Below are 70,325 nucleotides of genomic sequence, written 5' to 3'. Positions count from 1 at the left end.
TTGACCCCTTGGGGAAGGGAAGCAACAGGATTTTTAAGGCCGAATCCACAAATGGTCCATAGACTCCCAACAAAACCCAGAGAGAGTTGCATCATGGTGTGATCATTTCACCAGATGCTTCTCTGACGTCGGACAGACGAGGGGCCCAGTTTCTCTACTGCAGTCTTGGCTGCTTCTGTCTTGTCAGGGTTTTGCAAATCCTCCTCTCATAATACAAAGCTTCCTTAGTTTTACCTTTTTGGGATAAAAAGTATTTACAAGTAGCCGTCTTTTTGATTCTGGAGTTTTGTGGAAGGCAAGGATGCAATGGGACATCTAGAGAGGCCCCAGGGCGTCTAACCAGGAAAGCCACGTGTACTTCACTTACCCCTTATGCACATGGCCTGAGGAAATTATGCACAAATGTGTTAGCTACTTTTATCGTCATTGAGAGATGAGTGAAAAATAACAGTTTAAAGGAGGAATTCCTTCTTTTGGATCGCCAGTTCACAGGTGTGAGGGTGTTGCGGGAGCTCCTTCTGCTCCTTCAGCCAATAGCCGCTGAGATACCAGCCCATTCTGTTGTATTAGGAGCAGCGAGGCTGCGTCCCCGCCACCGGCTGCCCGCGCGGCTGGCTTTACCCGAAATAATTACACGGAAACTGTATTCTTTTAAACACTGCTTGGCCCATTTCTATCTAGCCTTTTCTCGGCTAACTCTCGCACCTGGACTAGCCCATTTCTTATAATCTGCTGTAGCCCACGAGCTGGCTTACCAGGAATGATCTTAACCTGCGTCTGCTTGGAATGGGAGAATCATGGTGACTCCTAACTCAGCTTCTTTCTCCCAGCCTTCTGTTCTGTTTACTCCTCCCACCTATGTTTTGACCTATGAGGGCCAAGCAGTTTCTTTATTGTTAACCAATGAAATCAACAGATTGATATATGACACTCCCCCATCACCATTCGGGCGTGGTCTCTCTCCCTTTAAAAAAAGCGGCCACACCCCCACCCCCACCCGGCTCCACAGGAGAAGGGCATGATGGGATAAAGGCAGTGGTGTCTGGGCAAATGTGATCCAGAGAGAAGACAGGGAGGGAGGACATGTCTCTGGTGACCTCCTTCCTCCAGCCGGGCCCCACACCCTCCCTCTATCACCTCCCAATAGTGCCATCAAACGGGAATTCATCAAGGGTTATAATTCATTGATCAGACTACAGCCATTAGGATCTAATGAGCTGTAGAACACACCCACAGACATGAGCAGAGGAGTCTGCCTAGTCACGTTGTTCCTACAAGCCAACCATCGCAATGACTTTTTAGTGAGTGTTTTGACTGTGACTGGTCACCAGATGTCAGATGTGGGATTTTCAATTTGCGGTAGCAAGCTGATACTCAAAAGCTTGCAGATTTTAGGGCCTTTGAGATCTAGAACTTGGGAGTTAATCCTGTTCAGCCTTTATTAGCCTCATTCCTAGACCATCTTGTGAGAGCTGAAAGAGCATCATGGGACACCGCACATGACTGTTTTAGCAACTAACACATGTTAGTTGTGTTATAACACGGTGGACTAGATGTTCGTGTCCCCCTAAAGATTCATGAGCTGAACCACTTCCCACTGAGACAGTCTTCAGAGGTGGAACCTTCAGGAGGTATAGATTTAGATGAGGTCATGAGGACCAGACCTTTGCACAGGGACTAGTGTCCTTGAAAGTCCAGGAGCAGGCAAGCCGGCAGCCTGAGTTGATCCCCCGGAAACACACATGGAGGAAAAAGACAACTGACTCCCTCAAGTTGTCGTCATGACTCCATTTATGAGCTGTGCCATGTGCACATACATAATATGTAAGTAAGTAAACAAATGTGGAAGAGAAGAAAGAGAAGAGAGCCTCTGTGTTTCTGTGTGGATACGAGGAGACAGCTGTCTACTGCACAGTGTGAGCCCTCCGCACACCTGCTGGCCCCTCATCTTGGACTTCTCAACCTCCAGCCCTAGAAGAAACCAACGCTGATGCAGCCATTTCTAGGAGGGCTTGTTTCACTCACTGGTATTCCGGCTCCTACAATCTAATGGCAACATCAGTGGACATGTTAACATGCAAAGAGGGACGCTTTGTTGGGTCCCACACCTAGACAAAGAGCTCCAGACAACTGGTGACTGACAGGAGAAGGAAAATCAACCTCTCCCAGGGATGAGCCCCCTTATTGGTCCTAAAACCTGTGTCCTGTGAGGAGTGGTCAGCTTTGAAACCATATACGTACAGACAATGAAAACAGACTCTGCAGGCTGTGTTTATATGTTTATTTGTGCATACACATACATACATACATATGTATGTATGTAACAATAATAAAGATAAACAGGCTATCAACTTGAAATGAGGGCTCATGGGAGAGGCTCGAGGGAGGAAAGGGAGATGGTGATGTAATTCTATTTCGACTAAGAACATATTTCTCCTCCAGGCCTCTTGTCCTGGGGAGAGCAAATCAAGCCCAGCCTCTGGCACTGGGCAGCTGAGCACCACTATGGTGAGTGAGCACAGGGCGGGGAAATGGGAGAGAGAAAGAGACACAACAATTTATGTGCTTGGGAGACAGGCAGATCCGAAGGGTCAAAGGTGGCGAGAAACAGGCTGATGTCTCCAGGGCCATGGTTGTGTCCAGGCCTGGGCTGCTGCCCAGGGCCATGCCTTGGTCTGTGGCCTTGATGAAGCCATAGGGGGTCCATGTTGATATCTGTGGCTCCTGTTACCATCAAAGGCCATGCCACTATTGGGGGGCTTGCCAATGTGGGTGATCTGCAATGCCAGGTATGGCCACAATGACATCTGGGCCCAGCTGTTGGGAAGAACCATGTCTGGGTCCACGGACCTACGGCAACCTGAGTCTGCCCAGGACCTGCGCCGCCACTTATGACTATGTTGGTGTCCAAGAATGTGCCACTGCCAGGTTCTTAGAGACCTGAGTGACATGCACTGCCATTCAGGGCCCGTGGCATCCGTCACACAGGCCTGGGCTGTGGCCGGGGTCTTGTCTGAGTCCAGGACCCTGCCACAGCCAGGATATGTATTGATACCTGAGGTTCCTGTTGCTTCCAAAGGCTGTGCAGATGCCCTGGGTCTGGGCCACCACCTAGGGCCTTGTTGGTGTCCAAGGGCTGAACCTTTGCGGGGGGGGGGGGGGGGGGGGGGGGGGGGGGGGGCATTCAGGTCAGGGTGACCTGCGTTGCCACCTAGGGGCCATAGTGTCGTCTGGGCCTGGGCTGCAGTCAGGGGGCCAAGTCTGGGTCTGGGTCACAGTCTGTGTTGAGGTCCGGTGGTCCTGTTACCATGGAAAGCAATGAGGATTGGACTGCACAGAGTTGGTCCCGCCCCTCAGTAGCTGCAGCACCAGGAAGAACCGGCCCTACCCGTCATGAGCTGCAGCACTCAGGAGAGCAGTCCAAGAGGAGTCCCAGTGAGGGCCCAGCACCACACACACATGCACGTGCGTGTGCGAAAAGAGAGATTTTTTTTATAAACGGGGTCAGGTGTGGTAGCACATGCCTTTAATCCTAGCACTTGAGAGGCAGAGACAGATAGATCTCTGTGAGTAAGTTTGAGGCCAGCCTGGTCTACACAGTGAGTTCCAGGACAGCCAAGGCTAGGGTACACTGAGAAATCCTGTCTCGAAAAGCCAAACCCCCAAAAAATAAAACCAAAAAGGAAAGAAATGCTCATTTAAATTACCCAGTCTATGGTAATTTTGCACAGTCGCAGATACTAAGACACTTTTTCAATAATATGGGTGTTATGTCAATGCAATCCCAAAGGAAATATTTTGGTTTTTACTTTATGGGTGTTGATGTTTTGCCTGCATGCAGGTCTGTGCATCACAAGTGTACCTGATGTCACTGGTGGTGCAGGACAAGTCTATATTCTGTCAATTGTATTTTAAATAAACGCTGTTTGGCTGGTAGCCAGGCAGGAAGTATAGGCGGGAAAACCAGACAGGAAGTAGAGGTGGGAAAATGAGAACAGGAGTATTCTGGGAAGAAGGAAGCTCTTTCCACAGTTCTAGCCAGATCATGGAAGAAGCAGAATGTGACCTGCCTCGCTGAAAAAGGTACTGAGCCATGTGACTAACATAGATAAGAATAATGGGCTAATGTAAGTTATAAGAGCTAATACGAAGCCTGAGCTAATGGGCCAATCAGTTTATATTTAATGTAGACTCTCTGTGTGATTTTCTCTGGGATAAATGGCTGGGGGACCGGGCAAGACAGAAACCCCAACAAGCAGGCCCTACATGTTACAGTGGCCAAAAGAGGGTATTGAACCCTGAAACTGGACTTGCAGAACTTTATAAATCAATACAAGTGTGCTGGGAATCAAACCTGTGTCCTCTGCAAGAGTAACCAGTACTCTCAACCACTGGGCCATCTCTCATCTCTCCAGCCCCCAAACGAAATATTTTAAATAAACATAGATATATATATGATTCAAATTGTCTAAAACAAATGATATGTTACTAAACCTAATTCAACATATCTATTTTTGTTTTATTGACTGATTGGTTTGCAGGTTTTGAGACAGAGTCTTGCTATATTCCTCCGGCTGGCCTTGAACTCACTGTACTGATGAGGCTGGTCTTGATCCAAAGACTGGTGATCCTCCTGCCTTTGCCTCACATGCTGGGATTATAGACATGCACCACCATACCTGCCATGAATATTGATTTAAAGAAAGCACTTGCATTCTCTGTGTGTGCACACACATTACATATGTATGTATGTATATACTTATACAGCATATATTTCCTCAGAGGAATTTCTATTTATGTTCTGCAAATAAATGAGTCATTTTGTTCGACATCTGCGCCATCGCTTCATTTTTAATGTGTGAAAAGAATGTCACGAGTCATGCAAGCTTTCTTTTTATGCTGGGGAATGGCCTGCTTATATCAGAAGCTGAATGATTTGAGACAAAGTGACAGGCTGATTTTTTGTGTCTTCTACCATTCTTAGCAGCTAATGTCTAAAAGCAGGAACTGTGCCGACCTTGCAGTGTGAGCCTCCCTGAAAAGAAATCCGAAGCACCAGTTTTAAAAGCAGGAGCCTTGCTAATGAGCGGCACAGTAATCCGCAGCCATTAGGTTCCATTTAAACCAGATTTTCTTACAATTCAAAATTTAAAAAGAAAAAAACAAACAAAAAAAACAACCTCAATGCCCTGAAGACACCTCGGACTAGTGCCCAGTGATCAATCATGGGGTAAGAGGGGGAAAAAAACAAAAAACAAAACACAACTATATTCAAATTAAATGGTTGGAAGGCAGCCTATGGATATAAAAAGCATGCAATTCCCCGTGCACTAATTTACGGCTCTGCGAGAGAAGCACACACTGCGTCATAAAGGATGGGAGAGCAGGGCGCTGCTCGGTTCACACAGACCCTCGCCTGTCCCGTCTGTTTGCAGTCCTTTCAGTTCCTATCTGCTGCTCCCTGGGAGAAAAGAACCTCTAGGCAGGGCCACGGAAGCCCCCTTAAGCCCTTTAATGCGTTTTTATTAAACAGTCCAGGCCAAATTCCAGACGCTGAGGCTGGCACAATGGTTGGGGTGGAGCGAGAGCAATGTTTAGGCAGCTCGTCTTTCCAAAGTCATTGTTACTATTGTTACAAGCTCCGGGGACCAGCGGGGCTTGACTGCCTGCGTAGCTAGCTTTTGTTGTATTCTAAAATGCACTTGGGAAACACTGTACCTAGATTTAGAATGTTTCAGAAAGGATGCTACAAATGAGGGTGCTGGCGGGAGACAAGTGCCGTCTTTATAAACACACCCAAAGGGCAATTCCCTAAGAACATTTCTTAATACTTCTAATTTTTTAAGTCACTAGGGTTTACTTACAATTGATTCATTCATTTTGACATTCTTTTTAAAGAAAGTTTCTCCAGAAACACTTTCTGGAGGGGTATGGTGCCATACAGCTGGGACCCCAGAGCTCTGAATCAGAATCAGGGGGGCTGTCACAAGTTTTAGGCCAGCCTGATCCACAGGGCAGGACCGTCTTAAAATCAAAAACATAAAAAGAAAGGTTTTTAAATTAGTTTAATTATGGGTTGGGAAAAATGCTTCTGCTAATTTCTGGACTAAGTGGTTAACCCAGCTGCTTTTCTTGAGCAGTGTAGGTAAGGGCCTCATGTTCTGACCACCCCGTACTTTCTGTACTGCCATCTGTGGCTTTGATAAACCTCCCGCCCACTACGTCACTGTTCCTGGCCAAAAGAAGACGGCAAAACATCGCTGAACTTAGAGTCATTGCTTCACTTTCTTGTCTTGTAGCGACTATATGACATGAACAAGCATTTCTTGTCTCACTTATGCACAGATGCACAAGAAAGAAGCAGAGATGATGTGTATAAATCTGTTATAAGAACAAGAAGGCATGAGACATGGTTGTGTGATGTTTTACTCTTTACTCTTTTTGGGGGGCTCACCACCAAATCCCAAATAAACCACACCCGAGGCTTATTCTTAGTTATGAATGCCCTTTTTTAGCTTGGCTTGTTTCTTACTTGCTTTTCTTAAATCATCCTGACTACCTTTTGCCTCTCTGGGTGTTTATCTTTCTCTATTTCTGTATACCTTTCTTTACCTCTTTCTCCAGGGCCCCTGATGTCCTGCTCTCCTTGCTCTCTTGTTACTCTTCCTCTTCTTTTTCTTCTCTCTGCCTGCCAGCTTTGCCTATTCTTGCTCCTGCCTCGCTATTGGCCATCCATCTCTTTATTAGACCATCAGATGTTTTAGACAGGCAAAGAATCACAGCTTCACAGAGTTAAACAAATGCAACATAAACAAAAGCAACACACCTTAAAGCATAGTTTTTATTGCTAGCAAAAAATAAATAAATAGCAATATGATTTTGTCACACACACACACACACACACTAGATTTTCAAGTTCATAAGCCCTGACCTATCAGGTCATCTATCAACTAAAACCAAAGTGAGTGTGCCAACATGGCTCAGTGGATAGAGGTGCTTACCTTTAAACCTGACAACCTGAGTTTGACAGCATCCCACCCCCACATAGTTGAAGAAGAGACTTCTGCTTCTGTTGACCACCACTTACAACCCATGGCATGCATGCCCCAAATAATAAATGAATAAATATTTTAAAAAGTAAAATGAAATGAAACATCTCAACTTCCCTTTGTTTGTGGAAGATCAATGTGTTGTATCAATGTGCTACAGAGGCCAATGTGCGCATTATAAATCATTCAACACAATGCCAGTGATTGACTAACAGTCGTTCATAAGACTGGCAGAATTTTAAAATTTATTTTTACTTATGACATTTATTCAATCTTGTAAATCTAAGTATTTAGAAGTCTAGTTAAATTCTGGGCATAGTGGCATACACCTTTGATACCAGTATTTAGGAGACAAAGGCAGGCGGATCTCTGTGAGTTTGAGGCCAGCCTGGTCTACAGAGTGAGTTTTAGGACAGCCAGATTTTTTTTTTCAAGAGAGGATGACAGCCAGAATATTTACACAGAGAAACCCTATCTTGAAAAGTTAAAAAAAAAAATCCATTTATACTTTTAGTGAAGATAGCTGGGCAGTGGTGGTGCACACCTTTAATCCCAGCACTCAGGAGACAGAGGCAGGCAGATCTCTGTGAGTTTGAGGCCAGCCTGGTCTATAAGAGCTAGTTCCAGGATAGGATCCAAAGATACAGAGAAACCTTGTCTCAAAAAACAAAAAACAACAAAAAAGTGAAGATAATCAAATCAAACTAGTAGATTAAGAGAAAAAAAATAAATGTAATTCAAGAAAAGATATGTGTTTTAGAGTCAAAAGCCTTTGGAAATATTTACAGTTCAGATTCTTGATTTTGTACTTTGGGCAAGAGCCTAACGCTCCTGAACCTCCCTCCATTTTTTTCATCTTATTCATTTATTTTTTTCCTTCTCTTCCCCGCCTCAGGAAGCAATGACGCCCGGTTTCCTAAGTGCTTCCGGTAGAAACACAAAAAGAACTATTATTGTAATATTGTTATTATATTGCTACATATTGGCCTTGTAATTTTGTGCCATTGAATTCAAACGAGGCTTAGGTAAGAGTCTCCATGCTGTCTCAACAGGGAACGTCTTCCCGCTGTCTTTCTGGGCTTGGGCAGCAGGGGTGTTTAGTGTGTATTGCGGGGAGAACATGAGCATGCCATGGTGTGTGTGTTGTGGGCAGAAGAAACAGCCAGCTCTTGCCTTCCAGCATGTGGAAGGGAAGTTTCTTGTTTTGGCGCTGCTGCTTCATGCTCCAGGCTGACTGGCCCACAGACTTCTGGATGATTCTCCTGTCTCTCTGCACCCCATCTCACTTTGGGAACACTGGAGTTACAGATATGCCCCACCACATCTGGCTTGGCGGACAAACACTGTTACTCACAGAGCCATGGGTTTTGTTTGGCTTTTTTGAGTTGGGGTTATATTAGGCAGCCCAGACTTGTCTTGAATTCATAGGAATCCCTATGCTTTGGCCTCCCAAGTGATGGAATCACAGGCCTAAGTCACCGTCCCCAGATCCCCCTTCTTCTTCCCATTGCACCCATCACTTCCTGTCATAGTCTGTTCCTTAGCTCAGCTTTGCTCTCCAGTGGGCTCTAAGTGTCGCAGGAGTGGGAATCTTCTATATCTGTGAAAGGAAGAGCCATAGCTCTTACTCCAAGACAGTGACTGTGTATATGGATGCAGATGATGCAGAACGCATCAAACGGGGGGAGGGGGGACGGACGCGAGTCAAATAATCCCAAGATAACTCTGAGCAGAGTATTCTGTTTTTTCTTTACTAAAAGGGAACTCACAGATTACACCGAGGAAAAACGTGTGGCCCAAGGGAAGAAGAGACCCAAAGTCACGCCCCAACCTGGTCCAGCCTCTTAAAGGCCATTGGCTGAAGGAGGTTTCCCATCACCCCCACCCCTTTTGTCTAAATAAGAGAGTTCCAAACCCAATACAAAGCTATCTACACTAAGAAAGGCTGCGGGAAGATTTACAGCTAGTAACTAGCCGCCTACAGGATCGTGGCCTCATAGACTATTTACCCATTTACCCGGAAGCGGAAGGTGTCTGGCCCTTCTCCACCGCCCCCCCCCCCCCCCCCCCCCGCACCGTTTTGCTGGTTCAGTTAGTGATGGAACTCATCTTCATCTGTCGTTCAAGCAGAGAATCCTGGTTTTGTAAGTTTTACCCCTTAATAAATGCCTGTCTATTTCTTAGTTCTGAGCTAGTTTGGGATTCCTCCCAGAGCTTGGAGAGATTTGCTTTTGCCTGAACGGTATTTTTTTTTTTTAAATAAAATACCCGTCACAACGGAGTTTGCAGCGTAAAAGCCAAGTGATGGATAGAACCCAGCGAGTTCTTCTGTAAGAATCTTTTTTATTTCTTTGTTTTGAGGCAAGGCCTCATGTATCTCAGGCTGGGAAGACCTACGTAGCCGACCTTCGACCCCAGATTTTCCTACCTCCATCTCCAGAGTGTTCTAGCACGCCCAGATTATCTAGTTCAGCGCTTCCATCACGCTAGGCAAGTACAACAAGCCCCCTGTCAACGGAGCAACAGCTCTTTCTAGAAGACTCTCCTTCTCTGCCTTTACTATGTAGCTCAGGCTGGCTTCAAAGTTGTAGAAATCTGCCTGCTTCTTTTCTCAAGGACTGGGCTTAAAAGTGTGTGCTGCTGTGCCTCACTTTTATACAAGAATCTTTAAAAGCATGTGTCTGCATGTGTGTCTGTGTGTGAGTGTGTGCATCTGAGTGAGCCCAGAAGTGGTGGCTCCCCTGGGGCTGGAGTTCGAGCAATTGTGAGCTGCCCAATAAGCTATTGTGAACTGCCCAGCACGGGCGCTGGGAACCAAATGCTGGTCCTCTGTAGGATCAGTATACGCTTTTAGCTGTCCAGGCATGTTTCCAGCCCCTCTGCAAGAATCTTATAAACACATTGTAAGAACAGCTTCTTACGAACAGAGTGACTAGATAGTTTTGAAAACTTTACACTGTGATATTTCCACATTTTCACAAGTTAAATCTTAACTCTGTGAGCAAAGTCAGCTTTGCATCGGTATCACAAAAAAACCCAAACACGCTGGCTATTTAGGAAACAAAGAGGTTTATTTTGGCTACTGCTCTAGAGATTGAAGGCCAACATTGGGAGTCCCTGTGGTTTGAGTGTGTGCGTGAGATGGTGGTGTATTATGGCAGAAGCATGTGGTAGAGCCAGAGAGAAAAGAGAAGATGGGTCCCACGGGCTTCACTAGGGTCCCCTTCTTAATGACCCAAAGCTCGGTGTCTAGATCCTACTCCCCAAATATCACACGAAAAACCAACAGCACCACTCTGGGGACCAAGTATTTAACTTATTGCTGTGGAGCAATCCTTTCATACACTGAAAATGTGTTGCTCTCATTGTCAATAAAAAACACTAATCGGAGAATGGCTAGGCAGGATTTTAGGGGCAGAGAGAATGCTGGGAAGGAGGACAGAGTCTGGGGAGTCTGTAGTCAGATGCAGAAGGAGCAACATGAGACAATCACAGATGGGATAAAGGAGCCTCAGTACAGCACAGAGAGAAACAGAAGTGGATCAGTTTAAGTTGTAAGAGTTGGCTGGAGACAAGCCTAAGCTATTGGCTGAGCATTTACAGTTAGTATTAGGTCTCTTGTGGTTATTTGGGAGCGAGTGCTGGAACCCAGGAAAACTCCACCTACAGCATACAGACCTTCATGGGACACCACCCACATTTAAACTTCAGCACCGCCCTCTGCCCTGTGTTTTATCGAGTTTCTTGCTCATGATTTGCCAGGAGATATCTAGAACAGCACATGTTCCTCACGAATCTCCTGGGGAGTGTCTGGAGTGACTGGAAGCCAGCGGCAGAAGCGATCTAGGGAGAATCATGAAATACCAACTGGACAACAAAATGAGAGAAATCTCAATTCATGTACCCCAGAAAGAGAAGACCACCAGACACAGAAAGAGCCTTACAATTTGGGGTCATTTACATCAGAGGAAAATGAAGCAGAAGTCAGGAATCAGAATTTACTAACGTGGATACTGGGCCAAGGTTCCTACGGAGGACACTTGCTGGCTTGATTGAGATGGGCTGGGGTTTTTCAGATACTGTTTCTATTTTCTTCTGTTGCAGTTTTCTAGGAATCAACTGTGATAAATTGTAACAGTTTACAAAGGCAGAAGCGTGGAGCGTGAGATGCCCGTGTAAACGGTTACACTCAAGGACAAATCTGCACTCACAGACTGGGCACTCACTCAAATGGAACCACTCAGAACAGAGAGATTATGCAAGACGTGCTGTGCTTTGACAACACATTCCCAGGGATTGATTGTAGCCTCGGTTCCCATGGTGATTATACATCCAACTCATGGCCGGCTGCCCACTCGGTACAACCACTATCAGGAGGCAAGAGACACAGGGGATAAAGCTGGGTTATGTCCCTGCGTCCAGACTGCACAAAGGATGCAGGGAGCTGCTCCGCCTGTCACATTACACACGTCACAGCACACGGATCACTTCCTTGTCACCAGGGGCCATTGAGAACAGGCTGGATTGGGAAGGCTTTGGGAGATAGGCGAGGATTGTTTGCCCCGATTCGTGTGCTGCTCCCTTTATTACCCTATTAGTTATAGACAGACGAACAACTCACAAATCCCCTTCCTATTCCAATTTATCTAAAAAGCTCTGTGACCAATGTGTGTGCGCATGCGTGCAGGGATGCATTTGCGCCTGCGACTGTAATACATCAAGACCAATAGGGAGGAAGCGGTAGCCTTTCCCTTCCCACGAAAAAGTGATTTGCTGGCCCCCTTTTTCCTTTTAATTAGTTAAACGTTCTGTGCTACAATAATTACGGATTCACCGGCAGTTTTAACACATTTTATGTTTTTTCGTTTTTTGAGACGGGGTTTTTCTGTGTAACAGCCCTAGCTGTCCTGGAACTCATTTTGTAGACCAAGCTGGTCCCAAACTCACAGAGATCTGCCTGCCTCTGCCTCCTGGGTGTGGGGGTTAAAGACGTGCATCCCCACGTCCAGTCAAATTTTATATATTTTAAAAATCTAGGCTGCCCCATAGTAACAGTATAATACAGTATCACAATAAAAAAGTTGACCATAACACGATCCATTTTTATCTATGTTTCACTAGCTTTCTATGAACTTGTTTCATGTATTTAATAATACATAGGTTCTTCCCCTTCAGGTTTTGTGTGTATGTGTGTGCACACACGTGGGCTCATGAGCCTGTGGAGGTCAGAGGTTAACACCAGGTATCTTCTATTGCCCTCCTCCTTGTGCTTTGAGATGTGGTCTCTTAAACAACCTGGAACTTATTGCTGGGCTAGACTGGCTAGCTAGTGAGTCCCCCACAGGGTATCCACCTATCTCTGTAGCCCAATGCCACCACACACAGCTTTTTCAGGGCATCAGGGATGGAAACACAGCCTGGGATTGTGCAGCCAGCAATTTGCAAGGATGTTGCAAATCTACAAATGTAATACCCTACAAAGATGGGAATCACACAGCCATGACAGTAGATGAAGTCATGATGAAATCTTTGGAGAAACTAGGAATAGAAGGAACATACCTCAAAATAATAGAGGTTAAATACAATAAACCTGTAGCTAGCTATATACAATAAACCTATAGCCAACTATATACAATAAGCCTGTAGCTAGCTATAGAAATAAACCTATAGCCAATTATATACACTAAACCTATAGCTAACTATATACAATAAACCTATAGCCAACCATATATAATAAACCTGTAGCTAACTATATGCGATAAACCTACAGAAAACTATACATGATAAACCTATAAAAACTATATACTAAATGGAGAGAAACTGAAAGCTTTTCCTTAAAGATCGGAAATGCGGAGCAGGGAGAAGGCTCAATAGTTACCGTATTTGCTACACAAGTGTTAGGACCAGAGTTCAGATGCCTAGAACCCAGGTAACTTGTTGAGCTTGGTGGTCTGCCTGTTGTTCCGGCCTTGGAAGGCAGAGACAGGGAGTCCCCCAGGCAAGCTGACCAGAGAGACCAGTCCTATCAGTGAGCTCATGGTTTAGAGAAACTATCTGAACAAGGTGGAAGGGGTCACTGACGACTCCCAGGTCACTCCTGCAGGGTCTAAGAAGCCCCCATCTCTCTCTCAACCCCACCCTCTCAGAGAATCTCCAGAAAGCTCAGTTCTGCATTCTTTACCGTTGTGGCAGCAGCTCCCCTGAAGTTGCCCCACCTAAAGCATTCAGTTTCTGAGTATACTTGGGCGCAAACCCAGCTTGGGATACACAATCACCCCTCGCCTGCAGGCTATATAACCTCCCAGCTTTAGTTCGGGTGCTTGACTTCTGCTTCAACCTCTGGAACTGGAGAACTCACCCTGGAGTTTCTTTGCTCAAACCCGTTCTTTTACTCTTTCAGTTTGGCTTGGTCTGGCTTAGTGCATTGGCAAAGAAACCTATTATCATGATACAGAAAACCTATTATTAATGTCACCTTTGAGCTTCCACACATAAGCATGTGCCACACACACACACACACACACACACACACACACGGACACATACATCGTCCCACCAAAAATATGTGCACCGCATACATACAAAAATTGGAAAAGAATTTAAAATGAAAGTACAAATGAGCCGGGCGGTGGTGGCGCACGCCTTTAATCCCAGCACTTGGGAGGCAGAGGCAGGCGGATCTCTGTGAGTTCGAGACCAGCCTGGTCTACAAGAGCTAGTTCCAGGACAGGCTCCAAAGCTACAGAGAAACCCTGTCTCAAAAAAACCAAAGGAAAAAAAATAAGAAAGTACAAATGAGCACTAAATATTTGAAATAAAAATTCTCACCACACTTAGAGATGCAAACGCAAAGTGTGCTGAGATTCCATCTGTTCTGGCTTCCCTGCCGTCACTGTGGTAAAACACCCGGCATTTTGAGAGGGCATGCATCCATCGTGATGGGAAGGCATGGCAGCAGGAGTGGGGCATCACACGGCATCACAACTCAAGACGGGGAGATGAGGAAGTGGACCAGGCTACAGACCTCCAGGGGCTGCCCCAGTGAAGAACTTCTACCTGAAGCTCTCCTGCCTAAGGTTCCATCACCTTCTCATACAGCAAGGCCAGCTGGTGTGCGGGTGTTTAAACATCAGTGAGAATGGTTACTATCCATAAGATAGCAACAGAGCGCTGTGGGGGTCAGAGGACCGCGGGGCTGAAGATGACTTGGATCTTCCGGTTTCCATATCAGGATGGAGGGACCTGTGGTTGGTTAGAGCTACGGGGCGAGATTTAGGGGAAAGTCAGGATTTCTGTTTTGTACAAATTAACACAGATGTGCCAACGGGACTTTCAAGTCTGTTGTTCAGTAGTTAGGAGTGTGGGTGGGGAAGACGGGTCCTCAGGTGGGGAGGGGCACCTGGAAGATAATGTACAGTCGGCATTAGGTAAGGAGGGGACAAGCTGGATAGGACACCATCTCCTAGAGTACAGGACACATTCTTTAGTGTGTGTACTAAACAACTTGCTAGGCAGTCAATACCCCAGATCCTACATCTGTAAAATTAACACGATCATGTCTCTGCCTCACAAAAAAAGAGCTTGCCAGGGGGCTGCAAGGTGGCTCTGCCGGTAAAGTCACTTGCAGGGCAAGCCTGACCATCGGAGTCCCACCCCCCGAATTCATGTAACGGTTTCTACATGGAGAGAACTGATTGCATAAAGTCGCCTTCCGACCTCAGCACGTATGTGGTGGCATGCACTCACCCCCTCCCCATAATAATAAATTAAATTAATTTTTTTTAATTTAAAAAGTGCTTGTTGGGGCTGGAGAGAGAGCTCCGTGGTTAAGAGCAGCGGCTGCTCTTCCAGAGGTCCTGAGTTCAATTCCCATTAACCATATGGTGGCTCACAACCATCCATGATGAGATCTGCTGCCCTCTTCTGGCCTGCAGGCAGAACACTGAATACATAATAAATAAATAAATAAATAAATAAATAAATAAATAAATAAATATTTTTTTAAAATTCATGAAAAAAAATGCTTGCTGATTTTACTTTCATTAACATGTTCATGGATAAAGAGGTGCCCGGGATGTGAGAAAGCCCAGATTGCCTAGGTAGAGTGCTAAGACACACTAAGCCCTTGGAGGCAAACAACACTACGTCTCGCTAACAGAATGGAAGAGTAGGTTTTGCAAATGTCCGCTTTCAGTAGCGACTTCGGCAGAGGTATTATTTCTGCGGAACGGAATAAGCAAGGCTGTAAACAATAGAACAGTCAGGAGGACCAACATGATCGCACCCTTCCCTCCCGTGTGCTTCTTTCCGATGACTTCCACCCGCCTCGGGGACACAGGTTACATTCATGTTGTCACGTGTGTGCCTTGCACAACTGACGGCCCCAGTCGTTGAGAACCGGAACGGGAGGCTGTAGTTCCCACGGAGGCCACACGGGGGCGCCAGCCAGTCAGCCTCCTGCTCTGGGGCCTGGAGTCACGACCCGGAAGTACTTCTCCAGCTCCCCCCCCCCTCCCCCGCAGCTGATATGGCGGCCGCCGCGGTCTCCCGGACGCTGCTCTCCGCCGCCCGACGGCGGCTGTGGGGGTTCAGCCGAAGGCTCCCACATGGCGGCGCCTCTGCTCAGGTGAGCCTCGCTCCGCCGCGCCGGGGACGAAGCCGCTGCGCTCCGGGGACTCCGGGGCCTCCGGGTCCCTCCACCCCTACCCAGGGCCGCGGGACGGGGCGGGGCTGCAAGAGGGGGCGGGGCCACAGGGCGGGGGCGGGGGCAGGGCCGCGGGCGGGGGCGGCTGCCCGGGTCTAGGAAGGAGTAGGGGCTGACCACTAAAGTGTTAGTGTTTACAGACTGGGGAGATCAGTGAGGAATGCTGCCTCTTTTTTTCTGCTTAAGACAAGTTAATCCTCAGTTTATTTGAAAGTTTCATTGCTCCAAAGATATCTGGGAATGTGTGTGCGTGCGTGTGTTATTACCAATGTTGTATTCACCAATGTTGTATTCGAGCCCTTCTCACCCGAGAGGAGACCAGGGCGAGCCCTTTATGAATTTGAAGTTTTTATTTGAGCCACACAGACCGGGCCTGGGGCATGCACTCTTTTTTTATTACAAGTCTAAAGAGGTGGCCTGAGCAGGGTGAGCAGGGGTTTTATACAGGTAAAACACAAGTTTGGGACATCTCGTTGGTAGCCGTGATGTCTGTTAGCAAGCGTGACCAAAGATGAACTTTTTTTCTCTTGTTTATTTTTCTCTGTGTAGTCCTAGCTGACCTGGAACTCACTCTGTAGACCAGGCTGGCGCTGAACTCACAGACGTCAGCCTGCCCCCAAGTGCTGGGATTAAAGGCGTGTGCCACCAACTGGCCCAGGGTATGAACTTTTAATAATAATAGGGCACACGAGTGACTATGGTACTTCTGTTTGATCTGGCAGCAGAAAGCCTCGTGGTTACAGAAACAGTAGTTCAGGTTAACAAAAATTCCTTAAGTACCTGTCTTATCTGGGGTCTCCACAGCAACTCTTGTAAAGGAGAACATATTAGTTGGGGCTGGTTTACAGTTCAGAAACTTGGTCCATTATCGTCACTGAGGGAAGTATGGGGCTGTGCAGACAGATGTGGTACTGGAGGAGGAGCTACAGCTGGATTGGCAGGGAGCAGGAAGAGAGAGACTCCGGGCTTGCCTGAAGCATTGGAAACTTCCTCTGCAAGACCACACCTCCTAATAGTTCCTCACCCCAGTGACCAAACTTTCAGATCTGTGAGTCTTTGGGGGCCATTCCTCTGCAAACCACTGCAGTACCCTGCATGCCTGACGGTTAAGCTGACCTCAGGTTTTTGGGTCAGGATGTAGCAAATACGTTTTTCTTTCTTTTTTTTTTTTTTTTTTTTTTTGATTTTTCGAGACAGGGTTTCTCCGTAGCTTTTGGTTCCTGTCCTGGAACTAGCTCTTGTAGACCAGGCTGGCCTCGAACTCCCAGAGATCCGCCTGCCTCTGCCTCCCGAGTGCTGGGATTAAAGGCGTGCGCCACCACCGCCCGGCGCAAATACGTTTTTCTTATTTCACTATGAAAAGAAAGAACTGCTAGGTGGTGAGTCTACAGTGTTATAGGTGACAGTCTACAGTGTGATGGGTGACAGTCTACGGTGTGATAGGTGACAGTCTACAGTGTGATGGGTGACAGTCTACAGTGTGATAGTGACAGTCTACAGTGTGATGGGTGACAGTCTACGGTGTGATGGGTGACAGTCTACGGTGTGATGGGTGACAGTCTACGGTGTGATGGGTGACAGCCTACAGTGTGATAGTGACAGTCTACAGTGTGATGGGTGACAGTCTACGGTGTGATGGGTGACAGTCTACGGTGTGATGGGTGACAGTCTACAGTGTGATGGGTGACAGTCTACAGTGTGATGGGTGACAGTCTACGGTGTGATGGGTGACAGTCTACGGTGTGATGGGTGACAGTCTACGGTGTGATAGGTGACAGTCTACGGTGTGATAGGTGACAGTCTACGGTGTGATGGGTGACAGTCTACGGTGTGATGGGTGACAGTCTACGCTGTGATGGGTGACAGTCTACAGTGTGATGGGTGACAGTCTACGGTTTGATAGGTGACAGTCTACAGTGTGATGGGTGACAGTCTACAGTGTGATGGGTGACAGTCTACGCTGTGATAGGTGACAGTCTATCAGTATGATGGGTGACAGTCTACGGTGTGATAGGTGACAGTCTATGGTGTGATAGGTGACAGTCTACAATGTGATGGGTGACAGTCTACAATGTGATGGGTGACAGTCTACAGTGTGATGGGTGACAGTCTACAGTGTGATAGGTGACAGTCTACAGTGTGATGGGTGACAGTCTACGGTGTGATGGGTGACAGTCTACAGTCTGATAGGTGACAGTCTAAGGTGTGATAGGTGACGGTCTACGGTGTGATGGGTGACAGTCTACGGTGTGATGGGTGACAGTCTACCGTGTGATGGGTGACAGTCTACGGTGTGATGGGTAACAGTCTACCGTGTGATGGGTGACAGTCTACCGTGTGATGGGTGACAGTCTACAGTCTGATAGGGTTCTACCCACATTTCCTTTGCAACCTTAGCTTCCTGTTACATTTTTGTGAAGTCATTTTTATATTTTTGTTTCCAGTCTAGGAGAGTGTTTTATGGAATGAGCCTGAGGTCTTTCTTTCTGATTGACATTGCATAACAGAGTAGTAAGTAGTGTTTGCTCCCTTTTCCTCCTGTGTCTGTTAGCCGTGGTGTTGTGGAGGGAGCCGACTAAGAAGCACACAGGCTGCTGCTCAGGTTGTTCTGAATGTTCCCGAGACACGTGTTACATGTTTGGAAAATGGACTCCGAGTCGCCTCTGAAAACTCTGGGCTCTCAACGTGCACAGTAAGCGACTGCAATAGCCTTTCACCTAAGGGCGCCTCATTTGGGAGGGAGCAGACTCGCGGCAAGTTGATTGGCCTTGATTCTCTGGGCGTGTGAACCTCTCTCGCTTTGCTTTCCGTCTGTCTTTGTTGACAGAAGCGTGGTTGTGGGGCTCTCCTGCCCTCCTGTACACAGCACGGGGCCCCAGCCAGCTCCCACATCAAGACACAGACAATTAGTTTGGAATGATCCGCCTCTTTTAGGCGCATTTCTGGCCAGCTCCTAATTTAGCCTGTTTCTCTTTACCTACCTTTTCCCTTGGGGCTTATTTCCTTTCTTCTGTATCTCCGACCTTCACTGCTTTTCTGAGTCTGCCTGGCTTCTTGCCCCAGGCGTGTCCTGCTCTTCCCTCTTCTCATTCTTTTGTTCTTCTTCCTCAGCCCAGATTTCTCCTCTTTATTCTCTCTGCCTGCCCCTCCTCTACTTTCTCGACTAGCTAATGGCCATGGAGCCTTAGGGAAACAGATGCAATACATCCTTACAGAATTAAACAATCTGTTTAACCAAAAAATTAGGCTTTTCTCTGTGCAGCATAGATAAAAGCAGCACACCTTTTCACAGTTGAAGTACTAGTCTGCAGCATGAATAGATGTGGTACATCTTTGTCTAGTTCAAATAAGATTCCACAGCGCAGTATTAAAACTCCTCTCATCCGTTTTACTGATGTTTCAGAGACCTTAAATGGTTGTGTCTGAGGTTATAAAACTTACATGTGAATTTTTTTAAAATATTTTTATGGTTTATTTAACTTTATTTTATGTGCATTGGTGTAAAGTGTCAGATCCCCTGGAACTGATCTTCAGACAGTTGTGAGCTGCCATGTGGGTGCTGGGAATTGAACCCGGGTCCTCTGGAAGAGCAGTCAGTGCTCTTAACCACTGAGCCATCTCTCCAGCCCCCCTTACATGTGAATTTGAACCTGACTTTCTGACAGTTCTGATGGTGTTTATACCACAGTTATTAATTGGATGTACTAATGAGCTATGTTAAGAATTTGAGTCTGATATTTGTTTGGTTTTTCCAGACAGGTTTCTTTGTGTATCCCAGGGCCAGGCTGGCCTTGAACTCAGTGATTCACCGTCTCTGCCTTCTGGGTGCTGGGATTAAAGCCGTGCTCTCCCACTGTGTGGCTGAGTCCCATATTTATAATAGCTACCAGTAGCCTGGTGCTGAAAATTTCAAGTCCCAAGTCCTATAAATGAACTGTCAGTTCAGTGTGGTCCAAGAGAACTTAAGTGGAAACTTAAGGTTGGAAAACACTTGCCAGAAAAAGGACTGAAATTACCTTCTGTCTCCACAAACTGAATTTTACTGTATGATTTTTAATAACGTGTTTGTGTGGGGGACATGTGGATTCAGGTGCCTACGGAGGCCGGAAGAGGAACTGCCTAAATTGGTGCTGGGAAGCGCAGTCAGGTCCTCAGAGCTATGAGTGTTACTAGCGGCTGCATCTTCTCGCCAGCTGCCAGGGATTTGCCTAATCGTTCTGTGGTTCCATTCAGGTTGGGCTGTGGATTGACGCTGGGAGCCGATATGAAAACGAGAAGAATAACGGAACAGCTCACTTCCTGGAGCACATGGCCTTCAAGGCAAGTTGTGAGGCTTTGCTGAAATAGTGTAAAAATACTGCACTGTAAGGACAAGATGATCTCAGTGGATGCCATGTTTCTATTTTTCCAGTATTTGTGAAATAATTACTGATAGTTGCTTTCTGACTTTGAAAGAAGGGTGCTCTTTTGGGATACAGGAATACACAAATGCCATCCTCAGTGGGTATTTTTTGAAACCTAGTACACTCTACAAACTTGACCTTGCCTGACTGGCGTTGGCTTTTGTTGTACACTTACTGTCTAAAGTGTTTAGATGAAGGATAGAAGGAAAATGTCATAATGGTGTTTTTTTCCTTTATTTCAAGGGCACTAAAAAGAGGTCCCAGTTAGACCTTGAACTTGAGATTGAAAATATGGGTGCTCATCTTAACGCCTACACCTCCAGAGAACAGACCGTGTACTATGCCAAAGCTTTCTCTAAAGATTTGCCAAGAGGTATTGTTACCTATACTGCGGAAAATGCAGTTTCCATGAGGGTTCAGACATAATTTAACACTGTGGTTTTTGTATGTCTATTATTTCAAAATAAATAAATAAATAAATAAAAAACAGACCTAGAGGGTGTATGCTCTTAGGGAAGAATTAAAACCAAATTAAAATGAAATTATTAACTTTTGTGATTAAACAGTTGTAATCTGTTTTATTGCTCTAAAGTTTTAGTTACGGTAGGATTTCGTCAGTATCACTTGAGTGGTACTCTCTGCAGTGCTCTGTGTGTTGTTTGTGATTGACATCAAGCTCTCCACACTATTTTCTGAGCCAGGCCTTACTTAGAGCCTGGCTGGCCCAGGTTTGTCTAGACTGCCGGAGAGCAAGCGTTATGCTTCGTCCTGTCTCTGTGCTGGAAGAGAGGTGCTCCCGTCTGGTGGTGGAACTCAGGTCCAGATGCCTGGGTGGCAGCCAGGTCGCTGTGAGCATCTGCATCACCACCCAACTCATCTGGGTGTTAGTGATAATTATAAAAAAATTAACTAGTTTCATGGTAATTTCCACTATTTCATGACCATCTCAGTATGAACTTTCTCCAACCACCTGCTTTATCCTGTTCACATTTGAAGTTAATTGGCTCAGACAAGGCCTCAAAAAATGAACTGAAACAAGAGAGAAATTTATACTGGAACAAAGCAATGAAACTTAGGGTTGTAAGTTTATTTTACCCTTAATAAAATTTATATTGCTATAGCAACGAGGGTATCTTTTTTGGGGGATGTAATTTTTTTCCATAAAATTTGCTCCACCTCTGACTTCCTACCAAGCTAGGACATCAGCAGACAGAGTTCTGTAAGCGGCTCCTGAGGACATATTTTGGGTTATAGTGTTTTTTTTTTCCTTTCTTACATTGCAGCCTCATTGCTATGCAAATGTGGGTAGCAGTGTTTCTACCCGTGTATCTGCGCATGTACCTGTTCTCTCTCTTAACACATCATCTTCTGTTTCATACTCTTGTGTGTGTGTGGGGGGGGGAGTGTTTTAATCAGGATTTCTCTGTGTAGTCCTGGCTGTCCTGGAACTCACTCTGTAGACCAGGCTGGCCTCCAACTCACGGAGATCCGCCCGCCTCTGCCTGCCTTATTGCTGGGATTAAAGGTGTGCACCACCACTGCCAGGCTAGTTCATACTTTTTATTTAGAACCATCTGTATTAGCAGCAAGATTTCTTAGGATGTCTGACCCAGAATTAATAAGAAGTGGTAACATTTAGGATTTTCTCAAGGTCTTCTATACCATAGAGTTTCTATTTTGCATTCATTTTAATGTGATAATTGGATTAAATGTTCTAATTAATAATATTGAATGATGGTTAGTGTCAAGGTTTCTGATGTTGGCTTAAGGGATTGTAATGTTTGTGTTTCTGGTGCTTTAATTTCATTTAGCTGTGGAAATTCTTGCTGACATAATTCAGAACAGCACGCTGGGGGAAGCAGAGATTGAGCGTGAACGTGGAGTGATCCTCAGAGAGATGCAGGAAGTTGAGACCAACTTGCAGGAAGTTGTGTTTGATTACCTTCACGCCACAGCTTATCAGAACACTGCGCTTGGGCGGACCATCCTGGGACCAACTGAAAATATCAAGTTCGTGTATTTCTCACTTGAAAATTTTGCACAAAAATTATGACATATACAAACTTTCTGTGTTTCAGAAAGTCGTGTTCACTCGGATAATCTAAACTTGTGACTGATTGTGCTGTAATGATACTCATAGAAAACTGGGAGCTAAACAAGAAATGTTGATTATGTCTCGATAGAAAAGGCAGCACTTTTTGCTACTTTCAGCACTTAGAAAGCCTTCGAGTTCTATTCATTTCAGATGTACTGTGTGAGGGGCTGTGCTTTGTACTTCCTGTAGGTGTGGTGGCCTATGACCAGGGAGATTGCTGAGTTCTGGGTCAGCCTGGCTATAGAATGAGTGTCATGGATCACTTTACTCTGGCTTTTGAGGGGCCCACCACCCAGCTCCAGATAAACCACATACGGAGGCTTCTCCTTAGTCATGGATGCCCAGCCTTAGCTTGGCTTGTTTCTAGCCAGCTTTTCTTCACTTAAATCATCCCGTCTACCTTTTATCTCTGGGCTTTTATCTTTCTCTGTCTCTATATACCTTTCTTTCTTCTTTCTCTGTGTATATGGGTGGCTGGGTGGCTGCCCCTGGTGTCCTCCTCTCCTTGTTCTCTTGCTCCTCCTCCCGTTTCTCCTCTCTACCTGACAGTCCACCCACCCTTGCTCCTGCTTTGCTGTTGGCTGTTCTCTTTATTAGACCAAGAGGTGTTTTAAAGACAGAGAATCACAGTTTCAGAGTTAAAAAAACACAGTGTAAACACACCTTAAGATAATATTTTCCAAGAACTGAGACCCTGTCTATAAAATGAAATGAAATAAAGTAATCTTACTCCTTTATTTACAGGTCTATAAACCGGAAGGACTTAGTGGATTACATAACCACGCACTACAAAGGACCAAGGATTGTGCTCGCTGCTGCTGGAGGTTGGTTGTTCCTCTGTCTGCGCTAGACAAGGTTGTTGGGTCCTCTTGGGGCGCATCCTGAAAGTGTTTAAGTGTGAGCACTGGACCAGACTCCCTGTTGTGTTTTTAGTAGGTTTCATTTACAGAAACCTTAACAACCCATTCAACACACAAGCGTGCCTAACAGTGTAAGTTTCTTAGAAGACAAAGGCAGATGAATGAACGCGCGGAAGCAGGTAACTTGGGAGACTGTTGTGTAATTATAGTCTTGAGATTTTAGTTGAGAAATAGCTTTCTCCTTGGCTGAACCTGGGATGGGTATAGCTATTCATGTGCTCAGTTACTCAGTAAAGCAACTGGTCCTATAAGGAAAGTACACTGGGAGCCGTGAGAATGTGTAATGTCAGTCAGAACATGTAGGTGCAGCAGATTTCCTGTGAGTTCTCACTTGATTTCTTGGCAGCCTGAATTTTAATTGACTTGCCCATTTTCTCTTTCAATATTAGAGTATATTAGTTTTGTGTGTTTTTTAGGAGTTACTACAAACTAAAACAAGTTGATGTAATGAACTTTGGAGTTGTTCTGTATAGGTCCTGAAGTCCATTAAAGTTAATGGTATGGCCTAGATTGTTAGCATTTTGTCTTACTGAGCTACACATTTTTTGTTGTTTTGAAACAGACTTGCTATATATAGCCCAGGCTGGCCTTGCACTTAAAGCCATCCTCCTGCCTCAGTCACAGCTGAAGCCACAATTCCTGATGACTTACAAATGCCATAGTTTATAAGTGTTGGTGTTTTAGATGTCTCAGCTCCCATGTAGTCCTTAGTTACTAGGAAGTATAGCTGTATTGTACCAATACACAATTTCATCCCCACATCCTTCTAGATTGGGCTGTCAGAGGAGAGCGTGCTTCTGGCTTATTTAACCACGACAGTTACTGGTTCTGAAGGCAAAACAGTGACGAACAGGGGCGAGGGCTGTGTGATGGATTCTCTGCTCTCTGGCATCTTTGTCCCGCCATGATTCTGGGCTGATGGTCAAGGCGACTCCTCCATGGCAGTTCAAGAACTGTGCTGCCTCGCTGTCGTGCTTTTTACATCACAGCTTTTTGTTTTGGTTTGGCTTGGTTTTGTTTTTGAGACAGGGTTTCTCTGTGTAGCCCTGATTGTTTTGGAACTTGCTCAGTAGACCAGCTTGACCTCGAACTCAGAGATCCACCTGCCACTGCCTCCAGAGTGCTAGGATTAAAAGGCGTGAGCCACCACTGCTTGGTTACATCACAGATTTATTTGGGAACTATGGGTATAAACTCTGCTTTTAGTTGGTTTTCATTTAGAAAAACCCTTTTTTAAAATTTGTTTTCATGTGTGTGTGTTGCTTGCCTGTGTGCATGTCCACCAGATGTAGTGCCTAGTGATGGCAGAGGTCAGGAGGAGGCGTAGGGTCGCCTGGGCCTGGAGATATAGATGCTTGGTAAGCCATCATGTAGGTACTGGGAGCCGAACCTGGGTCCTCTGTAAGAGCAGCAGTGACCATCTCTCCAGCCCTCATTTAAATAAATCTTTTTTGTTTGTTTGAGACAGGGTTTCTCTGTGAAACAGCTCTAGCTGTCTTGGAACTCACTCTGTAGACCAGGTTGGCCTCAAACTTAAAGAGATCTGCCTGCCTCTTCCTCTCAAGTGCTGGGATTAAAGCCCTGTGCCACCACTGCCCACCTTTAAATAAATCTTAATGGTAATACTTTTAAAGCCTTTGCACAAGCCTAGCATGTACTTAGAATTGAAGCATTCTGGAAACTGAGGCAAGAGGATTCAGAGACCAAGCCCAGGCTGGACTGCATGACCAGGCCTGTCTCAAATGCATAAACACATGTCTAGACTTTTGAGCTGGTACCTGTGTTCTGTGACTTTCCTGACTGACCTTGTGTGGGTCCCATGCCTGGATAATAAGGATCTAAGTGATTCCTCTGAGGTTTGGGTGTCAAGTCCTGAGCAGCACATGGGAAAATAGGCATGTTTTTGAAAGTTAGAATTGATTTTGGTTCTGGAGCCGAGAGCGAAGCACTTCTTTGTGTACAACTCTGAAGACTCAACCATGTTTCTCTTCCTCCCTACTTAAAAGGTAACTTATGAAATTGACTTTTGACTAGGGTGTACACTGGACGTTTATAATTTAACACGATTGTCTATAGAAACTGGGTTTTTTGAGGGTCAAATATTTTTTTTTTAAAGTGATGAATGACAATTTCTCACTCTCTTGAACTGGCTTGGTGTTCACTGTGCAGAGATTTGTACTCCTAGAAGTTATATGAAGCATATGAAGTTATAATGCCCAGAAAAGTTTTAGAGACCTATCAAAAAGTCTAGTAGAATTAAAACGAAGAAAGTCGAATGCATTTGTCTGTTGGTGAACACCAGCTGCTCAGGGAAAGCTTTGAGCCCAAGGCTCAGCGAATGCAAGTCCTCCATGTGTAAGATACATCACATGATCCACGCCATACTTCCTGTAAAGCATACTGCTGGCAGGTGGCTATCTTGAGTTGATTTTGTGGCTTTTGATACGTAAGAATATATTTTCCTTCAATTTAGGTGTTTGTCACGACGAGCTGCTTGAGTTGGCCAAGATTCACTTTGGTAACTCTTTGTGCACACACAGAGGTGAAGTGCCAGTTCTGCCTCCTTGTGAGTTCACCGGAAGCGAGGTAGGCAAGCTCTTCCTTAGGTCCAGCCTCTGCAAGTCTCCTACTTAAAAAGGAGCCTGAGGGGGCTGGAGAGATGGCTCAGAAGTTAAGAGCATTGTCTGCTCTTCCAAGGGTCCTGAGTTCAATTCCCAGCAACCACATGGTGGCTCACAACCATCTGTAATGAGATCTGGTACCCTCTTCTGGCCTGCAGGCATACACACAGGCAGAATATTGTATACATAATAAATATATATATATATAAAAAAAGAGCCCGAGGACATGTCTCAGTGGTTTGCCGTGCTTGCTGCACTAGCAGAGGACACAGCCACCTGTGACTCCAGTTCCCGGGAAGCTGACACCCTCTTGACCTCTCTGGGCTCCCCCCCCCCCCCCCCACACACACACGGGATAGGGGATTAAAAATGTTAAAGTAGAGAGGAGTGTATAAAATCTGTGTTTCAGGCTGGAGAGTTGGCTCCAAGGGTAAATACAGGTGCTGGTCGCCAAGCTGGTCATCTTGGGACTCAGCATCCTGCCCATGCCCACACACACACACATCAAACAAGATGTAAACTTTTTCAGTGTGTGTATTTCTAGCAGGGAAATGTGTAAACTGAAACACAGGAAGGGAAAAGGATGGGCGCATTTGCGTACATTTCTTCCTGTTTCACGTGAGTGCCTTGCTTTTCTTTCCCGAGGAAGCAGGGTGTGAGAGCAGTGTTCACAGTTGCTCATTGTGGTTTTTCTCTTGCACAGTGCATGCTTACATGTGCTAGGGTATAAACACAATCTTATAGTAAAAAGACTGAATTTTGACCTTTGTACCGGGTGTGTTGGTTTCATTTCTGCCCCACAGGCACGGTTGGGATTGCGGAGGATCTGCTTATCAGCTGCAGCGCTGGGCATCAGGTCTAGTTGGCCACATTGTGATGTTCACAGCAGTGTGATGCTGGCAGCTACACAGAGCTGTACCATTTTACTGCTTACATGTGGGTTAAAAACATCACAGTAAACATAAAATATTAGCGGAATAAGGCAACTCCTGTTGATCAGGTGGTATTTCCAATGTGGTGTTCTGGTGAAATAAACTATTCTGTAACTCTAGGACTAGTGTTACTTAACTAGTTATCTGTAGAACCCAATAAATGGAGACTTATTAGTTATGAATGCTCACCCTTATGTTTGCTCCACTAGGTCTTACAACTTAACCTGTTTCTCTTCATCCCCATTTGCCTGGGGCTTTTCACCTTTCCTTCTGTGTCCTGCTGTCACTGCTTCCTCTCTGTGGTTGGCGGATGCCTGGCTGGACGGCCCTGGGCATCTCCCTCTTTCCCCCTTTTCTCTCCTCTCTTGAGTGTAGAGTCCTCCTCCTGCATATTCTCGCTGCTCACCAGCCCTGCCTGACCAAAAAAGGGCCTTGTGCAGACAGAGCAACACATCTTTACCTCGTTAAGGAAATGTAACGTCAACGTAACACAGCTTTACGTAGTTAAAGTACCGGTCCACGACAGTTACCTTGTTTGTTGTAACCCAGATCCGAGTGAGGGACGACAAGATGCCTTTGGCACACCTTGCAATAGCTGTTGAAGCGGTTGGCTGGGCACATCCAGACACAATCTGTCTCATGGTTGCAAACACACTGATTGGCAACTGGGATCGCTCTTTTGGAGGAGGAATGGTAAGTGGTTTTTGAAGTAACTTCATGATAAATGGAAGACTGTCATGTTTTTTTAAAACATGAATTCCTTGTAAGGCTCTTCCCATTTTTGAAATGGCAAAAATAGGTTACTTGTACCATGATTCTTGACTCTTGGATTGTACCTAAGCGAGGAAAAAAAACACCTTGTCATACTGTTTGTTGGTGGGACGATTGACAAAATAAGGGCAGAAGAATCCGTTTTTACTGTTCTAATAGTAGCAGTAGGTACTGTGGTCAGTGTTAATGTTCTGACCTTCTGGGCACTCTGTCTTCATTGGTACACATTGACGACCCCAGAGGCAAGGAAATCCACAGCTAACTCTGAACTTCTGGGAATGTATAAGGCTTGACTTGTGGTGCAGTGGTGCCTTGCCTCACCCGCCCGAGCCCTCGGCTCATCCACCGACAAAGGAAGGAGTATGTCTGAAGAAAGCAGACAGAAGGCATGGGCCTCTTTGTACTACTTTTACAACTTTTCTAAAATGTTTACATTTCAAAATCCAGTAAATTTGTCCGAAAGATCCAAAGTACATTTCCTGTGACTATCTTAGCTTTCGGTACAGCATCACCTCAGGGTGCATAATCAGAGCCTTCCGTGTCCTGGGAACAGCACTATAGGCTATAAATGGGTGCACCTACTAAACCAGTTGCAAGAACTCATTGCTTTGCCGGGCAGTGGTGGCGCATGCCTTTAATCCAAGCACTCGGGAGGCAGAGGCAGGTGGATCTCTGGGAGTTCGAGGCCAGCCTGGTCTACAAGAGCTAATTCCGGGATGGGCACCAAAGCTACAGAGAAACCCTGTCTCAAAAACCAAAAAAAACAAAAAAAAACAAAAACTCATTGCTTTTATATTCTCTGTTGAGGCAGGTAAGTGTAATTCTTCCTTGGATTGTAAAGTTACTATTGAGGTGTTGCTGGGTAGAACTGGGAGCCTAAGCAGAACTTGGTACGTCTTTAATCCCAGTACTCAGGAGGAAAACACAGGTCAATCTCTAACCTGGTCTACATAGTGTGTTCTAAGCCAGCCAGGGCTATGTGATGACCGTGTCCACAACGGCTAACCATGTAGGGTTGGCACTCACTGACAGCCAGAGCTCACTGTGTGTGTGGACTTGGATCCATGTGTCCAGTGTACAAACCAAGCTTGATTTTTTTTTCCCAGAATTTATCCAGCAAGCTGGCCCAGCTGGCTTGTCACGGCAGTCTGTGCCACAGCTTCCAGTCCTTCAACACGTCCTACACAGACACCGGACTGTGGGGACTCTACATGGTCTGTGAACAAGCGACGGTGGCTGACATGCTGAACGCTGTGCAGAAGGAATGGTGAGGGGACGACGTGAAACCTGGAGTTTATTATCGTAGGCTGTGTCCTAACGGCGGTAACTCCAGCTTCAAAGGACAGATATTTCTTTTAAACCTCATGTGAAGCTAATTATACTCTAAAATATTTATAAGTCAACCGGACGTTCAGAAAATACCTCTAAAAGCACGAGGAGTGGAGACATAGGGCAGTGGTAGAGCACGTGACTTCCTTAGCACACCTAGAACCCTGGTCTGAACCCCTGGAATTTCCCAATGGAAAAAGGAAAGGCAGGTTAGACAGGCGAATGTGATCTTAGCATAAGAAAGCAGTGGTTCTCACACTTCCTCATGGTGTGACCCTTTAGGACAGTTCCTCCTGGTCTGCTGGCCCCAACCATAAAATGACTTCATAACTGTAATGTAAATATCTTATAGACAGTCTATAGGTTGAACACTACTGACCAAAAGGATTAGTCAGTAGGCCAAGGCAGAAAAACCCAGTGCTTCCTAGAAATTTCTTTCATTATTACGAGTCTTAAGTCTCTAAATTTAGCTAACTGGGATATTCTTGCTTCTTGATTTAAATACTGGGCTATTAGACTCAGCTGACTGTCTTGAGAAGCTAAGACGTGACCACTGATCCTCCCCTCTCTGAGCTCACATGGCGACTCCATAAAAATAATTCGTACTTTACCTTTAGTTTTAGGATTAGTAATTTCAGGTTTTTACTGAATTGAAATATAATCATCTGTATGTTGTGTTATAGTATAGTTACATTTAGTAACATTCCGACTGTGTTCTAGGACGCGACTCTGTACCAGTGTGACCGAGGGTGAAGTAGCACGAGCAAAGAACCTCCTGAAAACAAACATGCTGCTGCAGCTTGACGGTGAGCCTTGAGGGCGGGTGGGAGGTGCATGGGCTGTCCTCATGGCCCACGTCTCTCTGGATACTTAGATTCCCTTCTCTAACAGGCTCGACTCCAATTTGTGAAGACATCGGCAGGCAGATGCTATGCTATAACAGGAGAATTCCCATCCCCGAGCTTGAAGCAAGAATTGATGTAAGTAATCCTTAGGTTCCCTAACTCATGGTTTGGTTTAGAAAGGTCACGCATGGGGCTGGAGAGATGGCTCAGAGGTTAAGAGAACTGACTGCTGTTTCGGAGGTCCTGAGTTCAATTCCCAACAACCACATGATGGCTCACATCCATCTGTAATGAGATCTGGTGCCCAGAGCACTATATACATAATAAAAAAAGAAAGAAAGGAAGAAAGGTCATGCATGTAGAATCCATCTTCACTACAGAAAGTCCTGATGATATCGTCCGTTTTAGGCTGTGAATGCAGAGATGGTTCGAGAAGTCTGTACCAAGTACATTTATGACAAAAGTCCAGCCATTGCTGCCCTCGGTAAGTCTGGCTCTCCCCTGTGTACACAGTTGCTAAGGACTTGGGTTCTGTTCTCACTGTCTTCTTTTGAATCCGTAGGTCCTATTGAGCGGTTACCAGATTTTAAGCAGATTTGTAGTAACATGCGCTGGATTCGTGATTAATTTTTGTGATCAAATATTCTGCGCACATATATATTTATAAAACTAGAGATCTTGAGATTTATCGAGCTGCCAGTCTCCAAATGGAAAAATAAAAACGTATGTGGACTTTTGCTTTGCTCTGTTATGCATGCACTTTCAGGGGCTGAGGCTACAGCCCTGACAATTGTTTAGTGTAACGGTTGAACTTGCTGTTGGGAGCAGCACATTTAAATGACTCGAATTCCACGTGAACATTTGTACAGTATTTTCAGTTTTATTAGAAAAGTGCACACATAACCAACATTGCTGGGGTCATTTCTTGGCTCTGCTTGCATTCAGCACTTGCTCCTGAGCAGCTTTCTTTGCTTTTACCATCTCAACGAGTTCCTAGGAGGAAATAAGGTTGTTGCAGTCAGGACTCTGTCATCGAACACAGCGCTGCACTGAGTGGTGTGGAGGCACAGGCCTAGCACCACAGCGCTCAGACAGCAAGGCTGGGGCCGCCCTAGGCTACACAGTGAGACCTTGTCCCCAGACCAACAGAAGGATAGCCCTGTAGCTGCTGAGGTCACCAACTGCCAGGGATAAATTTCTTTTTTTTTTTTTTTTTGGTTTTTCGAGACAGGGTTTCTCTGTGGCTTTGGAGCCTGTCCTGGAACTAGCTCTGTAGACCAGGCTGGTCTCAAACTCAGAGATCCGCCTACCTCTGCCTCCCGAGTGCTGGGATTAAAGGCAGGGATAAATTTCTAAGGTTGGTCTTCTTTCTCTAATAATTTTGGTCCCCCCGACTATTATAATACTAAAGTCAGCACTGTGTCACTCAGTTACCAGACAAGTAAGAACGCTAAGCGAATGGTAATTTAAACGACACACCTTGTATCGCCTCATGCAGTCCTTCTTCGTCCTGCCAGGAACTGCTTCAGCTATCTTTTCCCACCTTTCCGGAGTATTTACTGGGTACGTTTTCAAAGCTTGTTCTAGTAGCTTCTGCTCTTCTGTGGTCCAAGGGGTGAAATCTGTGCAGGGACCTGTTTGAAAAAAAAATTGTTTAGAAATTCATAGTCTTAACAGTAGAAAATGATCTTGGAGCATCTTCTCAGTGCCCCGATAGAGGATGTGTGATTTGAACAAATCTCTAAATACACATAAAAATTTCTTGCTTTAGCCGGGTGGTGGTGGCGCATGCCTTTTAATCCCAGCACTTGGGAGGCAGAGGCAGGCGGATCTCTGTGAGTTTGAGACCAGCCTGGTCTACAAGAGCTAGTTCCAGGACAGGCTCCAAAACCACAGAGAAACCCTGTCTCAAAAAAAAAAATTCTTGCTTTGAGAGAGAAAGAATACAAGCATAAGTGTGCGCACCTCTCCCGTCTCCGCAAAACAAACCATATGGCCTTCAGGCATGAACACAGGTTCAGGTTTGCTATCCAAGTGAGCCATCCACTTGCCCTACCACACAGCTTTCAAAGCCAGGAAACAGGCCTTGATTTGTTTTGGAGTTTTACTCTTTGGCTCTTTGCTCTTTGGAGGCCCACCCCCCAGCTCCCAAGGAAACACACATGGAGGTTTATCACTTATGAATGCCTGGCCTTAGCTTGGCTTGTTTCTAGCCAGCTTTTCTTATCCCATCCCAGCTACCGTTTGTCTCTGGGCCTTTTCCTTTTCTTTTGTGTATCTTACTTTTACTCTGACTCCAAGGCTTGCTGTTACTGGGTGGCTGACCCCTAGAGTCCTCTCTTGTTCTCTCTTTCCAGAGTTCTCCTCCTATTTATATTCTTTGCCTGGCAGCCCCACCTGTCCTTGCTCCTGCCTCACTATTGGCCATTCAGCTCTTTATTAGACCATCAGGTGCTCTAGACAGGCAAAGAATCACAGCTTCACAGAGCTAAACAAATGAAACAAAAGCAACACATCTTAAAATATTCTACACACACACACACACACACACACGTTTTGCTCATATGTCCTGATAATTTCCTGTGAGTGGTTAACAATATCCCTGAAATGATCAGTTCTTCCTCTAGTGGAATCCCAAAAACTGCTAGTTCCAATTAACTAGCAGTTAAATAAACCTGCTACCAGATTAGAAGCCTTTGTTTTTATCCCTTTCAGACCACCAAAGGTCACTTTCCAGTCATTGTGGACACAGATCCCAGGCCTCATACTTTGCGGTGGCCTGGAATCACGATCAGCCTTCTCTACTCAGAGGAACATACTTCACCTTCAAATCGTTCTGAAGGGGCTGCACTGTCAGCCTGAGGGGCCACTCCATGTTCTTTCTTAAATTTATCAAAAGCCTTTTTGTTAATGTCGTCTTTCTGATGAGGGTCTAAGAAATGGGAGAAAAAAAAAACAAACAAAAACCAAAACTACATTAACAGATCAATCTTGTCTTTGATTATTACTTTAAAAAATGTATCCAAGGTAACAAACTGATTTCTCAAATTAACTTACCAAGTTTTTGGAGACTTTTAGCCTTGCCAATAACATCTTTGGCAGTTCTTTTGATACCAGAAGAAGAATGTATATTCATGTAATTAGCAATAACTTCCCATCTAGAGAAATCAGTATAAAAGTTTAATAAGGAGAAACAAAGCAAGAACTATTACATTCTTACTGTAGACGTTAGTTAAAATCTACAGAAAGAGCTCTAAGTTAGTTTAATGATGCTATTATTTACCACTGTTTAGATTCCCTTAAGAGGTTCAAATCAACCATCTGTAATCTTGTTTTTAATAAAGCCCAATGGAAACAACAGATTCGCACTTCTGGTTTAGCAAACTCTGAAACAAGTGCCGCAGTGTGCTCATTGGGAGTCCAGATCTCTAGGGCTAGAATTAGAATCCCAGAGGTAGAGGCGGAGTCAGACGCCACGTGGAGACTAGAGACATAGCCATGAGGAGGCCGTGGCAGCAGCTGAGGCCTGTGCTGCACAGCCTCCACTCTTCTAAGGAACGGTGACGCGCCTGCTGCATGCGTGGAGAGGTGGTGCAGTGGACCAGCACAGGGAGTTCACACTGGCCACGGAGACAGAACTGACTGGAAGGCAGGCTTATTTATTTATTCTTTTACTTTTACACGCATTGATTGGTGTTTGACCTGCATGTCTTTGGGAGGATGTCGGACCCACTGAACTTGAGTTACAGACAGGTGTGAGCTGCCATGTGGGTGCTGGGAATTGAACCCAGGACCTTTGGACTAGCAGCCATCTCTCCAGTCCCTGAAAGGCAGGGTTTGTACACTCAACTCATCTCTACCCATTCTGCTGAAGCTGCTACGTGGATGGCTCTCTGTATCTCCAGGCCCCACCATATACCAAAAATGTTCACAAGAGCAAGTACCTCGAGTTTGTCCCCGCGGGGAAGAGGTTGACGGCTTTGATTAACAACTGCAGGTCGTCTTCTGACCAGTTCTTACTGCCACTCCCACCTCCACCCGTCGACTTCTCTGCATTCTTGGATGCTTGCCGCATCCGGGCGTCAGCTTCCTCCTTCTCTTTCCTCATTTGCTCATTTACTTCTTCTATCTACAGAAATACAGGTCAGTCAGTCTTCAGAGCATTTGGGGACCTCCAACCCTTTGTGACCGAGGTGCGTGGTCCTCAACCTCATGCCAATCTCATCTCACCCCAACCCTACACTCCACAGGTGAAACCCCAAGGCAAGCATGCGCTTTCCCCCTGGCTTCCCTCACAGCTGCACAGGTCACAGGTCAAGGACCGAGAAGCCGCCACAGCTTGAACCACTCAGATTCACTGGCAAGGTGACTGGCCTGTGTTACTCACATACAAGGCCACCTCAAATCTCGAAAGCTCATTTAGCACACGGGCAAGTGGTCTGTCTTAGCTTGGAGCTCTATCCTGTGTGCTGTTCTTCCTAGTGCACCTTTAAATACGCACACACGTGATGTACGTGACTTGAGCGCCTGGAGGCGGCTGTCACTCACTCCTCCTCTTCAATCTCTTAGAAGCAGTCATCAAGTCCCTATAATTCTAACTCTGAGACATTTTTCTGATTCCTGAGTTTCTTACAGAAGAATTCAGTGTTTATCTGTCTTATGCACCCTGTTCAGTCCACTATACCAGATAATCAGTGCAGCACTGAACCTTGCACTGGCTGACTGGTAGCGCCAGTATGTAAAATTCAGCTTTGCTCTATTCTTCCCCATCAACTCCACTTCCCTGCCTTCCTTTCCGTACTTTCCTCCTACCTCTACCCATCATTCATGGTTTTCAACCATGTCCTTCACTGAGCCTTCCCTCACCATCCAGATGCAGACGTCAGTGTTTCAGTGTTTGCTGGATGTCCTCCATCCTCTGCGCTCAGGCCTTCTCTTCTGATGTAACTACGCTATGAACTCCTTTGTGACAATGATAGCATTAGCTGTTCTTAAAAAGCACCTAACCGACTGTAGGATACTACAGGGCTATCTGATTTTATATTTAGTATAGTAGGTACCAATACTTGTTGAACTGAATTCAGTTCCTGAGACTGCCTAATTGTTTATCTATAAAATAAAAGGTATACATTAGATAGAACAAAGCCTTTTTTTGCTTATAAATGTTATCCTATGAAATATTCTGGGATTAATCAAAATAATTTTTAATCAATACTTTAAAAAAAATTGATTGGCTGGTCCTTTAATCCCAACACTTGGGAAGTAGAGGCAGGTAGATATATCTGTGAGTTCGAGGCCAGCCTGGACTACAGAGTGAGTTCCAAAGCTACACAAAGAAACCCTGTCTCGAAAACCAAGCAAACAAAAAAACAAACAAACAAAAAAAATATGACTAATGTGCTAAAGACTCCAAATTAAACACTACATGATTGAAAAATTCCTATCACCCGGGTGGTGGTGACACACACACACCTTTAATCCCAGCAGAGGCAGAGGTAGGTGGATTTGTGAGGACAGTCTGGTCTACAGAGCAAGTTCCAGGACAGCAAGGGCTACAAGAGAAACCCTGTCTCGAGCCTCCCCCCAAAAGCTATTAAATTTGATTTAAATCATCAAAGTACTTAACATAAACAATATTAATAAAATATAGTGGAAAACCCACACTCTTTGCCTTTTGTATATAGCAGGTCAAGAAACAGGTGAAACAATTAAGTGGAAACTATAAACAGAGTGATTTATCCTATTACCTGTTTTTCAAGTGCAGCTTTCCCTACTTCTCTTGTAGATGACGTCAGTATCTCATTCAAGCCCTGTAAGCTACAGAAGAGAGAGGGTGCTGGGAGTGTAGCTCCATGGCCCAGCCTCTACCCAGCAGCATGCACAAAGCCTTGGGCTCCAAGTTCAAGTCAGACACACACACACACACACACAGTAAAAACGGGACGGGGTAAGGGGTGGATGACAGGCATCCGTCAGTAGCAGTCCCTCAGACATACCTCGCTAGCTCGAGCCGATCACAAAGCTTCTCCACTTCCTCCATCATCTTCACACGCTCCGCCTCACTGTCTGAGAAGTGATTCCAGCTCTGGAAGCACAAATGAATCGTCAGTCAAGCGCACAGCGTGCGCTCAGAGGCTGTGGGTGTGGATGGACGCAGGGTCTGTGCTGTCATCAGGCCAGCAGAACACCATGGATGCTGTGAGCTTTCAGGACAAGGAGACTGACAGCCCTCCCCACTACCAGTGTGCTGCTGCCTGGCTATCTAATGCGCTGAATGGGAAAATCTTCTGGAAAACTAAACATGAAATTTTAAAAAGAGGTTCCAATACAGTATGCTAATACAGAAGGCACTAGCAAAAATCTGACTGACTGAAGATCATACTCATAATGGAACAAATTAACATAAGTGAAAGTGCAGCAAATTAGCTGGAAAACCCTTCCCAGGTTGTTGCTGCTAACAGTCATGTCTTCCATTTCTCACTGCTTGTTTCTTTTAGCCCATGGGCTGTTTTTCTCATTGAAGTCCCAATGCTGCTCCTCTTACTGTGGGCGCCCAGGCCTGGACAAGCACCAATGGTTCTCAGGCTTCTTGAGCAGTCCAGCACCTAAGTCCTGATGCTTTCTAGGGTGCCCCACCCCCATCCCAGGCTCTCCCTGGTCGCAGGAGTTTGAATGTGATCAGTGACACTATTAGGAGGTGTGGCCTTGTTGGAGGAAGTGTGTCTCTGTGGGGTGGGTTCTAAGGTCTCCTTTGCTCAAGCCATGCTATGTCTCAGTACACTTCCTGTTGCCTGTGGGCCATGATGCACGGCTCTCAGCCCCATCTCCAGCACCACGTCTGCCTGAATGCCATCATGCCTCAGCATGATGATAATGGACTGAACGCCTGAACTGTCAGCAAGCCACCCCAGTTAAATGTTTGTTTGTTTGTTTATTTATTTATTTAATAGAAGTTGCCATGTAGCCACAGTGTCTCTTCACAGCATAGAAACTCTAACACAGAGTGATCTCATCTACCTGCATGGTTTCTAGTGCTATCAAGATGTTGATGAGTCGCTGGGCAGTGGTGGCGCACACCTTAAATCTCAGCACTCTGGAGGCAGAATCGGCTTCAGAAATCTCTCCCCTTCTCACCTACCCTCTCCATACGCTAGAGTCCAGGCCAGCACACATTCTAAGCTGGACTGTGACAAAGGAGTCCCGATTCCTCTGCCCACCTCTCACAAAACTGAGTCCGGGTCCAACTGCAGCCTCCGGTGCGACCTCCTCTTCAGGGGCCCCGCTCTCCCAGCCTCACCTGTCAGCGTTCTCTTACCTCTAGGACGCTTTCCTGGTGTCTCACAGTCCTGACACTCATCTTAGAGCAGGACTGCCTGCTCACTTACCAGTGGGTTCCTCAGGGCAGGAACCGTTCATTCTAACTGTGTGGTCTACAATGAATGCAATCTGGTCATTTGATGACTGAGTAAACCAACTCGTGTTGGAATGACTTGTTGGTACCAGAAGTTCTGCTATAACTCAGACACTCAGATCCTGAGTGGCCTTCTAAAGTCTCTATCAAATTCTCATCACACTCTTGCGCACCATCTCCCATACCATCTAACCGCCATCTTGGGGAGTTCAGCTATCCTTATTGTAAGAGGATTCTCTCAGCTGGGCTTGCTGACTGTTCACATCTCTTCATGGAAGGCTGTCACAGGATCTCACCTGGGTATCCATCCACGCCCTACCACATGCTATATGTAATTCTTCCTTAACTGCGTGTAGCCTCAGGGAGGAGCTGGGACAATCTGTCCGTCTATGCGGCTGTGGCAAAGCCCTCCTCCCGGATGGGTAAGGGCTTTCCAGGAGCAGTCTATGGGGAGAGGAGCACTTAACACACCAGTAACTTCTCACCTGTGCTCTGTAAAAGGAAGCCAGACAAACTCATCCCCAGAATGAACCTTGGCAGAATCCTATCTCAGTTTATTGCTGGACCTTAGGAGATGGGGCAGACGGAATTACATCTCCCCCAGCAAGGAATCTGAGCAAAAACTTGCTGAGTTTGTCAGTCAAGTGAATTTTCTCATTAACTACCTTAGCTCCAGAACTAGGTTCTTATCAGCTACAGGTACATGAGGACCATGAGGACCACGGTATACAGGAAACCTCCCTAGGGCCCCAGAGCTGCACAGCTCAAGGCCAGGCAAGGCTACACGAGCCTCTCAGTCAGGCTGGTGAAACAGTTCTCCAGTTAAAGCACTTGCGCCCATGTGTGACAACCAAGTTCAATCCCTAGGACCAGAAGGGTCCAGGAGAGGACTGACTTATCTCCTTTGCTATGTGCACCCCCCACACACATAGAAAATAAATGTAATAAAAAACAAGACCCTGCCTCAAAAAACAGTAACCAAATTAAAACAGCACTTCAAGATAAAATGTGTACACGTGTCTGCACGTGGTGGACAAGGGAATACTTCACGGCTCGTTAGGGCCCGGGCACTCACGTGGCAGTGCCCCCAGCAGCCTGGCCTACCTTGCAGGAGTTCCGAAGTTTCTGCCTTTCCTTTTTAATGGCCTTTTTCTGGATATCCTTTTCCTTCTTTGCCAGTAAAGCTTGCTGTCTAACTTCCTCCTCTTCCTTCTCTTTAGCCAACCGAGCAGCTTCTAATTCTGCTTGTCTTTGCTTTAAAAAGGTGAACAAAATCATTTAATAAAGAAACTGGGGCTGATGAAAGAAATAAGATGACATCAAGTTAGTGATGAATTAAAGTTAAGGACACCTGGCAAAGTCTACAAATTACAAAATTCTACTCATTAGAAAATATAAAACATTTAAAAAATAAACCAGGAGCCGGAGAGGCGGCTCAGCAGTGGCCTACCCGAGAACCCAGGTTTGGTCCGCAGTACCCAACTGTCTTAATTCTATCTTTACGGCACCCAGTGCCCGTTCTCCATCATCAGGCAGAAGGACACGGTGGTATATACTATACTAACACAGACACTCACACATACACAAGGAAAAATAAAAATAAATCTCAAGGCTAGGTGTAGTGGGGTACAACTTTAATCCCAGCACTCTTTGGCAGAGGCAGAGTTCAAGACCAGCCAAGGCTACACCAAACACAACAACTTGAATTGCTGAAAGAGACCTGCACAGTGAGACCCTGTCTCAGAAAGTCTGAAAGAGGTGGTGTACACCCTTCCCTATCTCAAAACAAACAAATAAAAACCGAACCAAACGAAATCAAGCCTTAAAGTGAGTCACTCAGAGTGGCACCCGATTCTGTTTCTAGATTATTCCGCCTCAGGTGGCCTGGAAGCCCTACCACCTTACCTTCTCTTTGGCTTCCTGCTCCTTCCGTCTGGCTTCTGCCTTTGCTTTCTTTTCTGCTTCTTTCTTGGCCCTTTCTTCTTCCTTAAACTTTTTTATCCTTGGGTCACAACTGTAAGCATTATCCACTAGTGTTCTTATTCTGTTCATCTCCTCCTTTTTCCGTTGGGCCCTTGTTGCTCTGTTCTGCTTCTCGATCCACCTCCTCTCATCACGACTGCAAGACACGAAGCACTAGGATCAAACGAATACTTCAGATGACTAGAAACACAGCGTTTTATAGTTCATATGGAGATGATGTCTTAGGAGATGAAGACAAGACACCTCATTCCTATTCATTTTGATTTTTTTCTCCTTGATACTTATGTCAAAAGAATTTCCAACACATAAATAGCTTCAGTAGCCAAGTTTTTGGAGCTGAGCTACTTGGATATTATTTTTCATTGACAATTTCCTACATGTATCCTAACCTATTACTGATTTGGCGCCACCTAGCTCGTGAGAAGGGAACTTTTAAAATTATGGATCGGGCTGGAGAGAAGGCTCAGGTTGACAACCCTTGCTGTTCTTCCGGAAGACCCGACTTTGGTGCCCAGCAAAATTTTTGAGCCTGTCCTGGAACTGGCTCTTGTAGACCAGGCTGGCCTTGAACTCACAGAGATCCTCCTGCCTCTGCCTCCCGAGTGCTGGAATTAAAGTTGAGTGCCACTACCACCCGGCTTGCAAGAATAAACATTTTTTTAAAAGTTGGAGACTGGCAAGATGACTATAGTGCTTGCCTTCAATATTTACATACGTAACTATTTAATATGTAAACTATGTCATTTTTAGCTATTATTTTAATGAATATTTATGTAAAGATGTTATGTTGCATATTACTTTAACCCTGTAAGGTGTGTTATATTTGTTTAACGATGTAAAGATGTGTTGCCCTTGTTTCACCCTGCTTCTAAGATACCTGATGGTCTAATAAGCAGCTGACTGGCCATTACAGGCAGGAGAGAGGACAGGTGGGGCTGGCAGGCAGAGAAAATAAACAGGAGAAACCTAGGCTTGGGAAAAGAACGCGAGAGAGAGAGGAGAGGGGCACACATGGGGCAAGAAGTCAGGCAGCAAGAGACACGAAGCGGTGAGAGTAATACATAAAGAACAAGAGAAGAGTGAAAAGCCCCAGTCAACGGGCAGATAAAGAGAACCAGGTAAAAAGAGCTAGCCAGAGATGGGCCTAAGCGAGGCCGAGCAGCCATTACTAAGAAGTCTCCATGTCATGACTTGGGAGCTGGTGGTGAACCGAAAGAAAAAGACTGGTATAAATTTGACCTCTGGGACCAGGGTCACAAAGAGCCAGGTCCAGAGAGTTGTCCTCTGACCTCCACCCCAGGCTATGACAAATCTGTGTCCCCACAACAAACACATAAAATAGAAAGCAGCCGGGATGCAGCGCATGTGAAACACCTGCCTACTAATATGGCATCCCAAAACTAATCTCTAGCAAAACATGTGTTTCCCTTTGAAAAAAAAGCTGAATGTATGACCCATGGCCCTAATTCATGAGACCGTGAGCTTGACCCTTCACCATACACAGACATACACTGACATACATACCACTCTGCTTTTTCTTTTTCTTCTTCATCTAAATAAGAAAATTCTCTCCAAGAATCAAAATTATACCTAATATAGACAGAAATCAAGATAGAATTGGAAAAAACAAATCCTTTTAAAATCATACTAGACACACACTACTTTTAAAACCAGTGGTAAACAGATCAGTTGTCCCTCCTTTTTGCTATTAAACTAAAAACTATGCCCACGCACTCAATGTCAACAGCTCCCTGCTCTCCTGTCTTTTTTCTCACTTCCCTAGAAGGTTGTCTGTGATTTCTCCTGCCTTCGTGTTAACCACTGTCAAGTCTTACGATGACTCCAGCTAAGGGTATTTTATTTCTGGTTTGTTATCTTAATGGAAAAGCTACTCTAACTGACCAAAGTGAATCTTGTTTTCTCAAGAGTCTTTATTTCTGTAAATAATAAACACGCCGGTTAGTGAAAGGACACAGTATGAGGCTGGAGTCACGGCTCAGTGGCTAAGAGCGCTCCCAAAGGACCCAGCTCAGTTCCTGGCATCCTGCAGTCACGGCTCAGTGGTTAAGAGCACTCCCAAAGGACCCAGCTCAGTTCCTAGCACCCTGGAGTGGTGGCTCAGTGGTTAAGAGCACTCCCAAAGGACCCAGCTCAGTTCCTAGCACCCTGGAGTGGTGGCTCAGTGGCTAAGAGCACTCCCAAAGGACCCAGCTCAGTTCCTAGCACCCTGGAGTCACGGCTCAGTGGTTAAGAGCACTCCCAAAGGACCCAGCTCAGTTCCTAGCACCCTGGAGTGGTGGCTCAGTGGCTAAGAGCACTCCCAAAGGACCCAACTCAGTTCCTAGCACCCTGGAGTCACGGCTCAGTGGTTAGGAACGCTCCCAAAGAACCCAGCTCAGTTCCTGGCACCCACCCAGCGGCTCACAAGGATGGCCCTCTTCTGGCCTCCATAGGCACCAGGTGCAGACACATGTAGCCAAAACACCCACACACATATTTTTGAAAAACATAAAACAAATAAAATGCACTAAATATTATGTTTACTGAAAATTAGTGAATTATAGGTAAAAAGCACTACCTACTTAAAGAACTCAACTTTTCCCTCACTGAGACAGGTCTCACTACATAGCCCTGGCTGGCCTCAAATTCATGGAGATTCACCTGCCTCTGCCTCCCAAGAGGTGGGATTAAAGGCGTGCGCCACCACTGCCCAGCTCAATTTACATTTTTTTACGGCAGCCAAGTACTTGACATCTAGATTTCAATACATTAATGGAAAACAGACAAAAAAAAAATCACAAAATATTTTCATGTAATGCTATGTATCTTTATTAACTTCATTAGTTCAGTAAAGGTTCAGCTACTCAAAGTGAATGGATGAACAATCAAGTACTTAAAGAATGGCCTTAAAAATGATACCATCCCACAAACAGTACGTTTATTAACTTACCAGAAAGAATAAAATGTATCTACGTCTTCAAATGAGGAGTTCATGTCACCAAGTTTGGGAACATTTTTTTTATTTGACCATCTGAAATATTAAAACAAAAATCTCACTCTTTCAAGATTTTGAGTAAGAGATCAACCTACATCCAGTTCTTTAAAAGCAACAGCTTTTACTAATTAATCCCACCCAACACTCTGCCCTTTAACCTCTACAACTAAGAGGTGCGACCCTCAGAAGTGGTAAGCAGTGCAGGAGACGCAGCCCAGCTATCTCAAGTTCCATGTACTACAGTGATGTAGGAGCTGCCAGGCTCGCTGACCCAAGCGGGGCAACTGGTCTCTCCCCACACTCACTGCTGCCCCTTAAAAACGCAGCACAGAGGGAAATGGTAAGCCAGTATGAGACAGCAGTGTAGACGGATTTCCAGCCCAGGAGATGAGGAGGCGACACTAGTCCATTGTACTAAACAACACATGGCGGAAGCCGAGGCTCCAGAACTGGCACCTCAGGCTCTGCCCATGCCCTCCGGGTGGCTCCGTGTGCAGTGAAGATGGCCAGAAAATGTGCCAGTTCAGACAGAACCAAGAACGCAGGACACTACTGACACCACATACTATTTTAAGACTCATATTAATGCAATAAAGTATGTATTAACCTTAAGGATCTAATAATTTACCCTTTGCCAGAGAAGCCCTGTGAAAATAAGATGCTCAATGAAAGGACCTGGGGCTGCAGACGCAGCTCGGTGTGGAGCGCGTATGCAGCAACCACGCCCAGGGTAAGGATTAACAGTTTTCCTCCAAGACTAACACCAACATCGGTGCAGTGTGGGAGCAGAGGAGGGTGTGCTGTTACCTAAACACCAGCGTCACATGCTACTTAGGAGGGCTCAGGGTAGCAGAGAAGAAAGGCAGAGAGTCTGCGGACACACTTGAGAAGACAGCGGGAACCTGGGGGAGTGTGAATGCTGGGTATGTGAGCACTGTGACCAGGGGTGGACACACTTCAGAAGACAGTTGAACCTGGGGAGCACTGTGACCAAGGGGCGGACACACTTGAGAAGACAGTTGAACCTGGGGAGCACTGTGACCAGGGGTGGACACACTCGAGAAGACAGCGGGAACCTGGAGGAGTGTGAATGCCGGGTATGTGAGCACTGTGACCAGGGGCGGACACACTCGAGAAGACAGTTGAACCTGGGGAGCACTGTGACCAAGGAGATCGGTGCTTTAACTCACCTGGAATTCCTTTCAAACACCGGAGAAAACACTTGGAAGAAATTGTCCTTTGCTTCACTCTTAGAAGGAACCGAGTTGTCGAAAGTAGGATCTACGCTGTTAAACGCACGTCTCTTCGCTGGATCAGACAGCATTTCGTAAGCTGAGAACAGAGTAACACGACAGCACCGTGAGGCCGACAGAAAATATCGCCTTAGGGATGTGGCTCTGTGGAGGGAGGGGCCTGGGTCTGACCACTAAAGACAACAAAACAAGGTGGAAGAAAGAAAATAAAATATTTTTCTGCTAAAAGTTATTGCCATATTTCAAATTTTTGAATTTTAGATGGGAGAAGGTTTTATTTAGGCCTGGTCCTAGCATTATGACATAAATGATGTAATTCCTCTAAGTAGACAACTGACAAGACACTATCCCCCCCTTGGGGACTCTAACCTAGAGCCTGGTACAAGCCGGGCGAACACCCGGGTCAGGGCATCACAGAACAACTGAGAACAAGGCTTTTGGCTGGGCAGGCTGGCTGGTCTAGAATCCTACCACTTGAGGGGCCTGAGGTAGGATACTGCCTTGCATTTAAGGCCAGCCAGGACACAATGAGCTCCAACCAAGCCTGAGTTAAAGTGAGTGAGCCCCTGCCTCCAAACAGTCTGTTGTAGGAGGCAAGTGGACGGAGGGACGGGAAGAGCACCTGAAAACAAAAGCACTACAAGCTATAAAATTACACATGAGGAAACATGGAGTTGGAAATGCTAACCATCCGTCCTGGTTTGCACAATGGGTCATGGCTATGTAAACAGCCATAAATAACTGTGATCTATTGCATAATCTAAAATTAGTAAAACCTCCAAATAACAGGTTAGTCTCACAACAACCTAAAATGGTGAAAGGGCTTAGGTCTGTACCACCACCGAGCACCCATGCCAGACCCCACGGTTCCGGCCTGCAGATCCCAGCGACCAGGAAGGGAGAGGTAGGACTAGAAACACCAGAAACTCAAGCCCTGCCCGACTACAGCGACTTCAAGGCCAGCTGGGCAATTTAGTAAAATCCAGTCTTCTAAAAAAAAAAAAAAAAGTGTGTGTGTGGGGGGGGGTCAGCACGGGGCTGTAGTTCAGTGGTAGCCTGGTTTGATGCCGAGCACTACACGAACATACCAAGATGTGATCATCCATGTATAACTCTGTATATGTACAAACATACTTAGAGGAGCACGAGTGTGATAATCACCTCAGAGCTGGGCTCAGCAATACATGCTTGCAATCCCAGCAATGAGAGGCCGAGGGAGGAAGATGGAAAATTTAAGGCCAGCCAGGGCTAGAGGAAGGCCTACCTTAAAACAAAGCAAAACCTGTCCCCGGGACCCTGCTAAGATGCTGACTGGACCAGGAGGCCCGGGGCAGGGCCTGAGCATCTGCATTCCTGGGCTGCTAGTGCTGGGATTGGAGTCAAGGCCCTCGGCTCTCCCTGTGTGGAAGCTCTGGGGAAAGAGCAGCAGTCACAGGCTGGACTGCAAGGCTGCGATGTCAGAAGGTGGTGGGCACAGACACACTCTGTCCCCGCAGCGGGGGACACTGACGATTCTAAGAGAGCCCTGTGGTGAACCATCCTTACCTTTAGTTATACAAGTGAAGTAGTCATTGTCTCCCTCTTTGATTGGCTCCCCAGCTGCTTTCCGTTTGTCTGGGTGATGTTTTAGGACCATCGCTTTATCTGCAGAACCAATCAGATATCACTGATTTTAGGGGTAATTCTTTAGTAATTTGACATTTTTTTCCTCTCTAATTTTAACCTTCAATTTTTTTGACATTTTCAAATTCACTGTACATCATAATCTCAACTAAAATAACCGTCTATGACCTTTTTGTCTTTTCGAGACAGTTTCTCTGTGTAGTCCTGGCTGTCCTGGAACTAGCTCTTGTAGACTAGGCTGGCCTCGAACTCACAGAGATCCACTGGCCTTTGCCTCCTCAGTACTGGAATTAAAGGCGTGCGCCACCACCTCCCAGCTCAGCTTATAATCTTTATCCTTTACTATTTTACTCCTCTAAATCTCATTGTAAGGATATCATCTTGTTTATTTCTTTCCTCCACTTTATTTAGTGATACCCTCTCAAAGAAAGAAATGAAATATCTCTCTTCTAGTATTTTTTAAAACAATATCCTATGTTCAGGCAATGAACCTGCTTAGTTCTAGTTCTCTACCTTTTAAGCTTTATAGCAATGATTCGACTTTAAAAAAGGAATCTAGTCATTTTCTGGGAACCCAGAGACGGACTTGCCTGAAGAATCAATCTGGCCAGTATTAAAGTTTGCTTCAAATTTGGCAAGGGGGGAAAAAAGGAATCCATTAATACATCTTTCACATTTCCAGTGTGACTGTTTCTTTAGGGTGTTGGAATCTCATCTATGTCATTCCACCGAGATAAAGTCTAAGGGTTAGGTGTGCAGCCAGAGCAAACAGCCGAAGAGACCGAGGCCGCCTTTCCTGGGCAGCAGCTGTAGACCTACGCCCCACAGGCCGCTCTTCTGTGCTTTGGAACCTTATACAGACACAGGTATGCAGGTCTCCAAGTCCGGCTTCTTTCCTCATTGTTGTGGTTTGAGATTCATCCATATCTCAGGAAATATGGATGTCCTGGTAGTTTGTTCTTATTTTGTGTTGCTGAATAGCATTTGGCTGTATTAAAATACACTGGTTTGTGTATTATTTTCCTGTTAGTGAACGTTTAAGTTGTTTCCCATTTGTGAACAATCTGATAACATTACAAACATTTCTCTAGAAACCAACTCATGGGCACACCCAACCTGGCTGTTCCTATGTATTCTGAGTGTACAGGGTTCAGCATTGGGAATTATTTGCTTTCTGATGACCATTCAGCTTGGATATAGTAGCCATTTCCCAAACTATGTTGGCAAAGAGGTGTTTTACTGTACCTAGTTCAAGTAGAAAGTAGTAAAGACTATTATGTGGGTCACAGAAACTCTAAAAACCTATGAACTAAGCTATCTTGGAGGCCAAGAGTCAGAAACACGGGATAATTCTGCAGGTCATGAAGCTGAACACTGTTCCTGACAAGGCCTGGTCTCACTGCAGAGCAGAGCTGTGACCGCTGCCGTTCACACAGCAAACGCCTCTCTTCTCCTCTCCTCTGTCCTGGCCAGCATGAGAGTCTATGTAGCTTACGTCAGGCTGTTCTCCGACACACGTGTGTATTAGTAATCTATGTCACAGGCTGCACCAGCCAGTCTGCAGACATAAACACTGTCAGGTGTGTGATGACGCACACCTGTAATCCCAGCACTGGGCAGGAGGAGCACAGAGTTGAGGCTAGTGTGAGCATGAAATATTGTATTACAGGGTTGAAGAGATGGCTTAGCAGTTAAAAGTACGACTACTCTTGCAAATGACTTGAGTTTGACTTTTAACAACCACAATGGGTAGCTTACAGCTTCCTGTAACTCCATCTCCAGGAGACCTGGTCATCTCTTCTATCCTCTGAGGATGCCTGCCTCACGTGTACATACCCGCATACAGATACGCATCTAAGTTTTAAAATTAAAATCTTTTTAGAAAGAGATGGCCCGAGTGGGCAGGCCTGCTTTTCATCCCGCCCGACTCACGCACAGCTAGCTTAGCTCCGGAAAAAAACACACGAATTAATCTGCAGCAGGGAGCGGCAGGCTGCATTCCTGCCCAGCTCCCTAATACAGAAAGAAAACTAAGATAGGCATTTTTTTTTTTTAACTAGACCCAAGAATGGTGACTTTAGCCGCAACTTCTGAAATCCCAGCACTCGGAAGGCAGATGCAGGATATAAGGTATTGAGGTAGCAACACCCTGTCCCTCTCTCACCTAAAAAAACCTCAAAGCAGAACAGGACTAGACATGAAACTCAGTGGCAGAGAGCTGGCCTGTGACTTAAGACCTCAGGTTTGATCCCCAACCACCACCAAAACTCCAAACAAATAAGAAAACAAAATGGTCCCCGATGCATAATTTTTGTGTTACAGTGATTCTGAGCCCTTCCTTCAGGAACCTCACCTGAGAACACTCAGGGTCCCCACCACCTTCCTTTTCTAAGGCAGTGTCTCATGTACATGGCTGCTCTGCTTCTGAGTTTGGGGTCACATTTCCTGTATTAAACATTCGACTGTTTCAAAACCGGTACTTACGAGCTGCTTTGATCTGCCTCTGTGTGGCTTTGTGTCTGAGGTGGCCCAGTCCAAGAACTGCATAATGATCTTGATTCTGATGAACACACAAAACGGGGTTAAAGCTGAGCGGAGGACATTTAACCCTTTGTGTTCTGTTACCATAGAAACTATTTTCCAAAGTGAGATGTCTGGGCTGGAACCACACGGCACCTGCTTAGCAGAACTTCCCGAGCAGAGGCCGGTGAGGCTCTGTATAAAACAGGCTCTGCACCCGTGTACACAGGGAGAGGTGGACGACTGTACAGCCTTCCTGATGTTTTATACAGAAGACTAGCGAACTGGACGCTAGAGATTACTGGAGATTGAAAAAACAAAACAAAACAAAACAAAAACCCAGGTAATGGTAAAACAAGCCTTAATCCCAGCACTTGGGAGGCAGAGGCAGGCAGATCTCTGTTGAGCTTGAGGCCAGCCTGGCCTACAGAGTGAGTTCCAGGAAACCCCATCTTGAAACAGTAACAACAACAAACCAAACAAGAACAAGCAAGCAGACCGGTAACACCTAGCATCCTCTAAATATACTTCTAAAGAATCCCCTTTCTCTACTAAAACCTGTATTTTCTACCCTTCCCTCCTTAAATCTAGTTCAGCTAGAATATACAGGACAGAATGACAACAGACCTGGCAGCTGAGCCAGTGAACAGTGACTGCACAGAACCGGGAAACAGGAGGAGTATGCTGGGTGGAAATTCTGAGACTTGAGGGATGTGTTCTTCAGTTAATATCCTGGTGAATTTACAAGTCAAGAAGCAACAGTAGTAAGGCCACACTAATCCAAACTGTCCACTTTGTCTTGGAGAATGAGCTGGCTCTCACAAGAAGAGAAGGTGAGGGCACAGAACCTGGACTCAAAGAGTCAAACAGCCCACTGGGGATGGCGCTACCCCAGCCTATGGTCCTAGAGGATAGAAAAAGGCTGAGCTGGGCAGTTGGGCGCACACCTTTAACCCCAGCACTTGGGAGGCAGATCTCAGTGAGTTCGAGGTCAGCCTGGTCTACAAAGCAAGTTCCAGGACTGTTCCACAGAAAAAAAACTTGTCTCGAAAAAACAAACAAAAAGCAGGCTGAGCAAGACAACTTTCCTAAAATTTGGGCACAAAAGTGCCTACAAAGTACTTCAGCCTGCACCCCAACACAGGTTCCTGTTTAGTGTACTCTACCAAACTCCCTCCTGCGTCAGTGTGTCCCCTCTTCCTCAAAACCTAACTATACGTGTTTCAATCGTTACCAACAGGCCTAGCTTGTGAGCGAGCCTTGTAGCAGAAAGTTATTTACTCCCTCTAGGCTTGCCCGCACTTCAGACGTTTTCCATGCTGCCAACAGCACTGTCCTCTACACTTCTATCAGAAATGTGTGCTTGTGTGTGTGCTGCACGCGCGCGGAGGCCAAAGGACAACCTCAGGCTATTTCTCCCGTAAGGTCCACCTTTCTTTCCCTCCCAGACAGTTTCTATCGGCCTGGAGCTCACAAGTCTCTAGGCTGGCCGGCCGTAAACACCACCCCAGTCCTGGGATTACACAATGCACGCTGATCAAACCCTCACGCCCCATTCCTTCTCATCCCCTTTCCTCTCCTACCCAATCCCTAAGCTTCTTTTAAGAGTGGGTTCTGGGGACTGAACCAAGGTTGGCTTGCAAGCGCTTCACTGACTATGGTCAGTGCTATTCCAACTCTGGGAATACAGTGCTTACGTAAGCCTATCGTGTTGAACTGCCTTAGAAACCACAGCGCAGTAACGGGAAAACGGGGAACGTGGTCCATGTCTAGATGCTTCACTCTCGAAAGCTCTGCACAGCCAATACCTTCCAATCTTTGGGGTCCAGTGTCTTCAGCATGGGGAACTCCTCCAAGTGCAACTCCTCATCTTCTGACTCCTCTGACAGCTCCTTCTTATCCTCCAGTTCCTGAAAGGAGGTAGAGGCATTTCTGTTTCTCCTCTTGACAAAAGCTTCAAACCACCTTCCCACGGGCTCAACTTGACAGAGTGCAGAGGCTGTGAGGGAAAAGCAGACGTCAACCATTGCAAGGAACGCCTCTATTTCAAGGTAGCGACTTCCTAGGACGAGCAAAAAAAATGACGCCAGGATGTAATTTTCAAGCCATCAACTATAAAAATAATCGCAGAATCCAGTTGCATTATGGGTAGCAAGTTATACTTGGTAACATTAATTATTCCAGCAACCTCTTCCAGTTAACATTCCATTAAGGGTAATGACCTGAGTTCGATGCCCAGGTCTCATCAAGGTGGACGAGGACAGGCTCTGTAAGTGTTCCTTTGACTTCTGCATGCATGCTACGGCACTCACAAAAACCCCCATTTTTTTTTAAAGCAAAAGAAAAATTCAGCCACTAATCAATATTTTCCTGAGGATGTGGGAAAGGAAGGTGAGGAACTAATAATAGTAATAAAACAACAAATGATAAAATGCCACCAGGAACTAGCCTCAAAAGAAAACAAAAACAAAAACAGATACTCAAGTGATCTTACTTACTAATGGTTTAATTATTAAAATGGCTAATGATTCTAAGAGTTCTCTAGGACCATCTGCTCAAATAGACAATTTTCCAAGCCAATGCTGGGGACTTACTGCATCTATGGCTGAGTGATGCTGGCTAGATGTGAACCTGAAATCCCTGGGTTTTAGACTAGGACCACGAGTTTCTTGAAATGTAAGATTGAAATAATACTTCTCTCATTCAGTTCCTAAAATATTTTAATGCAGTTTGGAAACTTCAAACTGTTGTAGAGAAGGCATTACGGAACAAATCACTGCGTATCTGTACGGCAGAAACAAAAGTATATGGTAATCTGGGTCAGGAAAAAGGTGAGATCATAATTTTAATTTCATAAGAAATCAAAGTGCTTTTTTGGGGCAACATTTTCTAAGAATGCTTCTCGCATTTTAATTGGCTTATGATATTACGATTTCCTCCACCTAATAAAGAGGTTCCAAACACTAAAATGAACCAGCTGCGTGACAGGGGCGTGGCTTTGAGCCTTTGGAGCCCCCTCCCCCCCTAGTATAGGATTACACCAGGACACAGACGCAACACGTGCCGTGGGAAACATTTAAAACTCTCCCGTTCAACAAGTGCCCAGGGTAAAGTGGCTACGGAAATGAGCGTAGAAATCACTAAAATCGGAGCGGCAACGCTTGCAATACCTCCCAGCGTGCCGGGTATAAACCAAAACACCCACTGCAGGAGGTCAACCGCTCTTTCAATCTCTCCTCCGAACACTCCAAGCTTTCCAGGAGCTCCCGCAAGGGGCTTCCATTGGGATAAAGAAGCTGTCTTGAGTCCGAACACATAAAACGCAGAGCCGGGGGCAAGGGCAGAGGTGAAAGCGTCCACTCGGCTTTGTACACCCCGGCACGTGGATGCGTGCAGCGGGGTCTCTCCGCCGCGGGCCGCGGGGTGCTTTAGGGGACCTTTCAGCGAGTCGGGGGGCTCGGTCCTCAATCGCTCAAGCCCGCTCATGAGTCAGCGGCCCCGAGAGGAAGGAGGAACCACAGGTGCAGAGAGAGGACGCCCCCACCCTCCCGTTAATAAACCGGGGACTCCTCAAATCACAGCACGGACACAAGGGCTCGTCCCGGAGCAGGTGGCCGGACTCCGGCGCACCCACACCGGGGCTGCCCTGCCGGGCACGGGGCTGCCGAGGACGGGGCGCCCGGGGCCGGGTGGGCACCTACCGGAGGACAGAGAGCGGGTGATGGCGGTGCCCTGGCTGTCCGCGGCGCTCGGCAGCAGCAGCATGGTGGCCCTCGCCGTCCGCTCGGCCTCCCGGTCCGAGCCTCGCCTCGCCTCGCGCCCAGGCTGCATGCCCGGGCACCGGCGCGTGGGGACGACCCGCAAGCACTTCCGGGATGGCGCTTTCGCGGGGCGGACGCCCGGCCCACCCACGCCTGCGCGCGTCGGCGCGCGGGCCGCCCACTTCCTCCACGGACGCGATCCCGGCTGGAGACGCGGAGCGGGAAGGAACGGTTCCTAGGCTGTTCAGTTCCCGCCTCGGGGAGGGTTGTTTTCCTCGCGCCAGGGCAAGACTTGGGGGATAATTTTGAAAAAGAACTTCAGGCACGATGTCAGCCAGGCCGCTCTGACTCGTGACGCTCCTGTCTCACTCTCTCAAGTGCTCAGGTTTGTCAGAAACCACCCCGGCTTTTTAGGTACCTCTTACAAGTGGAATTACATAACGTTTATATCTTATTATTAAGCATTGTCTCTATGTGAGTCGTTTATTTATTAGTAAATGGCCACAGAATTTATTTTTAAGGCTGAATAATGTTATATTCACACACCACATTTTTGTTTATCCATTTATCTGTACATGGATACCTGGACTGTTGTTCTTTTGGCCTATTGTTAATGTAGCTATGAACATGGCTGTACAAGTATCTCTTTGAAATTCCACTTCCAACTATTTGGCGTTATATATCCAGATGTGGAATTGCTAGCTTATATAAATTATATTGTAGTTGTTTTCAATTTTCAACAACCATTGCACCGTGTTACCCACCAATAGCACACGGTAGTTCTGTTCTTTTTCCCTACATCCTCTCAAACTGTATTTCCTTAAAAAAAAAAAAAAGTCATCAAAGAAGAAAAAAAGAAAGAAAGGAAGGAAGGAAGAAAGCCATCCACGGTGGCGCACACTTTTCGTCCCAGCACTCGGGAAAGCAGATCTCTTTAAATTTGAGGCCTAAAGAGAATAAAGTGCAGGGTTGAGCATTCTCTCTCATGTGTTAATTAGTATTTGTGTCTCTCCTTTAGAGAAGCGATTGTCCAAATTCTGTACCCATCTTTCTTTCCCCCGTCTTTTACACATTCTTTTCCTCCCCCATCATAAAAAAGCAGATCGTTTTCTTGTTGAGTTGTAGCTCTTTGTATATCCAGGATACACATCTCACAGAAATGTGTTGCCTTCACTCTGTAGATCAATCACCAATTAGCAGCATCTAAAATGCCAAGCATTTTGCAAACACTGTTATTTAGTGCCTTCCCAATCTTGTGAGGTAAAGGGGAAATTAAAACTTAGAGGTTTAACAAGCCACCCCTGACTGCGTGTATTACTTATTAATGACTGAATCAAATTTAAACTCATGAGCTGAACCGGGGTTGGTCCTGAAAGTTCGCGTTCCGGTACCAATAAGACCAATCTCGGGGAGGGACGGGGGACGTCTTAGCCTGCGCACACATAGGCGCTCCAGACCCGAGCGCAGTGTAAATAAGCGCTGGAGCGCCGTTCTACTTCCGGTGGGGAAGAGAGAGGAAAAGCACCGCCGGAAGCGCGAAGGTGCTGCGTAATCCCCCAGACGCTGAGGCTCTTGCGGCCCCCAAGATGCCTGACTACCTAGGTGCGGACCAGCGGAAAACCAAGGAGGATGAGAAGGACGACAAGCCCATCCGAGGTGAGCGCCCATGGGCTGGAGCTCCCAGCCGAGAGGGATCGACGCTCGCCCCGCAGAGGCGCGGGATTCCCGCCCCCATCGGACCCGAGTGGTGACAGGCCCGGGCCGCCGCTACCGCCCGCCTCCCGTTCTTCCTTGCTCACTCCAGGCTCTGAATTCTTCTTTTGATCACCGATTTTTTCTTTAAACGGTGTTTTAATTTTTTTAATCCAATAGTTTGCCAGGCGTTGACGCTCCATACCCAGCGTGGCCTTGCAGGCCTGCAAAAGGTGCTCAGCCTGGTGGGGTTCGAGTTCTTCCTCCCAGCCCCTCCTCCCCTCCCCTAGTGTGGCGGTTTGGGTGCTGCCACTGCGTGGTGGTAGTCCTGAAAGGCGACGGTTCAGAACTCGAGTCCGAAGAGGTCAAGTCTCACATCCTTGTCCCCAGATTCCAGCTAGTGCCGGTTCCAGTCATATTATGTTTTTTTTTCCTAGACATTTTAATACATATAGAAGCAAGACTCTGTGTGTGTGTGTGTGTATGCATACAGGTGTGTGTGGGTATCTATCATAATGTATCCTGCTATGTATCAGCATCTTGCATTTAGCGATTTCATGATAATAGCAAGTGTTTGTGTCTGAGCAAAATGTTCCATATAATGGCTGCACAGATCGATGGAGAATTCGGATGTTCCCATCTACCAATGATCGTGTCCTAAAACTTGGCACATGGAAGTTACAAACTAAGTTCTAGAAGCAGGGTTGCCAAAATTACTCCCCACAGAGACTAGACTTGTTGACATTTTTTTAATTCAGTGCATGAGATGTGGTCACCGTTTTTAGATATAGTTTCTTCTATTTTTTTCTAGTCTAATCTTTTTTTTTTTTTTTTTTTTTTTTGGTTTTTCGAGACAGGGTTTCTCTGTGGCTTTGGAGCCTGTCCTGGAACTAGCTCTCTAGACCAGGCTGGTCTCGAACTCACAGAGATCCGCCCACCTCTGCCTCCTGAGTGCTGGGATTAAAGGCGTGCGCCACCATCGCCCAGCTCTAGTCTAATCTTGATACTTTGTTTTTACTTCTTTACCCTAAAGACAACTATTTTTCAATGTTGTGTCTCAGTCTTCCCTTTCGTAACAACCTCGGCCTCCCCTTTACCATTTAAGCCTCTTCCCCAGAGAAAGAGCCTTTAGTCCCAACACTCAGGAGGCAGAGGCAAGTAGATCTCTGAGTTCAAGGCCAGCCTGGTCTACAGAGCAAGTTCCAGGACAACCGGGACTATATAGGGAAACTCTGTCTCAAAAAACCAAAACCAAACAAAAAAGTTGAGACAGTATTTTTCGTTTTCAATCTTTAACCAGTTTTCTGTTTCATTGTCTCTTTTTTCATCCCTCCCTCTTTCTTCCCCCTTCCTTTCTTTTTTCATTCCCTTCTCCTTTCTTCCCTCCCCCACTTTCTTTTTCTTTTTTTTCTCCTTTTGTTGCCTAGCTGGCTGAAAGGATAAGCTTGGTAATAGAAGGAGCTAGATTAACTCTTGGCATTAGTTTTTACTGATTGGCTCCAGTGTAGTTTGGAAATAATGGTATTTGTGGGATGGAATAGCATATCCGTAGTACACAGTACATTTATATTTAATCTCTGTCTCTCATACAGTGACTCATTGGTCTGCTGTCTTGACTGTCCACTGCCTTACTAGGTGACCCTGGGCCTTACTGACCTTTTCTAGCTGATTGTCATTGTCCCTTTTGCTGTTTCTTTTTCCTTCACTGTGTCCTGCAATAGTTTCTCTGAAATTTCCTTTCTGGTGATTTCATCTGTTTGCATCTTGAGCTGTCTCTTCTCAGATGTAATTCTCAGCTAACCTTTCTTTTTCTTCTCCAGTTTATGAAGGTTTGCTGTGGGTGGTGGCCAGCAGGGTAGTATCAGTCCTTCTTGGCAGCCGCTTTTCTTTTTGGTTGCTCAGCGCCTTGCTGCTTCCTCTTGGTCCATCTCCTCCTTCTTGATGAACTTGAGCTCCATTTGTTCTTGGAGACCTTGAGAAGCAGCATTGTAAAGGCACACACGTCCTGGACCATATTTTCAGAGAACTTGGTATGTTTAGTGAGGCAGTAGACACCTGTGGCCTTTGTTGAGATGGCAGCCAAGACTGGAAAGACAATTGATTGTTTTGACTTCATGTTGGTGCTGAAACTCTGTCTGATTTCTCTGCCTTCTGGGTTGCCACATTGGGATGTGCTGGTGTGTTAAGGATTCTTAGGGCTACCATTAGATTCTAAAGTTTATGGGACGTATTGTGGGACTTAGATGTTACAGTCATGACTGTGACTCTATTGTGGTAAAAGATACAAAGCAAAATCTGCAAAGACAAAAGGGACAGAGGACGTGATGTGACATCCAGGGGAACAGGAAGAAGAATTGCAGATTCTTTTGGTTGTCTCGACAACAAGATATGACAGCATGATTAAAACAATTGCCAGTCAGGGAAGACTGTTGGGATTTGGTGCCAGTGCCTAGTTTGTTCTTCCTGGGGGTTGGATAGATGGCAGGCTTTGCCTAGCACTTAACACGATTCCAGGCTCTCAGAAGGAAGTTGGTGTTCTGCATGGACTGTTATCTGTGCAAATACTCTGCACAGCGAACCACTGTATGTCAGAAGTGACGTTACCGGCTTGAGGCTGGAATTCAGGTCTGTCAGGCTGGTAGCTGAGCTCCTTAGGCTGTTCTATGCTGTCTCCTACAGCCGTGTCACCTGTGTGAGAGGCTCGGGGCAGGAGGGCTGCCTGTTCGTGCTCTTGAATGCCCACAGAGGCACGCGACTGTTGACTTGAGAATCATAATTAGATGTTAGTTACAATGCACACTGATCCACTAAAGAAGTGTAGACTATGTATCATTTATAGAGAGACTAATAATCAATTATGCCTGATAACCACTGATAACATTTGCTAATGACTAGTTAAGAGTCCTCTGGGTAACAGTCCTGTTTGTCCTGGAACTCGCTTTGTAGACCAGGTTAGTCTTAGACTTACTGAGATCCGCCTGCTTCTGCCTCCCAAGTGCTGGGATTAAAAGTGTCCACTACCACTGGCTGCCTTGTTGTATTTCTTTGTATGAATATAGCATGGTTATTTAACTAAGCGCCATAATGGGTGTGTTTTATATGTGCAGTACATAAAGTGTATAAAATAGTGATCGAGTGTGTAATACAGTGTAATTGATTCCTCATCCCCATTCTTACTGTTTTTGGAACTCAGACAGAACACTTGGATTTGAACAGGGAAGTTGACCAGCTGCCCTCTCCTGTTGAACCTCACGTCATGTATTATTTCTGTTTTGTTCTAGCTCTGGACGAGGGGGATATTGCCTTACTGAAAACTTACGTAAGTCTTCTTACATGACTACAAAAAGTAGATGTTTTGTGTTTAAACAAGAATTGTTTTTATTTTGTTTTTCTAAACTGATTAGAAGGGCATGTCAGAGAGTTCACACTAAGAGGAGGTTACTGCCCCAGTTCTGTCTAGGTGACCACAATGGGTTGGGTCTGCAGCATCTTAACTGCTCCTGATCTGTACACAGCCTCTGAGAGCGGGTGGTGGTGTGTTGAAGATGTTTGGAGTGGATTGTGCAAATGTAGTGTATTTAAAATATATGTGGCAAAATTAGATTTGAGTGGAAAATTTAAGTGCATAGACATATGCTACTTCAGCTGGGTATGGTGGCTCACACCTTTTGCCCAGCACTCAGCATTATCACAAGTGTGAGGCTAGCTTGGTTTTAGGTCACGTACGGGTCAGAAAGTGCAGAACTGCCGTAGGAAAATGTCTAGAAAGGTCCCCTCCTTTCACTGCCCAGCCCTAACACAGCAAGGCTAGTAGACTGTTGGCATAGAGAGTTGTGTCTGGGTTTCCTAAGTGTTGATGTTCAGATGCTCTAACTAAACTGGTCTTTGCCACCCAGGGCCAGAGCACGTACTCCAGGCAGATCAAGCAGGTGGAGGATGACATTCAACAGCTTCTCAAAAAAATCAATGAGCTCACTGGTACGTATCCATCCTACCTCCTTTCTTTAAATGAATCATTGCTTGTGCTGTAAGATTTTAAATACAAATTTGAAGTAAAATCATAAGTTACAGAAATGTTAAATGACCTCCTTTAACACTCTCTTCTACTGTGTACTTTTACAGCTGTGTTTAATCCCATGCAGTTAGGTAGCATCCTTTACACAAGTAATATTTCTGCTGGTCAAAGCCTAGTTCAGTAAACTCTAATATATCAAAATCTTAAATTGAGTAAAAACATGATGTTATTCAGTATGGCTATTGCCTGGTTGTTGGCACTTGAAAATTTAAATAGTGAAGTAATACCAAAACAATAAAAAAAAAAGTCAAGTATACATTTTTGGGTTTGATTGCTTTAGGACAGTGGTTTGGGTAGAGTCTATAGGGTAATGATTCTGTCTGGGTAGAGGCTATAGGGTAATGATTCAGTCTGAAGGCATTCCGCAGTGCTTGGAGGCAACTTGATCCCCGTGATGTGCAGAAAGCAGGTATTGGTGGTATATGTCTAGAAGCCAGGATGCTGCTAAGCATCTTCTAGAATATAAGGACAGAACCTGGAAAAGGAGGTAGTCAACCTGGAATGCCAGTAGTGCCAGGGTAGAGAAAGTTAGTTTGGGGTGACGTACTATATCTTTCTCTTTGCAGGTATTAAAGAGTCCGACACTGGCCTGGCTCCACCAGCCCTCTGGGATCTGGCGGCAGATAAACAGACACTTCAGAGTGAGCAGCCGCTGCAGGTAGCCAGGTATGTCAGCGCTCAGTGATGCTTATGGCCAAGCTCATTTAGAGTTTGGGGCTAATGTAGTGGTTTAAATCCATTTGTTTGTTATTTCATAAATAAAACTTTCTGCAGATATGTGGGTTAACATTGTGTGCCTTCAGTAATTACTAAGAATCCCCAGAAAGTACCGCGCACAGTGTGAAAACCCCAGTTCTCGTGCTGCAGTGATTCCTCTTACCCATTTACGTACAACCTCCTGTATGTCTGCATGCATAGAAATAAATGTGGAGTCCTTAAAATCTTTATTACATTTATGTATTGTGTGTGAGCACTCCCATGTGCACAGCATGGGTGAGGGGTCAGAAGACAACTTTTGTGAGTCCTTTCCTTTGCCATGTGGAGTCCAGGGAGCAAACTCAGATTTGATGGCAAGCCCATTTATGTGCTTAGCCATCTTACCACCTCCTTGAGGTTTCTATTAAGACATAACTGTAGTAGGAAGGAGGTTGCTTGTTCGTTCCCGGCTGCCCAGACCCGAAGTAATCACACAGAAACTATGTTATTTGCAATACTGTTTGGCCAGTATTAAGCATATTAGGTAGCTCTTATGTCAAGAATCAATCCATTTTCCATTATTTTATATTTTACCACAAGGTTCATGGCCTACCTGCAAGGTTCCAGCTAGCACCTTGCATCTTTCCCTTCTGGCAACTATGTGGTGTCTCTCTGACTCCGCCTTCTTTCTCCCAGCATTCAGTTTAGTTTTCCCCACCTAGCTCTATTCTGCCCTGCTGTAGTCCCAAAGCAGTTTCTTTGTTCATTAACCAATAAAAGCAACACATATACAGAAGGACCTCCCACATTGCATAACTACCTTCTTTGGAAATTTTGTTTGCTTTTACATAGGTATACCTCTTTACTTCCCTTTAATTTTTAAAGAAAATTTGTTCATTTTAAGTTGTAAGTTGTTGAAGGGCCTTATTCAGCCCTTCCGGAAGTTAACGTTTCTGTAGATATACTTCTTTCTTTTTTTAAAGATAGGATCTCACTCTGTAGTCTAGGTTGGTCTCAGACTTGCAGTGATCCTCCTGCCTCTGCCTCCCAAGTGTGGGATTACAGTGTGGGAAAACTTCAGCCTACTTTTTTTTTTTTAAATTTTTATTTATTTATTATGTATACAATATTCTGTCTATGTGTGCCTGCAGGCCAGAAGAGGGCACCAGACCTCATTACAGATGGTTGTGAGCCACCATGTGGTTGCTGGGAATTGAACTCAGGACCTTTGGAAGACCAGGCAATGCTCTTAACCTCTGAGCCATCTCTCCAGCCCTTCAGCCTACTGTTTTTTTGTTTGTTTGTTTGTTTGTTTGTTTGTTTTTTTTTTTTTTTTTTTTTGGTTTTTCGAGACAGGGTTTCTCTGTGGTTTTGGAGCCTGTCCTGGAACTAGCTCTTGTAGACCAGGCTGGTCTCGAACTCACAGAGATCCACCTGCCTCTGCCTCCCGAGTGCTGGGATTAAAGGCGTGTGCCACCACCGCCCGGCTTCAGTCTACTTTTTTTTTTTTAATATTTTATTTATTTATTATGTTTACAATATTCTGTCTGTGTGTATGTCTGCAGGCCAGAAGAGGGCACCAGATCTCATTACAGATGGTTGTGAGCCACCATGTGGTTGCTGGGAATTGAACTCAGGACCTTTGGAAGAGCAGGCAATGCTCTTAACCTCTGAGCCATCTCTCCAGCCCCCTTCAGCCTACTTTTTAAATCGTGACGTAGCCAGACGTGGTGGTAGCACATGGTGACCCACACCTATAGTCCTGGCACCAGGAGGCCACGTCAGGGTGGACTGCACGTTTGCTGTCCCCCTCCGCTGCATGTTAGACCAAATACCAACATCTACCCCTGTCTGGAGCAGCATGTTGTCAGCTTCTCCCTTAGAAGACCTGTGCTGGCAACAGAAAACGGCCCTGTTACATACGCTGCACACACAAATGCTCCCACCCACAGCCCTATGCACACTCGGGGGCTCTTCTGTATTCTCTGTGTTTGTTGCTGCGGCTTATGCGATAGCTACTTAGTATGAATTATATATTCTGTTTCTGTCTTATTAGATACTTTGACACACATGGTATTATATATTAACTTTTACCAGAGCTCTCAGAGCGTGAATCCTTTCAAATTAAAAATAACAAAAATGGATTTAAAATGTGAGCCCAAGAAAAAATGAAAACATAAATTACTGAATTTGATATAAGACACATGGCCATATTCTTAATAAAGAAGATAGTCACCCAAGATGAAAAGTGTTCCTGATAATAAAGGGACGTGAAAAGCAAAGTCAAGCTTGGAACCCACTAAGGAAACTTTTGGGTTTAGTCTTCCTGGGGAAGGGTATCATCTGAAGTTCTATGGCTCAGCTAAGGTTGAGTGTCCCGTTAGGGCTGAGCCCAGAAGGATCTTGAGCAGTGGTGCAGTTTCTGCAGCTGTGGTCTACACTTGCTGTGCGCTACACCGCGTGCCCTGGGCTCACTGTTAGTGGTTTGGATTTCTTCCTCTCATGAAGCCTTTTGCTGTGTTAGGTGTACGAAGATAATCAATGCTGATTCAGAGGACCCCAAATACATTATCAATGTGAAGCAGTTTGCCAAGTTTGTGGTGGATCTCAGTGATCAGGTGGCGCCTACTGACATTGAAGAAGGAATGAGAGTTGGGTAAGTTCTCACTGTGGCTTTGTTGTGAGTGAGTGCAGAATGCTGTGGAGTGTGAAGGGGGATTGATTAGCACACCTCATGATCCTCTCTTCTCTGCGAGCTCCCTGACTTCACACCAGCGTAGCCTTCCTGTTTCCACGTTGCTTCTTATGCATGACTTTATGTGTTCTAATTGAAAACCTGTAGCTAAGGTAGAGGCAGTAGTGCATGCTTCAGAACAGTAAATGAGGATCAACTAGAACACATAATAACTTAGTCTTCATAACTGTTTTCTCTTCTTAACTTCTGGGATTATATCTCTTTTGCTTACCTGTCATGTGGTTTTCAAGATAAGTACTAGCCAGAACAAGTCCTCTGAAAACTTAAAGAGCATCTGTTTTGTTTTTGTTTTTATTTTTATTTCCTTAGTGTGGACAGAAATAAATACCAAATTCACATTCCACTACCTCCTAAGATTGACCCAACAGTTACCATGATGCAGGTAAGAAACTTGGGGAAAGTGACTCACATTCTTTAATATAATTGCGAGCCAGGCATAGTGACTCATATTCGTAACCCGTCATTTGGGACGCTTAGACAGAAGGATTGCCGTGAATTAAAGCCTTTGAAGCTAGCCGGGGCTATAAGGCAGAAGCTTATCTCATAAAATAAACAAAACCCCAAACAAAACAACAGCAACTGCATCTGTTCCAAAATAGTTTGCAGCTTTTAAGCAACTAATGCGCCAAAAAGTTACCAGAGATTAAAAAATATTTGGAAATCTTTACAGTATTTGTCATTTGCTATGTCTCAACAGACAGTTCTGGGGGGGCTGGAGAGATGGCTCAGTGGTTAAGAGCATTGCGTGCTCTTCCAAAGGACCCGAGTTCAATTCCCAGCAACTACATAGTGGCTCACAACCATCTGTAATGAGATCTGGTGCCCTCTTCTAACCTGCAGGCATATATGCAAACAGAATATTGTATCCATAATAAATAAATAAATATTAAAAAAAAAAAACAGACAGTTCTGGGACACTGGGATCAGTCACTGTCCTAGCCTAGAACAGTTCTAACTGCCTTTCTGTGCGCATGCTTGTTACACCTGGTTCCTGTGGTATGAGGTCTCCTGTGGAGGACCGGGTCTGCTCTGATGGGCTGTGTCCTCTTCTTCAGGTGGAGGAGAAGCCTGACGTCACATACAGTGATGTTGGTGGCTGTAAGGAGCAGATTGAGAAGCTGCGAGAAGTGGTTGAAACCCCTCTGCTCCACGTAAGTTCACGTAAACTCCTGCGTGCGAAGACATAGTGAGCTGCTGGGCAGTGAGCACCAACGTTGCTTGTGTAGTAATAGCTTTTCGAGTGTTTCATTAATGAAACTTTTGATAGGGTCGAGGTGTGGAAAATAGTTAAATTTCAGGAGAGAGCAAACAGGAATTGAGTGGCCAGCGTATTTAAAAGACAGATCTGCTATTTAGATTGATAAAGGAAATTAGGGGGTAGCCTGTTATGTTATAGATAATTACTGTTATTGTAGAAGAAACATGTAGATCTTGGAGGATAATGGAACACACAGTATCAGATAATGGAATTTTGAAGCACTGTAATTTTTTAAAGTGAAAATACTATTTTTGTGTCATTTTATATTTTTATTATGAGAAGAGGTAAGTGTAAAATTTGTGTCTCTGTCACAGCCAGAGAGATTTGTTAACCTTGGGATTGAGCCTCCAAAAGGTGTGCTGCTGTTTGGTCCCCCGGGCACGGGCAAGACGCTCTGTGCTAGGGCCGTCGCCAACAGGACCGACGCCTGCTTCATTCGAGTTATCGGGTCTGAGCTCGTGCAGAAATATGTCGGGGAGGTAAGTGAACTTGTCAAAATTAAAGCATTCATTGTTCTGTGGAAGATTTGTGACATATGCATAAGATTAAAAAATAATTCCAAATAAGCTGTCATTTGAAATTCTGATCAACATGTTTCCTCCCAGAAGAACAGCATTTAGTGCGGTTTGGGTGTGTGAGGTAAAATCCCCAGGGGTGCTGGGGAAATGAAATGTTCTCTCAGGGACAGTAGCAAAAGGTTTAGTGAGAAATAGAAAACATGGATTTTCTGTGTGTGGGCATGGGTGTCTGCACACACACAATAGAGAACATGGATTGTCTGTGTGTGGGCATGGGTGTCTACACACACACAATAGAGAACATGGATTGTCTGTGTGGGCATGGGTGTCTACACACACACAATAGAGAACATGGATTGTCTGTGTGTGGGCATGGGTATCTACACACACACAATAGAGAACATGGATTGTCTGTGTGTGTGGGCATGGGTGTCTGCACACAATAGAGAACATGGATTGTCTGTGTGTGTGGGCATGGGTGTCTGCACACAATAGAGAACATGGATTGTCTGTGTGTGGGGGCATGGGTGTCTACACACACACAATAGAGAACATGGATTGTCTGTGGGCATGGGTGTCTGCACATAATAGAGAACATGGATTGTCTGTGTGTGGGGGCATGGGTGTCTACACACACACAATAGAGAACATGGATTGTCTGTGGGCATGGGTGTCTGCACACAATAGAGAACATGGATTGTCTGTGTGTGTGGGCATGGGTGTCTACACACACACAAGCACAAAAGTGTTAGCTAAGAACATACATTTAGGTTAAAGGCTAGGGTTGCATATATGATATCTAAAACATTCTGTTTAGTATACTTAAGAATTGCCAAAAGGACTACATGACTTAGTATTTTAATTTTAATGTTTAGATCAAAGCTTAATCAGATTCAGTGATCAATAATACCAGTACTTTGATTTCCTCAAGTTTTGCTTATCGTACTTCACTTAAGAATGCTAACATGCAAAATAAAAAAAAGCATTAATGATGAGATGTGCTCACGTGTCATCGTAACCTTAGTGCTGTTGAATAGCTGGAGGGTCAGGAAGACTGTGAGACACTGTGTTGAGGCCAGCAAGGTTTGTTTGATAGTGTAGCTAGCAGGCTTTAGTCTTCTTGTTTTATTTTATTTATTTATTTATTTTTGAGATAGAGTTTCTTTGTGTACCCCTGGCATCCTGGAATTCTGTAGACTAGGCTGGCCTCAAACTCAGAAATCTGCCTGCCTCTGACTCCCAGGTGCTGGGATTAAAGGCGTGCGCCACCACCGCGTGGCTCAAGCATCAATCTTTAAAAAAAAAAGCTTAGGTGATAATGGTTGAGAATGCTGTTAGAAAAAGTGTTTAAAACTGTGCAGTATAGTTTATTTATTGTACTTGAAAAGATTTTAAAGTCAACTCTAGTAATGAATCAAATTTTCTCACTAGGGGGCCCGGATGGTTCGTGAGCTTTTTGAAATGGCCAGAACGAAAAAAGCCTGCCTTATTTTCTTTGATGAAATTGATGCCATTGGAGGTATGGATGACTTTTATAGATTTAGTTGTCTTTACTGTGTGTGTGTGTGTGTGCGCGCGTGCGTGTGTGTGTGCGCGTGCGTGCGTGTGCACGCACACACACACATGTGCAGGGCTGTCATGTCTTAGTCGGTTTCTGTTGCTGTGCAGACTCCATGACCACAGCAAGTCTTATAAAGAGAACTCTTCATTGGGGCTGGCTTACAGTTCAGAGCTTTCGTCCATTATTGTCATGGTGGGAAGCATGGCATCACACAGGTAGACACCGTGCTGGAGGAGGAGCTGAGAGTTCTACATCTGGATTGACAGGCAGCAGAAAGAGAGAGACACTGGCCAGGCTTGAGCATCCAAGATTTCAAAGCCTGTTCCTAGTGGCATGCTTCCTCCAACAACGCCACACTCACTCCAGCAGGGCCATAATTCCCCATAGTGGCATTCCTATGAGCCTATGGGGTCATTCTCTTTCAGCCACCACATACAGTACGCGTGTGGTTAAAGGACGTCCTATGGGGGCCGGTTCCCTCCTCCTACCGTGTGGGTCCCAGCCCCCCCCCCCCCCAGCCGTCTGACCGTCCCCGGTTGATATTTTAAAGAATTGGTGTAGGATTGAGTTCCGTAAAAGCTTCAAGTGATACATAGTAGAGTTCTGATGTTATTCTACAAGACTTTAACTCCAGGTCACAGGTTTAAGCAACAGAATGACTATGAAAACCGTGAGCTGTCCTGAGGTGTTGGCTGTGACAGAATACTAACCCTTAGTAGCTGCAGGTTCGTCTGCCACTGTCTGCAGTAACGTCTCTGGTGTTGGATAGCTAAGTTGGGCCCTCAGTATAGCCGTTGTGACTAATGCTGCAATGAGCACTGATGTGCAGCTGTGTCTGTGATGTCTGCCGTCCTCTGCGTAATACCCAGGAGTGTGTGCCTGTGGCTGTGTGTATGCCATAGCACACGTGGAGGTCCGAGTGCAGCTCTCCAGGATCTGTTTGCTCTTTTTCTGTGTGGGTTCTGGGTATCACACAGGTCACCTTTACCCACTGAGCCTCTTGCTGGCCCGTTGTTTGTTTTCCTAATGAATTCATTGTGCCTGGGATAAGGTAGATCTCACTCAGTGTAGGGGTTTTTCCTGTAGCTTCTTAGATGTACTTGTTCTTTTTACTTCAGAAGCTTTCAGTATCTTCCGTGGAACTAAGTGGTCATAATCTTTAAGACTGCTTTCATCATGGAAGGTTTCCTTGTAGTTTCTGATCATCATCAGGAGTGCCTTTCAGTTGTTATTGAGGTCAAGCTGTTTTAACAGATAAGCAGAAATGGCTGCTCTCTGCCCCAGAGACTCTTCAGACCAGGGCAAGCTATGTATTGGCGATAGAAGATGAAAAAAATGCAAAAGAAGAGAGTGACTGGGTAAGAAATATATAGGCGAGAAAAGAGTCAAGCCGACTTAGTTGACATTGGGGACCGACAAGGGAGGAACGCATGGAGAGGACATAGAGAGCTGGAGACTGCAGACACAGTCGTGCTCACCGTTCAGGTCTGTGTCTCTGTGCCTGCCGTAACCGTGGGAGCTCCTCTGTGATGGCCGTTCTAGGCTTCTCTTTTTAGATATTAGGTTACAGATGCTGTTCCAGTCTTTAGGTAGTGCTTCAGCAGATGGAGTCTCAGATGCCCAGAACATCTGTGCATTCCTTCAGGGATCCTCAGTACAAATGCCAGCGCCATCCTGTGCCATCCCCAGTGCTCCGGGTGCTGCCTAGACTGTGTACATTCCCCCGTATGTAGGTGTTCAGACACAGATCTGACTCAAAGGTTACTGTCGACAGGCTAGCAGTATTTCTTTGGCCAGGTGCCAGCATATGGTCAACACTTGCTGAGTTTCTCACAAGGGAAACTCATAGGGTTGCTGAGCTGCCAAGCCACCAGCATAGCAGAAGTCTTTTCCAAGTGGTGTCTTGTTTTGTCAGTTGTCTGTGCCGAACACCCAGTGCAGAAGAAGCTGCCCTGGGTTTGGCCTTTTCTGCTCACTTAGAATGTCTGACAGTGTGTGGGTGTGTGCATGAGTGCAGTACCAGAGGAGGGCATCACACTGCCCGGGAGCAGGCTACAGGCCGTCGTGACTGAGACATGGGTGCCAGGAAGCTGACTCAGAGGGCTTCTGCAAGAGAAGGGTGTGCTCTTAACCCCGAGTCATCTTTCTAGCCACTTTCATTTATTCAGAAAATGTGTTCCATGCGTGTGTGTGTCAGAGAGAGAGAGAGAGAGAGAGAGAGAGAGAGAGAGAGAGAGAGAGAGAGAATGCCTGCAGAGGTCAGAAAAGTTTGTCACATGCTTTGGAGCTGGAGTTGAGGCAGTTGTGAGCAGTCTGTAAGATTTGGGGACTGGATCTGGGGTCCTCTGTAAGAACAGCAAGTGTTCTTTCTTAACTGCTGAGCCATCTCTACATTCTCCTAGTACTCTTTGAATAACTGATCTCCAACCATCCCCAAATTATTATTACCTGGAGAGTCCAGCCGAGGTAATTAACAGCTGACATCTTGAAAGTCTTCCTGAAGGGGACCCCCGCCCAGTGGGAGCTTCTTTCTGGACCCTGGATTAGGCACAAACCATACCCAAGCACCATTTTTCACAGCAGGGAAAACAAAAGTAGCTGCTTTCTGACTCACACAGAAAAGCAGCAGCAAATGACCTTGCAGGTGCAATTTTGAGAGCAGAAGGGGAGGTCTGTGTTAGCATGGACTGGGATGCAGTGGTGGAGGAGATCGAGAAGAAAGAGACAGGGAAAGCAGGGACAAAGGACCACCTCTGGATAGAGGAGAAGAATGAGGCCCATAGGCAAACAGCGGTGTATCAAGGTAACAGAGGAAACCCTGCGTTAGGATGAGGTGTGCGGGGCTTCTGACTGCCGGACTTCAGTATTTGGAAACTTGGTGGTCAGCCTTGGGAGAAGGAGGTGGCCAAATGGGGCAGTAGACCTTGATGGCTAACTCTAGGGATGTAATCTAGGGGTTCTTAGCAAGGCTGAAGGGATGGAAGGGCCAGGCCTGCCAGGGCAGTCCCTTTGCTCCCTACACAAGAGTCCTTGATTAATTTGAAAACAAAATGTCCTTAAGGAGTAACTTCAAAGATCTCTAAAGAAAGCTGTTAAGTAAAGCTGTGGTAAATTCTTTCTAAAACAGAGATTTGCCTAGGTTCAGTCCAGGCAAAATCCAGCACTGAGAAGGGGAAATGGGTGCAAGATCTCACCCCTAACCAAGAAGCTGTTTGCAGCTGTCTGCTGGGAAGGAAAGATGAGTATTCTCCAGTAGATTATTTCTGGATACCGACCACACTGCAGGGCAGGCCCGGCCTTAAGTAGTTGGCCAGCACAAAACTGACTCGGTGTTTTTTGTGTGGTTTTTGTTTCATTTTGTGTTGTTTTGGTATATTTTGCTCTTTAGTTTTATGACTTGAGAGTAGGTGTGCATTAGCTGCAGGGGAGGCTGTGCGACAAGGCCTGTGTCTTTAGTCCTAAGTGGAGCTGCTGTCTTCCCAGGGGCTCGGTTTGATGATGGCGCTGGGGGAGACAATGAGGTGCAGAGAACAATGTTGGAGCTGATCAACCAGCTGGATGGTTTTGATCCTCGAGGCAACATCAAAGTCCTGATGGCTACCAACAGGCCTGATACTTTGGATCCAGCGCTGATGAGGCCGGGGAGATTGGACAGAAAAATTGAGTTTAGCTTACCTGATTTAGAGGTAAAAAAAAAATCATTTTAGAAAAAATGTTCTTGAAATTTTGTCTTTTTGATACCTATTTTCACTTTAATATATGTGAATTCCTTCATTTTTAGGGTCGGACTCACATCTTTAAGATTCACGCTCGCTCAATGAGTGTTGAACGAGACATTAGGTTTGAGCTGCTGGCCCGACTGTGCCCGAACAGCACTGGTAAGTGCTGGTCTAGTCCGTTAGCCAGCCAGTCTTTTGGACCACTGTCATTAAACCTCTTTGTTTTCTCTGTGTTGTACAGGAGCAGAGATTAGGAGCGTGTGTACAGAAGCTGGTATGTTTGCAATCCGAGCACGGAGAAAAATTGCCACAGAGAAGGACTTCTTGGAAGCTGTAAATAAGGTCATCAAGTCCTACGCCAAGTTCAGCGCCACTCCCCGCTACATGACATACAACTGAGCCTCACAGGCTTGAGAGCTTCCTGGGCTTGGGTAACGTGTTGCCACCTCACAAAAATAAAATATTTCAAAATTCCTAAGTTCCCTGTCGTGCTGTATTAGAGCAGTGTTTCAGGGCCCTGTGACAGTTGGTCCCTGTCATCTGAAGGGCTGACGCGCCAGGGCCCCCTAGCCCGCCAGGCTCGTGCTGGCCAGTGCTGTGCGTGGATCGCTCCATTGTCTCTGTCATCGTAGGCTTCATCAGCACAGGAAGTCCGGTGTGGCGAGCTCTTCAACTCTTCAGCCGTCATTGAAATGAGCATTTCACCCTTAGGGGGGTTTTGTGTAGTAAGGTTTTGGCCAAACTGATTTTGTTTTGTTCTGTTGGTGGGTACTGAGTGCTGGGTTTTGAATGCCAGGCAAACACTCTACCAATGACCTACATACCCCCAGCTAGCACCAAACGCTTTTTAAAATGAAAGAAGCATTTAATGGGTTTTCACTACATCTGACCAGTTTGCAGTCAGTGAGGAGACGGTGGTTTAGTGAGCAGTGAGATGGTCGCAATGAAGAAGGTAAAGGCTGAGGATTAGGAGTACAACTGGGGTCAGTTTATAGAGAAAATACCTTTTCAGTGGTTGAGAGTTGGTAAAACTCTGATTAAAATTAACTCTGTGGTGAGTTATTTCTATTCATTTATGTGGTTTATTTATTTATTTTGAGACAGGGTAACTATGAACTCTGGCTGTCTTGGAACTCACTGTGTAGATGAGGCTGGTCCTGAACTGAGCTCTGCCTCCCTCACTGTCTGCCTCCTGACAGCTGAGATTAAAGGTCAGGCCCAACTCTCAGTTATTTTTTTTAAACAAAGGTATGTTTGAATCCTCAACAGGCCTCTTCAAAGTGATTTCTTGTATAGTACCAGCAAGTCATTTTTAGGTGTGCGGAGGCCAGAAGTCGGCCCCCGGAGTATGCCCTGTTTCTTTGACTTTGTCAGCAGGACATAGTTCTAAATGAAGTCTATGGATCATATTGGGGTCCTCATGCTTACACAACAAATTCTTTATAGAATGAGCTATTTCCCCAACCCCCAAATCTTACTCCAAACTACTGAAGCAGAAGCACAATACACAGTATTTTTATTGAAGAGTAATAATATTCACAAGTAAGCTGCAAGCCAGCAGAGCTGTGTGCGTTTTAAGTCAGAAGAAGTTGAGCACAGAAGCTGTGTCACACTCAAGTGTGAAGCGTATGGAAGTTTTCAAGTAGAAAGCCTCTCGGTCATAAGGTACTGCTGTGTGCTCTGTCCTCCTTGATTCTGACGAGAGCAAACCACAGGAAAGGTAACTGAGGTTGGTGGTTAGAGAGGTGTGTGTCAGGCCGAGGCAGTGCGCAGCCATGGTGCAGTGCTAGTTTGACAGTTTTCCTGGCGGGGTTTGAGGTGTTTCTTGTAGTTATATATTTGGAGAATTAGATAATACATTAGCATTTCTCAAATTTTTAGCAGCATTCAAAACATTGTCAAGAATCTCAATATACTGAATCCTAGAAAAGTATTCCCGAAACACTAAAAAAGACGGCAGCATTTTGTACTCTTGGAAGCTTACAGGCTCAGGAAGTAGTTTCGTTTGAGAGTTTAAATTGATTTACTGTCTTTAAAGAGGTAGGCAATAGTAAAGGACTTCTCCCCCTACCAGAGACCCTCCCTCTGGGCTCCCCACCACCGTCACACAGAAAGCACACCTCTGTCATTCCAGGGAAGACTCTCTGGGTTTGCTGCTGCTCTTCACGTACACAAGAGGTCAGACTCACTTCTTTCTCAAAGTACTCACTTGGAGGCGAGTGCCTCCTTTCTCTACTCAACAGGTAAGCATACACAATGGGATCACATGGAATATACATTTTACACACTGGAAACTACAAAATGGGCGTCTCCCAGACCTTGAGAGGATCCATACCCACCAATCCCACCAACTCTTCCTGGTCTGCAACAGATGACATGGGCAGTTGTGATCTTATCCTGAGCTGCTACAGCCTACTCCGAGTCAGTGTGTATGGCCATCTATTGGAGTCCTGGCCCTCATCTTTGGTTCTAAAAATACATTCCATCCATTCGTGAAGTGTACTATACAGGATTTGAGTGCAACAGCTTCTCTGACAGACACCCTCCTGAAAACAGCCTTCTGTACCGCCACAAAACAAGGCTGCTTTAAGTCTTAAGTTCTATATCTGTCATTGCCTATAATGCCCATTTATTTTTACAGTTAAAAAAATTTTATGTGTGTTGGTGTATTGCCTGCAAGTATGTCTGTGTGAGGACGGCAGGTGTCCTGGAACTGGGGCTGCAGACACCTGGGAGCTGTCATGTGGGTCCTAGGAATTGAGTCAGTTCCCCTAGAAGAGCAGCCAATGCTCTTAGCCACTGAACCATTGCTCCAGCGCCAATGTTTACTATTTAG

General features: G+C 45.6%; 3 protein-coding genes across 4 annotated transcripts; 2 read left to right on the top strand and 1 right to left on the bottom strand.

Annotated features, from left to right (window-relative positions):
- The first annotated feature begins 15,557 nt into the window (after window positions 1-15,557).
- On the top strand, window positions 15,558-30,402 carry LOC121458879 (mitochondrial-processing peptidase subunit beta). Its single transcript, XM_041668237.1, has 13 exons — window positions 15,558-15,675; window positions 18,305-18,445; window positions 19,987-20,073; window positions 20,400-20,529; window positions 21,968-22,166; window positions 22,996-23,075; window positions 25,645-25,757; window positions 27,274-27,417; window positions 28,602-28,762; window positions 29,545-29,630; window positions 29,716-29,804; window positions 30,078-30,153; window positions 30,232-30,402. Exons 1-13 carry the CDS (start codon window positions 15,577-15,579, stop codon window positions 30,294-30,296), a joined length of 1,470 nt encoding a protein of 489 aa, XP_041524171.1. The 5' UTR covers window positions 15,558-15,576; the 3' UTR covers window positions 30,297-30,402.
- A 131-nt stretch (window positions 30,403-30,533) lies between these two features.
- Window positions 30,534-51,352, bottom strand: LOC121458878 (dnaJ homolog subfamily C member 2). Of its 2 annotated transcripts, none has more exons than XM_041668234.1 (16): window positions 51,156-51,352; window positions 49,263-49,453; window positions 47,419-47,494; window positions 44,857-44,955; window positions 43,249-43,390; window positions 42,014-42,094; window positions 40,588-40,653; window positions 38,986-39,199; window positions 38,185-38,334; window positions 35,666-35,754; window positions 35,417-35,486; window positions 33,614-33,798; window positions 32,727-32,827; window positions 32,494-32,601; window positions 31,149-31,303; window positions 30,534-30,662 (listed from the first exon to the last, which is right to left on the bottom strand). In XM_041668234.1, exons 1-16 carry the CDS (start codon window positions 51,283-51,285, stop codon window positions 30,588-30,590), a joined length of 1,932 nt encoding a protein of 643 aa, XP_041524168.1. In that variant the 5' UTR covers window positions 51,286-51,352; the 3' UTR covers window positions 30,534-30,587. The 2 variants fall into 2 exon arrangements, with proteins under 2 accessions (XP_041524168.1, XP_041524169.1); XM_041668235.1 differs by having other exon boundaries at window positions 49,263-49,364; window positions 51,156-51,285.
- A 1,367-nt stretch (window positions 51,353-52,719) lies between these two features.
- Window positions 52,720-67,967, top strand: Psmc2 (proteasome 26S subunit, ATPase 2). The gene is made up of 12 exons (XM_041668281.1): window positions 52,720-52,871; window positions 56,189-56,226; window positions 56,804-56,885; window positions 57,549-57,648; window positions 60,203-60,334; window positions 60,743-60,815; window positions 61,489-61,584; window positions 62,006-62,170; window positions 63,641-63,728; window positions 67,254-67,456; window positions 67,552-67,648; window positions 67,731-67,967. Exons 1-12 carry the CDS (start codon window positions 52,802-52,804, stop codon window positions 67,886-67,888), a joined length of 1,302 nt encoding a protein of 433 aa, XP_041524215.1. The 5' UTR covers window positions 52,720-52,801; the 3' UTR covers window positions 67,889-67,967.
- Window positions 67,968-70,325: the final 2,358 nt, after the last annotated feature.

The sequence above is a fragment of the Microtus oregoni genome, unplaced genomic scaffold (assembly GCF_018167655.1).
Source record: "Microtus oregoni isolate MIOR12 unplaced genomic scaffold, Mior012 000018F_ref0000195, whole genome shotgun sequence".
Taxonomy (NCBI): domain Eukaryota; kingdom Metazoa; phylum Chordata; class Mammalia; order Rodentia; family Cricetidae; genus Microtus; species Microtus oregoni.
The sequence above is the reverse complement of the archived record's forward strand: the minus strand, read 5'-3'. Positions and strand labels throughout refer to the sequence as shown.

Coding starts and splice junctions, on each gene's coding strand:
- LOC121458879 (XM_041668237.1), top strand. CDS start 15,577: ATGGCGGCCGCCGCGGTCTCCCGGACGCTGCTCTCCGCCGCCCGACGG. Junction 23,076..25,644: donor TGTGCTCGCTGCTGCTGGAG/GTTGGTTGTTCC, acceptor CCTTCAATTTAG/GTGTTTGTCACGACGAGCTG. Junction 30,154..30,231: donor TCCAGCCATTGCTGCCCTCG/GTAAGTCTGGCT, acceptor TTGAATCCGTAG/GTCCTATTGAGCGGTTACCA.
- LOC121458878 (XM_041668234.1), bottom strand. CDS start 51,285: ATGCAGCCTGGGCGCGAGGCGAGGCGAGGCTCGGACCGGGAGGCCGAG. Junction 47,495..49,262: donor TGGACCCCAAAGATTGGAAG/GTATTGGCTGTG, acceptor TGTGTTCATCAG/AATCAAGATCATTATGCAGT. Junction 32,828..33,613: donor CCCGCGGGGACAAACTCGAG/GTACTTGCTCTT, acceptor TGATTTCTCTAG/ATGGGAAGTTATTGCTAATT.
- Psmc2 (XM_041668281.1), top strand. CDS start 52,802: ATGCCTGACTACCTAGGTGCGGACCAGCGGAAAACCAAGGAGGATGAG. Junction 56,886..57,548: donor AAAAATCAATGAGCTCACTG/GTACGTATCCAT, acceptor TTCTCTTTGCAG/GTATTAAAGAGTCCGACACT. Junction 62,171..63,640: donor TGCAGAAATATGTCGGGGAG/GTAAGTGAACTT, acceptor TTTTCTCACTAG/GGGGCCCGGATGGTTCGTGA.